This window comes from Python bivittatus, unplaced genomic scaffold (genome assembly GCF_059951505.1).
Source record: "Python bivittatus isolate LINGU-HERP-01145 unplaced genomic scaffold, Pbiv_v1 ctg000060_np1212, whole genome shotgun sequence".
Classification (NCBI taxonomy): Eukaryota; Metazoa; Chordata; class Lepidosauria; order Squamata; family Pythonidae; genus Python; species Python bivittatus.
Window position 1 is genome coordinate 8458329 of NW_028277044.1, and position 60948 is coordinate 8519276.

A 60948-nucleotide genomic window follows, 5' to 3' on the forward strand; every position below is an offset into this window, starting at 1 on the left:
TTGCACTGCACTACTTTGGAAGGGCACCAACTTGGTGGTTGTCCCTGGTTTTCAATTTGCCTAGTGCTATATCTACATGTACCAGTATATCCAAGTCTAATTTTCCCAGTTGGCACCATCCATTGTGGCCTGCACTGCTTATCAGATTGATGAAGGGCCTTGTCATCCATTTCAGTCAAACTGCAGTCAGAAAGTACCTTTGGTAATAATTTATTTCCAGAGAAAGAGAAAGAGAGAGAGAGAGAGAGAGAGAGAGAGAGAGAATGAGGATAGCAAGGGAATGCTCCCAGAAACCTCAGAGTTAGAAAACTGGGTAAAGGGTAACATTTTGCTCCTGCACATTGTGCTCCTGCACAACTGCTCCTGTCTGTGCTCCTGCTCTCTGAAGACGCCGGTCACAGATGCTGGCAAAACGTTAGGAAACAAAACTTCCAGAACACGGCCACACAGCCCGGAAGACCCGCACCAGCCATTGTATTCCGGCCGCGAAAGCCTTCGACAATATATTGGTAACATTTTTTCCTGCACATCTTACTTGAATATGGGGATGGGGGCAGAATTGAAGTCCAAGGAAGTCTGGCAAGAAGCTAGATGGAACTTGTGGGTAACATTCTGTTTCTTAAAGTGCAAAAGGATAAATACATTTTTCTAGGAAAATTTAATAACAGACAAGCCACCTACTTGATTTTATATCGGTAGAAGAAAAGGAGATAATGTGGCAGTTAGTGATGCAGTAGTTAAGGTGCTGAACTAGGACCTGTGAAACCCAGGTTCAAGTTTGCCCTCAGCCGCAGAAGCTCACTGGGTGAGTTTGGGCCAGTTTCTCTTTCTCAGCCCCACTTCCCTCAGAGCATTGCTGCCATGGAGGAAAAAAAGAAAGAGAAGGGTGGGCTATGCATGGTGCCCCTTACTGTATAGGGAAGATAATAGGTAATAGATAAATGTAGATTAATCTGCCTGACTACTTCACAGGGTTAAACAGTTGGAGTGTGTGTGTGGGGGGGGTGCTACATAGACCACCTTTTGCTCTAGAACTAAGACAAGGTATAAATATAACAAATGATTAATTTTTTAAGGCTATATAAATGCAGCCCTCAAGAAGGAGCCTTCAATAACATGAAGCAGTTAGTAAAACACTCTGTGGAGGAGTAACCCTCAAGGTGAAAAGAAGACTACTCTTGTTTTCATCTGTGAAGTCTTGTTGGCTTGTGAATAATAGAATAAATATTCCTTGGTTAACGTATTTATTTAAAGCATAAAGTACTGCTCTTTAATTAAAAAAGAACATTATGAGGGAGAGTCAGTGATCTAGAGAGCCAGCGTGGGGTAGACCATAACCCAGGTTCAAATCCACCGTCATTCATGGAAGCTCATGGAGTGACTTTGGGCCAATCACCCTTTCTCAGCCCCCTTTCCCTCAGAACATTGTTGCTATAGAGGGCGGGGGGGGGGGAAGAGGAGCAAGTGCTATCTCTGCTGCCTTGAGTTCTTACTGCATAGGGAAGATAATAGGTAATAATTAAATATGGATGAATCCATGTTATTTATGAGATGACTATCAGGTTCTTGTGAACAGGGTTATTAATAGAGATATGGCCTATGGTAGTTGTTTCCACCTTTGTGCCTCTAGAGGTTGTGAATTTTAATTGCCAGAATTGCAATCCCAAAAACCCCTTAGGCACCACCTTGTCAGAGGCCCTTTCCTCATTGTACTTAACCCCAGCGCAGACATGTCCTGGCACTGTCTGTTTTATGCCATATCTCCATAATGGTGACTTCATCTCATCACCTACCTGTGAGACAGATGTAAGCAATCCTTAGCAATACTGTACCAGTTGCTAAGGGCTGTTCTTAATATGGGAAATTGATTGGAAAATGAGATATTGGTAAAGTTACATGTGTCCCAATTTTTTAAAAAGGGCCATGAAGAGAGACACAGAAAGAATCAGTTTAGCTTCAGAGTCTCAGAACAGTGCCTAGTAGAGAGCAGATGTGCAACAGAAATTAGACTGTCCAGAATGTTTTTGATGCTGAAATTCCAGTTGTGCGCAATCTGTATTCTTGTAAACTATTATAAACCATCATAAGCAAGCAAAAAAAGGGTGCTGCCACCCAGACATTTCCCTCTATTCACAGAAGTTGGGAAAATACAAAAGAGACAGGACAATTTCAGCATTCTGTCCTGGGGATGAAACTTTCTTTGAAGCATTCCAAATCATTTCTTATTTATGAACAGTGCAAATGAAGATTTTTGAGTTGGGCAATTTACAGCCTTGGACTGAACAGAGTAATTATACCCTGTTAGCAGCCAGGCCCTGGGGAGATGGGGGAAGCATTCAGTGGTTTCTTTCTGCAGGACTGGGCAGGCGAAGTCAATGAAAAGTTTGCCCACTGCCCATATTTTCCTTCAAATGTACTTAGCCAGCAGACATGCTACTCTTCCACCTAACTTTTGTCTAGGAATTAGACATTATTACCAGACGCTGGTAGGAGGGGCACCTCCTTGTTACACCTCCATTTTATCTTGAAAGAGGCCTTTCAAGCATCTGGTTTTATAAACCTTGACTGAGTCTGTCAGATTCTCCCCATCCCATTTCTTTCAGGATATATAACTTACAGAATGCCTGGAAGTTGATACAATAAACCAGTGTTTCTCAACCTTGGCAGCTTTAAGATGTGTGGATTTCAACTCCCAGAATTCCCCAGCCAGCCATGTTGAAATCCACACATCTTAAAGCTGCCAAGGTTGAGAAACACTGCAGTAAACAGCATATTGTTGTTGTTATCGTCATATACAAAAACCCAGGCCACCACAAGATGACATCAAAGAGATTAAATAGAAACTTCTAACTTTGTGCTACCATCTAATATTGGTTTATAATTTTGCAGCCCAGATCTGGTAGCCCTAATTATATATTTTGTTTTTATTATTGATTACTAGCCCACTAATTGAAGATACTCAGTAAACTATACTTCAACTACATGATAAATTTATATTTACTGGGCTTTTACTGCCAGCTACTTCCTCTTACTGACTTACTTTGAACCTTCAAAATGTAAACAATTGGTAAAAAATAATTTGGAGAGTAATGGCTCTAGCAGAAATCCCTTCTAACTCACTGAGAAATATTATTAGCTTTATTTAAGTCATTCAGTTTCCCTCAAAATTCCTCAGATATTTCACCTGGAATAGGAGGAAAATCCAATATGTTAAAGGGCTGTGATAAGAACAATTGGAGATAATGTCTTGACTCTGAATTATAAAGTTGGTCTAGTTGAGCTTGACTCCTGGAACATGCTTCCATTCGGTTTTCTTGGCAAAGTCGTTGAAGTGGTTTGCAACTGTCTTGTTCTGTGTGTGTGTGTGTGTCTGTGTCTGTGTGTGTGTTTTACTTCCCATACAACTTTAATTTAATAAGGTTAAGAGAAGGAAAGTTTGTTGTTCACCTTTAGGTTTACATCTTTCCCTACTTCAGAATTGCTCATACATGCCTATGCACTTCTGCAGTAAAATGTATTTCAGAAAAGTTGATGGCTTGCAAACAACTGACAGAGTTCTGTTTTATAAATGCTATTAGAATGTTAATATTAATTTAGTATTAGCACTAGCACTACCATCTCTAGTATTATGTCTAGGGTTACATAAATATTTTTACATTAAAATGGCAGTCTTTATATCACAGAGTCCTATACAGCTTTTTTTGCCTTTTATTGACACAATTTCACCCTAAAGGTAATAAAACATTGTTCCTAATGCATGTGAAAGAATTTGTTCTGGCAGGTAAAGGTTTCCATTCTGCCAGCTTAGAACTGCAGGTTCAAGAGAAGCTTCTGTTGTTGAAATCAGACTGTCAGAGAACTTGATAACACCAATAATTCACTTTTGGCTCTGGCACTTTGCTGGTTGTGAACCCAGAGATTTAGCCCCCCAAAAGTGACAGGGAATGTTCAAAACAAAAAGGAACATCTAATATATCAGTGGAGTTCAAAATAAATTTCTTTGTTTCTATTTTAGAAAGGATGGCAGCTTCACTTAGATCTCAAGCTATCCTTAGATCTCAGTGAAAGGTAATGTTAACAGAAAACCAGGAAGGCCTATGAATTGTAGACAGTACAGTTTTTCACAGCTGCAGGATAACCTAGTGCATTTCAACTTTTGGAAAATCCCCTGTGTGCTTGTGTTGCAATTCATATGTGCTTAAAGTAAGTTTCTATGTGTTATGCACATAAACATGAATTAGAAAAATGCAGGTAATAAATATAAACTACCAGTTGATAGAAAGATGACTTCCTTCCAGGAATGTATGTAAGACTGGGTTGCAAATCCTGATTGATTTTAGTGAGTCTTAGTCCTTATTATTGTTGCACCCCAGTGCACGCTTGCTATGGAATAAGCTACGCTGGACTTATCAGAAGTTATTTCTGAAAAATTACATATAAAACTGCACTTAATTCTACATGCCACTGCTGCCTTGAAAGACTTCCAGAGACAGGATGAGGATCCATGTTGCTCCTTTTTCTTCTTCAGCCTTGCAGAAACAGAGCAAAAAGTGTGTGTGTGTGTGTTGTGCATCGTCTATATCAGTGTTTCTCAACCTTGACCACTTTAAGCCATGTGGACTTCGACTCCCAGAACGCCCCAGCCAGCACAGCTGGCTGGGGAATTCTGGGAGTCGAAGTCCACACGGCTTAAAGTGGCCAAGGTTGAGAAACACTGGTCTATATGGATTGTAGAATTCAACTTTTTTGACAAATATTTATTAAGCGAGGTCAGAATCTATAAAATTCTATTTGTCATACATAAGGAAATTTAGAAATACAGAATGCTTAAAGTCAAGTTACATTGGATGGAATTTCCCCTGCTTGCATTAATGGATAATTTATTCCCAGTGCAAATAGCAGCATGAAAGGAATGAGTTTCTCCAGGACTCTAGTGAAGGACATAAGATTAAACTTTAGTTCCTTCCATGCGGCAGCAGTCCTCATAATGATTAACCCATGGCCGAGCTTTTATTTATATTGTTGAAAGACAGTTGATTGGGCTGTCAGTGCCACAAAGGTAAGAGATTGAACATCAGAAGTACTCCAACCAGAAATGTTGTGAGCTTCCTTCTAAATTTTGCCAATTAACCTCATTCTTGACCTGTAACACTGTTGCCATTTGTATCTGTGGCCAGATTATGTGGTGGTTTTGAGATGCACACAAATAAATGATGACAGACTTCAGGACATTTGCCCTGATTAGGTTGAAGTTAATGCATCAGACGATGCATCAGGGAAGAAAGTTTTCATTAAAAAGAGGGGGGGGGGAAGCACAATTGTGCTGCCCAAATTTCCTTGTAATGTATGAATCGGACAAAGAAGGCAGAAGTATGGTTGATAAAATATTATTTTCTTAAATTTGCAAACTCGAAGTCAAGTGGTTTGTCTTCTGTAGCTACATTTGCTGTTCTTTGTTTAGAACTAACTAGCATCTATATTACACTTTTCTTAAGAACTCAAGGAATATCACAGAAATCCTTACAACAATATGCAATACTGCTGCTGCTTTACTGCAGATGGGAGGCAGAAGTAGAGGCAAACTAGTTTCCCTAAACATGGTTAGATTTTTCAGAAAAGCCCCCACATGTGGATGCATGTACTGAATTTTGGGCATTTGCTGTCACAGACCTTCTGTTTGAGTGTTCACTCAACATACAAAACAGACGTGAAAAGCATTTCAGGTGGCATGAAAATATATCATTCAAGCCCCATCTCTAAGCCCAGAGCTACTGTCACAGTGAGATTGCTAATAACATTGTACGACTCGTGGCCCCTAAGTCGTCCCCAGTAATTACCATTCAAGGATTGTTCCTTCGCAAGGCCATTGATAGCCCTTTCCTGCATGAATTTGCCCAGTTCCATTTTAAATGCGTTTAAATTGAAGGAAAGATGGGATATAAAACTATGAAATAATAAGAGCATTTCCTTGTACGGATCCCAATTTTCCTGCATTTAATTTCAGTTTATGACTCTGGTTTATATTGTGAAAGAGGAAATCTCTCTCCCATTGTCCACACCATGCATGACTTTATTACCTATCGTATTCCCCAGCTATTTCCTTTCTAAGCTAAAGAGTTCTGCATTCCCTGGTTTTCCTTACAGGTTGTCCTTTTCTGTCACATGAGAATATAAGTTAAAATTCTTTGTTTAGAAACAGACAGCATTTATATTAAAATGTGCATGTTGCACTTTTTTAAGTTAATCTCTTCTAGAAGGACTGGATTACAACTCCCATCATCCTATATGTTGACTGGAGGTCATGGGAATTATAGTCCAACATACACTTCCAGAGACCAAAATAGATAGATAGATAGATAGATAGATAGATAGATAGATAGATAGATAGATAGATAATCTTTTATTATTTCTATTGGGGCTTTTTTTTTCTTTCCATACTGCAATTGGTAGAGACTCCTTGCTTCTCCACTGTTCTTATCTTCACAGAGCCATTAACTTCATCGTTGTATCAGTCTGATTTTTCTTCAAGGCTTCCCTTCATTTTATCATCTCCAGATAACAAAAATAGGGACCAATTTCTATGGAGCTTTGCCAAATCACCTCTTTGCTAGCAACTGAGGAAACTGCAACATTTCACCGCTGAAAATGAGGACCCTCAATCTATAAAATAATAAAATGGGGGGAAAGAAATAATGAAATTGCATGGCATTTTGAACAAAAATGGGGCTGCATATCGGGGTTTCTGTATTGCCCCTTCCTTAATTGGCTACACAGGCATTTCTCCAGTTCAGTGTTATAGCAGGGCAGTGCCACAATCATTTCAAACTTTAAACCTTCAGGAAACAGTAGGTTTCCTGGCAGTTGCACAACTATGTGCCATGAAATTGTGTATTATTATTATGGTTGGTCGCACAGTCAGCCAGATGTTTAGATTGGATTTGGCATTTTAATCCACCTGTTGAGTCCTTCCCAAGGACCAGGGATAGGCAGATGTTGCTGTTTGATGGTGTTAAAGGTATTGTCGCAGGATATAAGCTGTTCCAAATAAAGATGCCTTTTACAATTGACTGATGGTGATTTTATTATGATTATTATTTATTATTTGAAATGATTATTTGAAATGATTATTATCATTATTATTATTTGTAGCATTATCGTTCCCTCTAAGTCCATTGGATATTTTAACCATTTATGTCAATATTGATTTGAGATAAACATTTCAAAATATGTTTATCTACCAACAAATACATTTTCCTGGGAAAATTATTCCAAGATATTTTTAAAAATCCAAGCTTCAAATCAAACCCCAATTTTCATGGATTGTCATACATTACAGCATCCAGGAAGTACACAAGGCTTACTTCGATCAGTGGAGTAACCTGATAATTAACCAATTATTATTGGTTATTTACAATAGCAATGTATTTTTATGTGTATCATTCATAATTATGATAATTGGGCTTTAGGGAGGGGAGATCAACTATACACACACACACACACACACACACACACATGCATATGTCAACTCAACAATCACTGCTTTAGCTCAAGTGGAATTCCATCCCCCTCCCACACACACACACTTAACAACAGACAGTTGGCCCTGCTCCTGCATGCTGATGACAGGTGATGAGGCAACTGTTCAGTTTCTCTCTCAGGTCAGTCTTAGAAAAAGACTACAGGCCCTAGCTGATTATAGAGAAGAATTGCTTGCAATTAACTACCCCGAAACTAAAAATGATGGTCTTTTAAATGGGACTAAAACAACGTAAACATCGAAGGCAGATGGATAATAATACTCTAGACCAAGTTACATATTTCAAATATCTCAGCATAGTATAACATTAGGTAATCTGGCAGGAACAAATTAAATCCATCTCCATAATAGTGCTAAGGCTATACTCAGCTTCTCTCATACCAGAGGAGTTAAGAACATACCCTCTGCCATAAGACTTTTTAAAGCTAAATCCAAATATTATAAGGCTCCTGTGTATGTACGTACAATAATCTAAAGACCCTAGAGGCAATGCAATCCAAATTCTTAAGAGCACTATTTGGAGTACCCCGCTGTGTTCCAAACTTCACTCAGAAAATGGGCTGATTCCCTTGGATTTTAGGGCCCATGTATGCTGGCTCTATTTTTGACTTAAGCTTCACTTTTCCAGTAATTCCCTGGCTGCCATGCTTCTTTCTGATCATTGCCCTTCTTCCTGGAAAGCTAGGATCCAGAGCAACTTATGTCAGTGGGGTTTCTCAGGTAACAGCATCCCCAGGGCTCCCAAAAGCAAGAGTTGTAATAAAAAGTTGTGCCTGCAAACTATTCATTCAACTCCCCCTGCCCATTATACCTCAGAGCTTCCTCTTTAGCCTGCATTAATGCCTTGCCCTCTGCATTATTGGAGGGAAAATTGAAAAATATACATTTTGCAGAAGAAATTTTTGGACTAAATTGCACTTTTGGAGAAACCTGATACCTAGACCATTGCTCCTTCAACACCTTTTTATAGTAACTTACGTCCTCTCTAACACTTTCATCTGCCAGCAGAAGTCCCTCCTGCCTTGAGGACAATCTTATTTATTCCTTGCTGTCAGACCAGAAGCTTAACACCCCAGGAGAGTCACAAAAATTCTCTCAGCTGCCATTGCCCTGCACAGGAAATTATTTCCCCAATTTTCTGATTGTATTAATGTACAATTTTACTTTGTTCTTTTAGGCTTCTTACATTACAGCTAGGTTTTATCTCCTGTCATATCTCATTTGTCACTGACCAATATAGAATTTTATTCATACACACAACTCATGCTTGTATGTATTCACTTAAGAATATAATACTCAATAGGTAGAATTCTAGTATTTTACTCTTAAAGTAAATTGTGTTAATTTAGTCACTTTGTTTTTATCACTACTTTTAATATCCTACTATCCAAACTTTCTATACTGTACTGATGTCATGTGCACTCCTGTTGATATCTTAGAAATGTTTTAGACTTTAAAGCATTTTTATTGCTTTCTAGATAATGTCTAGTAGCTTCCCACACTTTGTTCTTTTATTCTTTTTATGTCAACTGTTGAATTCGCTGGTCAGTGACTATAGTAAAGATAATCCATCTAATCATCAAATAACAGCATTTTTGTTCATCTCCAATCACTTTTATGCCCAGAATGTCCTTTTATTATCTGATAAGCCAGACCAATGATTCCTGTATTGAATTAAATGTAAAAGGAGATAAAAGATATCCTTCACAAGTGCCCCAACACTTCTTGATAAGATGATAAGAAAGTTGTAGCAAAGCTGGCCAAAGGATTAGAATAGCAATTTTAATATAATTGGTTAATAAAAGAAGGAAACCCAATATTTGGCCAGAATTTACTTCAAAAATTTGAAACTCACTTATAGTGAGGTGCTAATTCTTTATTTTGGTTCTCTGCCAATTCATTGGACTGTCTCCTCATCTTTTCATTGATTTTGCTTAATTGGTAAACAGAACATTCCTTCTGCCTTTTTCATTTAATGTATTGCACTGTGGTGATAAATTATGGGTCCTAAATCAAGAAGAGAGATTGAAAGCAGGATTCACCCTCCTCTGAAGGAGAAATGTTTCTCAGAGGTCAAGCTGAAGAACAGCCAAAAGCTGAATTTCTTCCTGACCCAAAAGAAAAGATAGCAGAGGATATAAGACAAAATAACATTATGAAGAGTGATGAAATTAAAAGGCTTATTCAGTCATATGAAGAAAGAATAATCCAGCTTGAACATTCTGCTAAAAATGTGCCACTGAGGTTGAAATGATGCTAAGAGTAAACAGAGATGTTCAAAATGAAGTTACTCATTTGTAGGATGTGCTTTATAGAATTTTTAAACGTTCCTTACACAATTGAACACTATCAGTGTATAATAACCTTTACTGAGAAATGTGGAGTATTTTTTTATGCAGCCACAATACCAGCTAGAAATTGAATGTGCTTAATGTGTGGGTTTTCATTTCCATTCAGTTTTGCTTCCATTCCACTCAGTCCTAGTGTGGTGAGATTTTAAGGTATATAATGCAGGATCATATCCTGCTTATTCTTAGCAAACAGGCTCTTTGGAACAGAATGCAAAGAAAATAATGCTTTTTGTTTGTTTCCAGATTTGCCCCTACAAAGGTTCAGAAATGCAAGCTGCTCAGTAAAGTGTCAAGCACACTTTTGTCTGTGACGGCATGTGACAAAACATATATGTGAGCATATGTATGGGTGATGAGATCTGGATTGTAATACATGGGAAATGAAAGATCATACTTTTGGTGGTAAAAGTATTGTTTCCTGTTTGGATTCAGAGGAAAATTTTCCTACTTTCCAATACCAGATTTTTTGGGGGGGAGGGAAGATAGGGACAGCTGCAGTCAAGAGTTATTTCCATCAGAGTAGCATGCATGATAAAAACTAAAATCACCTTCGCCCTGTGTTACAGTTCTAATCAAACCCAGACAACTTTGAGACACAATAATATAGTTAATATAACTGTGTGGTTTCTCCCAGAATGTAGTTAAATTAAATGCACATATGGAACTGGTATGAGCAGGAGAGAAAAATGTTGTTATTTTTACCATTTAATGGTTGCAAATGACACCCACTCAACCACATGCCACATTACACTAATTAATATAACTGAAGCAATAGTTGACATATTGGAATAGAAATGTGGATTTTTGAGGCATCTGTTTTTACATTCATACACTTTTTGAGGGCTGAGAACACATTATTTACACATACAGTAACAATTCCTTGAGGAAATATATCTAGCTCCCCTCCTGCATCAAATTAAAAATGACTGCAGAAAATTAATGTTGGCATCAATGAGAAGCAAATAATTAATTATAGTTGGTTTTTTGTTGGAGGTAGGGGACAAAATATAGCTTATTCAAAGTTCAAAATTGGGAGAGATCAAGTTGTTAAACTTAGATATTCTTCTAGCTCACAGTCTATAAGTCCAATAAGTACCAAAGTGGTTACTTGGGCACAGCTTGATGAGATAGTGGCAGTACCTTAAACAGTTATTATTAAGCACAAATATATAATGATATTGAAATCAGTAGTTTTGTCTAAAACTAAATCCAATCCAATCCAATCCAATCCCTTCCCTTCCCTTCCCTTCCCTTCCCTTCCCTTCCCTTCCCTTCCCTTCCCTTCCCTTCCCTTCCCTTCCCTTCCCTTCCCTTCCTTCCTTCCTTCCTTCCATCCTTCCATCCTTCCTTCCTTCCTTCCTTCCTTCCTTCCTTCCTTCCTTCCTCCCTCCCTCCCTCCCTCCCTCTCTCCCTCCCTTCTTTCTTTTCCCTTTTCCCTTTTCCCTCTCCTTTTTCTTTCCTTTCCTTTCCTTTTTCTCCCCTGCTGCCTTTCTTTTTTCTCTGCCTTTCTGATACAGCTTGGTAAGAAAAACTGTGACTGCCTGATGCTTGCAATATTAACCAGTATATTACTATGAACTTTATGCCGTTTCTGCCTTAGTCACGTTCCTTCTATCCAGAAGGGAAACAAAAGACGACAGATTATAAAAGGGAAATAAAAGCTCCTATTTACAGCTACAAGTTAGGAAAACTGTTTCGCCAATAAGTCATTCATTAAATGCTTATATAGCTGATTCCATGAAGGCTTCTTCTCTACAGAACAGATGACTAAAGCTTAATAAACTCATTATCATTAGGTTGTCATCTGGATCCTCAGTAAGCAACTGGTTATTGTTGATCCTGTGTAAATATGTGGCAACTGTGCCCCCCCCAAAAGTCCTTCTGTTTGCAGCCAAAAGACAAAACGCAGAGACACACACATACACACTAGTTCATTCAGCACCATTTCTAATAACTGTATTCTAATAAAATACAGACCAGCAGGTGCAAGAATAATTCCAGTAAAATTTTCCATACTGCCAACGGGTTATAGACATTAAAATACCAAATATATTAACTTTAAGAGGCAGAAAGGGAATGGCTTACCTGGTTGTAAGTTCTAAGCCACATTACATTTGGCAAATGTAAGGCATAAAATCAATAATCAAGAGTTGAAGTACACATTGTTCTAAGATTGCGGTGCCTGCCTAAGATTCCTTCAGCAGTTTAGGCCTGGAGCATCTTTGCATATTCAGTAGGCAGTGCATAGGTGGAAGCTACAAAACCATATTGCTTCTTTTTTGACCCCCTCCCAGCCCCCTTTCTTTTAGTTATTACCAAAGAAATTAAGGGAAGAAAATCGTATATCTAAATTGGCATCCTCTTGTTCTTTATTGGCTAGTGCCAAGCTCAGTTTTGTTTTAAAAGGCAGGGTTCTTGTGGCTGTATAAGCTGTATTGCAGTAGGACCCATTAATGAACCATCATAATTAGGTGTGCAAGTTTAGATTTGATATTAAACAGAACCAGCATATTTGGAATAAATGTACATAGGTGGCTGAAAAGGTACAACCAGAGTTTTCATGGGCTTATTTAACTCAGAACAGAAGAAAGCAGTTACAATTCTGCCAGTAATTTTTAAAAGGCTCAGGAGGGCTGCCAAAAGATAACCTTAGGCCTCTATGAAATGTAACTCTGCATCCTTGTTGCTCCTTCTTTCATGCATGCCACTGCATTGTTTCGCAGCCCAGATTCCCTAATCTTGTGCCCCACTTCCATCAGGCCCTCAACTCACACCTTCTCTTGCTCAGTATTTCTTTCTCACCCTTTTCTCCATCTAACAATATTCTGCTTCTCCTCCTACAGGGTTTTTAATAGGAAAGTAAATATTCTGAGCCAATGTTATGGTTCTTATCAGTAGAGGAAACTGGGGAAGAGATGGGTTGATGTAATTTGGTGTGAAATTCAGATTTATTTATGAAACCCTTTTTCGTGAGATGATTAGGACCTCATGTTGTGAACCCATATGGTGGGTGCCAGCCAATAATGCCACACCAGGGAACACAGCCAAATTTCTTTGGAAGCCTATTTTATATTTTAAAAATCAAAAGGACACTGCCTGCACATTGAATATAGGGAAATGTTTTGTTTATATATCTGACTTGTCTAAAAACATCTTTACCTCTTGAAAATCCCACCTTCAATATTTTTGTTTCATTTTCAGCCCATTCCAAAGGTATGGGTTCTAGTAATCTGAGGGCAGAGCCACGTTGGAGTCTCCATGCTATTGTCAGATTTGGGGAAGACTTCTGCAGCTGAGTTACCTTACAGCCTAGCTGCTGCTCCTGAAGGAACAAGGATAGTCTGCAAACGTAACTATAGCAGCATGTCCTTTGGAATGGCAAGAGGGGGCATTTCTTGTTGATAGGAACTTTAGCCTTGTCCTTCTGGCTTTTCAGAGCTCCTTCCCCACTCCTGGAACCATTTACTCATGATAATAGATTGATTAAATAAATAAATAAATAAATAAATAATAAAAATAAATCTGTGGAATTCAAGGACAACTGTCTCAGTTATACACACTCCTAGGTTCACTCATGCACCCACAGCCTGTTGAGGCATTTGGATCTTGTAAACCCTCCTTGCTTTCTACCTGGTTTTTCAGATAGATGCAGCTAGAACAGACAAGACAGACAGCCCTGGTAAACAGCCAGGGAAAAATTAGGAACACACACAAATCACTTTCAACCAAACACTGAGGCATATCAGGTTCTTTTGGAATACATGGGGACCCAATTGATTTAAAGTAGCAGCTTTACTGGTTATAATGTACATTTGCTCTTTCTCATACGCAAACACACACTTATCCCCATTTACCCATGTCCTTCTCAACTAAGCTGCCAGGCACTAGCTAGATGGACAGGAGCTGTTAAACCTGGATTCAGGATGACTCGAAGAGTGGGTAGGCTTCAGGATCCCTTTTATCCCCAAAAGTTGATGCTTTGTTGATTTACAAGTCTGGTAGCTGTCCACGGGATGTGTGCGCGCGCATGGGGTTCTGTGCACTCAGGCCCAATCTCCTTTGTCTGCTTCAGGTGACATTTCTCCTTTGATCCCTAATGTCTTTCTTCCTTTTTACCTACCTCCCCAAAGGGAACTTTTTGACAAGATTCCTGGGTATTGTCCTCTCTGCTTACATACCTGCCTCATCTTTAGATTATGGCAGCTTCAGTCTAGTCTCACAACTGCCCCCACCTTCTTCACTGTTTGAAATATAAGTGGGCCTGGAAACTGAAGGTACATGCTAGAGTGTGCACTCTATTACAGTGATCCTCTGGATAAATTCTGAAGTCACTTTTATCATCATCATCATCATCATCCACTGTTAGCACTTCTACCAAGAAGCATGAATGAATTATTGTGTGAACTGATGGAAGAACACAAAACACGGAAGTCTCCAAAGTGACTTCCTAGGAACTCTACCGATGGCCTCTGTGTAACGACAATCAGATTACAAAACAATAATGTTATTGGACTCAAAGGTCATTATGATATCTGGTTTATTGCTTTCGACTTATCCTGCTTATGTGGTGTTTAAATTATGGTTTTGGCTTATCTTTGTGTAGTTTAGTTAGTATTAAACCAATTGTGATTTATTTAAAACTGCAGTGAAACTATTTTAACAGTCTCAGAACCTAAATGACTTTTTTCCTCTTTGTTTTGCTAGTATTTGCTTGACTATTCTTGTGAACCAGCACCACCAGCAGATAATGATTTTCAAAATTATCACAACCTACATTTTGCCAGAACACTTGGTCCAGGTTTGAGGACTGAAATTTTACAGCCACAGTTTAGTGGTGGTAAGCAAAGTATAGAGGAGCATGCAGGAGGATTTCAATGATTCTTAAGCAAACATTGGCTTAGCCTGGTTAGCGTAAGGGGGAAAAAAACAACAACTCAAGATTGTGCTGCCTTGATTCTCTCTGCCAGGCTTCCAAGACTGCCATTATACCATAGCGATAGAGCTCCAATAGTTCAAGCAGTGTCTTTTTCCTAACCTGGTCAACTTTGAAGGTTTGATGTAAAGATGATACAAACCAAGTTCTAAAAATACTTTTTACAGGTTAACTAACCTAATCCCAAATGGACGAGATACTGTTGGTGGGAATGGGGGTGAGAGCACCAGAATATGCTGTTGCCTACACACAAAACATCAAGATTTGGCTCTCTATCTTCTCCACAAGGAGACAAGGGACCAATGCTACTTCTTACATGGAAAACTGAACCCATATTTGCAAATGTATAAAAGGACAACACAAACATGTTCACATTGATAGTGTCCCTCCCATTCTGTTTTCTTGGTGGAAAAAAAATGATAAATTACAGCTTGTTTCACATCACAGCAAGACACTGGGAGTAGAAAACCTACTTATTTCTTCTCCTTTCCGGTTTTACTTCTGTTGGCAATAAGAGAAGACCTCAGCTCCTCAGAAAAAGCTTGCTCTGAAGCCAAGATATATACGTAGGTCCAGTTGCTGAACATGCTTTTATTAGTGTGAGGGTACCAAAAGTCACTCAGTCCAGGTTTTCCTTAGTTGTTTATTTCCACTTATTTTTCAAGCTTGTTATAGTCTAAACCTTTCTTACAAAGCTGTACCTCCTAATATGTCATTCATATTAGGAGCTATGTATTTTGTAGCTGTACATTTTATACCTGAAAATAATCAAAGTCCCTTGATTCTACTTATTCTATCAACATTCCGACACATAAACCACTTTTAAATGTTCTCCTTTAGTAGTACTTATTACATTTCAACCACTGCATGTTCCAGGCCCAGAGAGAAAATGAGAAGAGAAACAAATGAAGCAGCCTGAAGACAGAAAACCATGCACTTCAAAAATCAAGGAACTGATGATTCCATGTAATTCCTGGGAAATTGTGACATTATTTTTTAGAGTTCTCAATTACATACCAAAAAAAAAAAAAAAAAGTACATTTATATCTAGTTACACATGTCCACAAACTCCATTTATGTAAGATCAATACAAATGTGAAGACAGAATTAAACGTTTATTAGCATAATCTCTAAGTAAAAAGATAACTTTTTGCATCATGGCTAGAACAATTTAATACACCCAGAAGTCATCAAAAGATTGTAGTGTATTATCTTGACCTTGTTAATTCCCCCCCCCCAACTGTTTAAATTATCTAATTTGGTTTTCACATTTGTCTGAATTGAGCTGAAACTGAACTTTAATTTGCAAAGCAAAATTTTATGAATGGGCTGTTTAAAACGTGTGCTATTTTAATCTCCAATACAGATGAGAATTTTGGATGAAGAACTCAAGGTTAGGCATTAAGGCCCTGCCTATAGCTATGATAAAGCATCTAAAGGCATTTTGGTCCATCCACTTCTACAAATGGATGAAAGTCATGAAAACTAGAGAAAGATCAGGTTTACATATTTGTGTAATGTTGCTGTTCTATTAAATGCCTGTTTTAAATTTAATCCATTTTTAAAATAAACTTGTTAAAATCTATTCTTAAAATATCCTAAAACCAAATCCATTGTCTTTTATTAGCCTTCATAAGAGAAATAATTGTTGGAAAGAATATCCAATCATCATAAATTTGACATAAATCACACAATCTTGTGGCAAATTATTATTTATAGTACTACCAAACAGCATGGACATTTATGTTGCTTCTTGCAAAGACAACATACTGCCTTAGTAGTACAGTATTGTTTTTTGTTTTGTTTTTCTGAGAAATTAAATATATTTGCTTTAAAATAAATTCACTCTCAGATTGAAGATTCAAAACTCCAACAACACTACTGCATGACTCATAGGCTTTAAAAAGTGGCTGGAGCTATTCTTTTACAGAAAAATGTGATTTCAGTTTCAGGGATGCAAAGTAGATATGAACATAATTTTGCATTCTTAACTGCCTATCGGAAGACGTAACTGTAGTGATAGAAAATTGCTTCACTGTTCACATTCCCGCCATGTTTACTGTTCCCGTTCTACTACTGTACTGTACATATAAACCTAAAGGTTTATCACAAAATGATTTATCTCCATATATACAGGCAATGACTAAATTCTCCTTTTATATAAGACCTGTATCTTTTGCTAGCTAGGGTGTATGTGTAATTTAATATGAAAACATGGTATGTAAGAGAACATTAAATCTTTTTTACCAATGCATTACTCCAGTAACTGCTTCGAACTGAAACAAAATTGTCACATGAAATTGCCAAGAAGGACTGAAGGAGAAAGTGTTCAGCTTTTGTTTACATAAAAAGGTGTAGAAAAGTTTTTTTTAATGTAAAAACTGGAAGCCTTTATTCCAAAACCCCAATAAAATAAAAATTAAAAAAAAATTATGCAGAGGAGGGAATGGGAAGGAAGGAAGAATACTGAAGAATTCAGAAAAAAAATACATAGGAACTTTTAACAGAATTTTGTTTTCATTCAAAGCAGGAATGGGCATTGCTCTCCAATCCTAGCATTTTTAAAATAATGCTAAAATATTAAAGAATATAAATTGTCAACCTTATGCATACAATGGGTACAAAAGTTAATACAGAACTAAAGGAGGCAACACATACTTCCCCTATATGTTATATGAAAATGTAAGAGTGCAAGATTTCAAATTAAGAAATAAAGGTGCATTTCCCACTCCAAAAACACAGAGTGATTAGTGTTTGGCAGGAAACAGAGATGAGTCTTGTTACAACCATGAGAGTTCATCTCTCTCCATACCAGAGTGCTAGTCCCAGAGATGCTTAAGGAAGGTATAAATACATTTATTCCCACTGCCTTCCCATGAAGCCCTAGATATATGTTAATTCAAAAGAAACATTATTGTATGTGAATATCATAAGCACTAAATTGCTTACATTTCTGCAATCAGAAAAAAAGGAAGGAAGGAAGGAAGGAAGGAAGGAAGGAAGGAAGGAAGGAAGGAAGGAAGGAAGGAAGGAAGGAAGAAAGAAAGAAAGAAAGAAAGAAAGAAAGAAAGAAAGAAAGAAAGAAAGAAAGAAAGAAAGAAAGAAAGAAAGAAAGAAAGAAAGAGCACCTTTTGAGAATTAACCTAAGCTGAACTTCATTGGCATGAAAAACAGAACAACTTTTTAAAGCTGCTTGGGCTATTCTTTAAATAATTATGTAAATGTCTTCACACAGCCTAACTACAATGCAAAATGATATTCCATGTTGAAAAACTACATTGTCCTTTCAACTGGGAATGGTGCAGATCTCCCTTATATCTTTCCTTTGCCAAAAGAAGACTGGCTGGAATGCTTAAAGAACATACATTCCTATTCTTCAGTTGTACATTATGACACTAGGAGGATGGGAAACAGTAAGGCAGAGATATATTTAGCAAGAAAAATGCAGAATCAGGCTAGCAACTCTTTATGCTAAACCTAATGAGATGATAAACATGAGAATGAATTTAGATTTTTCCTCAGAAATGGGATCCAAATTCATCCTTCAGTCATGCACTTAGAATATATACTTGTTCAGACCCACATATTAATTCTTATAGCATTATAGATGTATGTTTAAAGCTTTCTTGTGGGGGCTTATATTAATCAAATTATCTGGCTGAATTACCCATATGCAGCTCAATTTATGAGAAGAGCTGTAATCTGCATACCTCTTTCCCCCAAATATCTGTAACCTGAACAGCTAGTATTCCAATGGGGCTTAAGCCCATGTTTCTCTGTCAAGGCAAAAATGCATAAATAGTGTGGGAAGAACTAAAGAATAGAACTTTTCTCAAACTGAATGAGACTGAATCAGATGCAGTCACTCCCTTGTGATTTCACTTCTATTTGTTCTCTGGTTTCCTGCATTATGTAAGATGGTCGCAGGACAGCAGCAACCACTGTGTTCTCATAACACAAGAACCAAACCAGTATTTATTAAACTGTACAATATCTGTAGCTTAACGCTTTCTTCAAGAATCAGCTCCTACCGGATTTCAAAATGGCAGTGATTTAAAAGTCCAATATACCTTACGCCATCCTATTGCCAACATCTATGAAGAGGCTAGTTTATACAATTGAACCACTACAAAAAAGGTGTACTGGGACAACCTTGTTCAACCCTCAGTAGAAAGCTTTTCAACATGGATTTATAGAGCTACAAATTGTATGATAAAAATGTTCCATGTGCATAAATGGATTTATGTAATGTACATCCCAGAAGAGTCCCGAACAGTTTACCATTTCGTACAAGTTGTCTGCATCCAACAAACCATTAGACCAACAAATGGATAGTACATAATACTGTGAAAAACGGTTACCCCTTAAAAATATTCCAGATTCAAACACGATTTAGTTAAGTCTAACTGTATTCAGCTGCTTAGCAGACTATATGCATGGACTTTATTCTTTTTAAAGTTCTTGCTGATTAGCACATATATTTATGTATATATGTGCAAGACAAAAGGCAATGCTTAATATAAATATTTACTAGAATGAACAGAACTGGCACTTAAGCATAAACCACTCTGTCATTCACTAAGCGGCAAAAAGGATCCTGCTTCAGATATAGTAGTCATCTTTCCCTATTCACTTGGAAGGTAACAGATTGGCTGGAAGTTCACATTGGTAAGAGAAAGGAATGTCTGGTTGGTGCAGTCTGCGAATGAAAAAGGAAGAGTTATATTTCAGTATACATAAACTGGACTGAGTGGATACACAAGAAGTTCTTAATATGCAGCTCAATTAATATGGACAACATCCATACATGTTGTCATACATTGTAGTAATTAAAGATGCTACTTTATTATGCAAATTGTCAAATATACACAAAGAAGCTGGAAGCTATTTCAGGAAATTAGAGACTACTTCACCAGGTCTACAAATCAAAGAGCTGTATGTTTTTCATGCTCTACTTGTACTTCTGTGAGTGTTAAAATACATGAATTAAAAAAAAAAATCTCTTTTGGAAATACCAACACCATCAGAAGCTTGATCAGTTAGTACCATAGTAAGAGTTTTCAGCAGCAGCTCAACTGGAACATCCATCTATCAGGCATGAGGAATTTTGCAGACTTTTCCAAAGTTCCACAAATCCCTCTGTTTAAACAAGCCTCTAGCATTAAAATGCTAAGTGTTCCTTAAAATGCTAAGTGCTCTTTGGCATCTAGAAGTATATGCATGCTTTTAATTTTTTTGTAATGCATTTATATTGCAATGTTCATTTTTATCTACACCATGAAGTACTTTGAAGGCTGGTGTCACAATATTGGCTATTACAATAACTTTAAAAAGTTCACTGTAATTAATGAATGTAAAACCATGATAAATTGGTGGACTACAATTTTTATCATCAATATCCTCTTAGCTAATAATTGATAGGAAAATAAATTAATTTTAAACACTGATAACTGTTACGTTTGGTAAGTTTATCCATGGTTTTTCTCTGTTCCTTCAACTGATCTCCAGTTTTACAACTGTAGCCAACTGAAGGTCTTCTGTGACCTTAACTAACTGCCCTTTTTATCTTGATACAACTTCCAGTTGAACTATAACCTTGAGTATGTACGTGGTATGCTAACCTCAGCCTTTTCTTCATTTCCTCTTATAACCAAAGTTTTCCATACAATCTTTGGTTTATCTTCTCAATCTCCAATTATAACCAAGCCTTAAGGATATGTAACAGCATTTGTCCCTTTCTTATCTCTCCTCTTTGCTTTTCTCTCCCCCATTATAGGATTTAAGCTCCTTGGGAGAATCATCTAAGTTGATTATTTAATTTGTTAAGACACCATACATTTAAATGTCACTAAAGTTATGATCATGTTTGGGCAGAAATAAAAGAGAAAGAGTTTAGAATAACCACTATTTTGATATGAAATAAAAACCAATGAGCCATGGCCATTGTGAGAACTAGTAATAAGCTGAGAATAATGTGCTTCAAATCTCACTCTGGCCACACAATTTCTAGTTTACATTTATTAAAGCTGTTTTCAGCCTATAATACATGCATCACAGGTTTGAAATAAGTGAATAATAATAATAATAATAATAATAATAATAATAATAATAATAATAATAATGGATTAATTTGTATTACTGTGTATCAGGACCTTAAATGTCAAATGCTCTGAAATCTGTAAGAATATGTAAACACTTTTATAATGAATAAATTAAACTCTTAGAACTATCCATCAATTAAAACTCATTACCTTCTTTGTGATATGATTATAAGATACATACTTTAAACTTTTCAGATATTAAAAGGATATTTTAAGAGTCTGATTTACTCTCACTATGAAAATATGAAAGAGATTGTATGCAGGATGCTACAATCCCTTGTAACAACTAGGGGAAAAAATCAAGTCCTATTTCTGTGTGTGAACCCAACAGAAAAACCACAAATTGCACATGCTACCAACTTTCTTTTCCACAACAGCCTTTACTGTAATAAAAACATTAAAATGTAAAATAGTCATATAGGCATTCATCTCTGCATCCACTTGAACAGAGCATGCCTAGACTATAGGCAGATATGATAAATTAAAATGAAGGACTATAACATAAAAATGAATGAGAACCTACTACTATGGAAAACCTAACTCCTACTGATGAATATATTTAGGAGAATTTTTGGGGGTGGTGGTGGTGGGGGTATTGCCAAAGTACGCTTGAAAAATCAAGGATGAGAATTTTTAAGCAAATAAGGACAATGTTCATTTATCAGTACCTTTTTTTTTTCCTGATGTTCAGCATGAAAACATCCCTTTCAATTCAGTGTTAATGTTTTCCTTCAGATGCATTTTAAGTATTTACTTATAAAGGGAACAACAGTGCTTACCTCTAATACAAGAAGAAAAATCTTGTTCTATGAGCAGCTGCCATAGTCTCAGACATATTTCTGACTTTCAGATAATTAACAAAACCTCGGAAAAATAGAAGGAGGCCTAAAACCAGAAACGGGGTATGGATTATTTAAAAACATGAATTTGTAACAGGACACTATAAATATCAAATAAAGACGATAGACATATAGCCTGCCATTTTACACTTAGGTACTAATACACTTAGAGTTCCATCAAAGAATCGTGGAAAATGAAATGAAAGGATGTTCTCCAAGTGGGAAGGACAAGAGGAGTTAAAGACGATAACAATTCAGATGAAAGGTGAAAGGTCCTGTTCAGTAAAGTTTAGTCATTCTTAAAAATCTCTAAAAATGAAGTAATTTTCTGAAAAGTTTGAAACAAATACTTTAGTAATTAGACCAGTGATGAAATAAAGTGATCTGATTTGCATTTAATTAACTACTTGTGGTATGTTATTTTATAATTAAAGATTTAATTCCAGGAACCAGAATTTTTCATCCAAACAGCGGTGCTCTTAGAAAACAAATGAGAGGAGAAAAACCTAATTTTCATTGTGAAATTAAAATCAATCAATATCCTTTCCCATAATGGAAGAGGTTGTACCTGCTATCTTTAAGGAGGCAATGGTTCAGCTCCTTCAGAAAAAAAACTCCCCAGACTTTAGACAACTATCGCCATCTTCCCAGCCCTCTTTTTTATAGGGATGGTTGTTTAGAAAGTAGTGGGGGAAGGAGGTTATCTGGACCCCTTTCAGTCAAGGTTCAGGTCTGGCCATGATATGGAAATAGCATTGGTGACTCTGGTGGTTGACCCTTGTTGGAACCTGGATGAGTGGCGTGTGCCCCTCTTGGCCCTAATGCCCTCTCAGTGGCATCCAATTTCATCAAAATGGTATATTTCTGGACTGTGCGCAAGAGTTTTTCATGCAGTCCTTACATAAAGATATTAAGACTGAACAACCCATATACAACAGTACACATTTAATTTCAGAGTTTAAGCACTGGGAAGTAACCAAGATAAAATTAATTAATTTGAATTAATTAATTTCAAAGTTTAATATCTGAAATTGTTTAACTGTTGGTCATCATATATTTTAGATACAATGAATTCAATTAAAAAGATGTCAGGACAATAAAAAAGCATCAAGCCATTCAGAAAAAAAAAATCTAACCTCAACACAGTTTCTAACTAAGATCATAATCAAAGGAAGATAGTCAAACATATAATAACAATGAAAGCCATAAATATTAATTAAAATTCAAATAAGAGTTTTGATGATACACATGGAATAAAAATTTTAGCATAAACATGTTAATTTTTTAAAAAGAATTAAATATTTCATGGTTCACATTTTGTATTAAAGGATTATTTTGCACATGCTGATAGCTCATACCTGAATATGTGAAAAATCACTTTTGATAACTGTATAAAAATAAGTAATATTTATTTAAAGATTTATACATCCACTCCTTGTTTAGCAGCTACCTTGGTTAGAAACCATTCACAAATATGATTGCAATAAAAAATTCATTTTCCGACCAATGTATGCATTCACAACCAAATTTTGTGTGCCTGACAACAATGCACACCAGAGTGAGAGTAACACTGGCATAGCTGTATGAGAGAACTTCATCTGAACAACAGCAACCAGTAACCTTCACAGGTCTCTCTCTCTCTCTCTCTCTCTCTCTCCCCCCCCCCCATTATATGTTCGCTCAGCAACCACTTCATCATTGAAACAGAACCTGGTCACTAAATGAGGAGTGGGTGTATATTGCTTTTCATAAAGTAGCTCTAAATGGATTACAATCCAACTGTTAAAACATATATATTAGAAACAGATGGGAAAGAAAAAAAATAAAAACAAAACCTGTCCCTAGCAAGTTACAAGATGGATTTCAGAAGAAACTTAATATAATAGGAGGTGTTCTTGAGATAATATGGAAGACAGCAAAGGAAAGGTCCCACCACTAAGAAAGCTCACCTCAAGTAGCCCAAAGATGACAATCTACAATTCTTGGCATCTACAGTAGAACTTTCCTTCTGTTCTTAATAATCAAAGAAGTATGTCATCAGGAGGGTATTCTACAAGGCAACCTGGTTCCAAATTGTTTACGACTTTACACCCCAATTATAAAACCTTGAGCTGGGCCAGTAGCTTATTAGCAGCCAGTGTAGTTCCTTCACCACAGGTATATTGCATGGCTGGTGACTCTCTAAGGAATTTGGCCACTGTGTTTTACCAATTGCAGCTGCTAAATCAAATCAAATATAAGGATAGCCATGCATACTGTGCATTGCAGTAATCCAATATGAGGTTACTAGTACATGAACAATGTTAGCTAGAGCATCCTTATCTAGGTAAGGATGTAGCTGGTAAACCATACTAAACTACTAACAGCCTTTTCTAGCCAAAGAGATTACTTGATGCTCTAATAAAATGACGACTTTAGGAGTACCTCCAAACTAAATAATGTTTCTTCTGAGGAAATGTAATCCCATTCAGAACAGTCAAATTCCCCAAGTTCTATACCTGGGGAGCATGCACCCATAAGATCTCCATCTTTTGGGGATTCAGCATCAATCTATTGGTGCTCAATCCATTATTACATCCAGGCACTCACCTTAGACATGAAAAGACGTTTTCCTGATTCCAGTGTTATGGTACAGCTGAGTATCATAAACATACTCATGACAGCTAATCTCAAACTCCTAATGATTGCACATGGTTTCTTCATATAAATGTTAAAAGGTATCTGCTATAAGACATTGCTGCACAGCATCCACAGGATGCCAAGGTAGTTACTACTCTCTGAAATTATACTTGTAAGAAGCAATGAAACCATTACAGAATGGTGCCTCCAATCAACATCTCATGGAGATGATTCAGAAGAATGCTGTGAGAACAAGCACCGAAACAAGATCTTCCAGGCTTGAATCTGGATTAGAATAGATCAAAATAATGTTTCTGCTAAGAACAGCTGCAGTACTGCAGTACTGCATTGACACTACTTCTCCAACACCTTGCCCACAAAAGTTGGTAATCATAGGTGTGTGATAGTTATCATAAGCTTCTGGATCCAGAGAAAGTGTTTTAAGGAGTAGTCACACCTCTGCTTTTGAACTCCCATTTCCAGGCATACAAAAATTAAGTCAAGAATGTATTCCACACAGCCTAAAGACAGCTTCAGATCATTCTATAACTACCACGGAGACTACAAAACCTTGAGTCACCCAGAGTATTGCACTTTCAGCATGGAAAGCAAGTCCTCCAAAGTGGAATTCTCAGACATTTTACCACACTATAAAAATTCTACTTATAGTATTGGTTTGCAGCAGACCTTTCGGCCAGTTACGTAGATCCACTCTTGATACAGATAAATATATACACACACACCCATTCATAATACAGACACTCTTTTGAAAAAAAATGGCTTTGGATTTTATATGGAATTAAAATTTAAAGCTTTTGATCAGCACTTACCAAGTACAAGAAATATCCACCAAAGCCAGTACTGTCCATTGAAATAGCCAGTAAAGTAATCTGAGAACTGATAAGGGGGAGAAAAAAAAGAAGGCAAGATGCAAGTTAAAGCAATGATTGAAAGATTACTGACATTACAAAGATACATTTTGGATATACAGAAATGCTAAAAGGAAGTACAGTTAATGAATTTAGGAAAGCAAAAAAAAAATTGTTCAAATTTAGAATAGTTAGAGAAAACTTAAGGCACGTTGTTACATGTACTTGCAAAGACATCTAAGGAATCTGTGCAGAAAGTGATAAACAGTACTCTCTTTAGTGTTAAGACGTCCACCACCGTAACAGTTTTACTGGTATATAAAATCCCTCCCAGTATCTGCCATCCGAAACACAATATAACAGTCTGCTGTTTTCATATCAATGCCAAGTCACCAATGTCATTTATGCACAATATAAGGAGCATATTACACACCTGTTGAAAAACCTGTAATGATTTCTCACTATTCTCCAGACATACTTTGAAGTGTTGGTTTTAACTTTTAAAGCTTGGAATCTGGCTATCTAAAGGACTATCTATTTGAATATGATTCTATTTAGAAATTAAGGACAACAGACGACGGCTTCATAAAGATACCCTCATTCTCTGTGGTTTGTTTGATGGAGGGTATTCTCCTATATTGTGCACAATGTAAGGAATGTGCTTTCTCAGAAGCTGCATTCGGTTCTTCTCCTTTTTGTGCATAAGCAAAGAGTAATGATATTCTTCAGTCAAGCCTTTTTCAAGTTGAATTAGTTAAAAGCTGTTTTTTGCAAAAGGAATTTCAAATCAGGTAAAAACGGTTAATTGTATTTCTGTAAGGCATCAAGAACGGAAGCGGAAAATTCTATAGGCGGCACCGTATACCACTAAAAGTACATTGTAATTTCCATACTTTTGAGATGGTATTGGTGAGTTGCAAACAAAGGTGGTACAGAATGCTGTTTTTTGTGGCAATGCCCAGTTAGTGTGTCACTTTGGTCAAAGATTTTAGAAGAAATAAGGAAAATCACAGAACAATCTTTGACAATGAAATCTGTGGTTGATTTACTGTCCATATTCCTAAGGCCTATAAATCAATTCAATGTAAGGAACTGATTAATTTCCGGTTATTAGCCAGTAGCTTTGTTATTCCAAAATACTGGAAAACTGAAGCATTCCTTTCTTTGAATCAACTGTATTTCAGTGTATGGAAAACACTTTTCAATGAGTATTAATACAATAAAGAGCTTTGAAATTCATTCAAATATGGCCACCATGCCTTAGTTAAATGAACAACATTTGTAATGTATCATTCTGAATAGGAAGCTTAAAATATTTGCATTTTTCCTTAAAATGTATGCAAGTACTAATATGTACACACATTTTCAAATTTCTTTTCCTTTTTATTTGCTTAAAAGTTATGTGTTTATCTTTTGTTAAACCCTCTATTTTTGTTGTTTGTTTAGTAAAGAACCACAACAATTATTTTTAACTTTTTTTTTTTTTTTAACTTTTAGCTAAGGAGAAGAAAAATGCCTCTTTGAAACACTATACTCTCAAATTTTAGGAAGATATCTTATGGCCAAATACTCATTTTTAAAGGATTAGCCAGATGACTAACTAATATAAAATATTTCATGTGGAATTGTCATTATGTAAACCCTAGTTTTAAGTTGTGCGTATTGACTTATGGTATATACAGACCCAACCCAAAACACGCTCTAATAAAAACAAACAACTCAGTTTGCTTATTTTAATAAACAAAAAGACCACGTGCTATTCCCAGATTTTTATAAAAAGTTCTCAACCTGAGCTAACATTTATCCTAAAATGGATAATTTTTACTTTGGTTTATGTTTTGTTTTAGTGTTGTCTAGGACATACCTTCTTGTCTAGTATCACCACGCAGATTAAGTAATTCTAGATTATTGTACGGAGAAGAAATTACAGCCATATTTTCTAGCAGCAGAGATTCTCCCCCCCTTCCACACATACATCTATAAAATAAGAACTTAAAACCATCATTCTCTCTCCTACCAATGTATATGAACTGGTGAATGGGGGGGGGGAGGGACAATGAACAGGGAAAATGATTGTAAGAGATCCATAGGACAACACTTTGATATAAGCCCCTTTTGATACTAGAGCAAGCCCCAATCTTTCACAAAACATACAGCTCCAAGCCACCAAAGATACAGTGGTACCTCGGGTCACGAACGCTTCTGTTCACGACCAATTCGGGTCATGAACAGCTCCATTTGCAAAATTTTGTCTCTGTTCGCGAACGCCGGATCGGGTGACGAACAGGATCTGCGGCTATTTTCCCTCCCGTGACACGTGGTCGTGGCTTCCTGTAGGGAGGGGGACTCTCCCTCCAAGCAATAACCGCCTCCCCACCCGCCTTCCTGTCCTCCACGCCAGAAGTCGCATCGAGCAAGGTTAGCATTCTCTCTCTTCGTACTGTACTTTGTGTCATATTTTTGTGGTTTTAAAAAAAAAAATACATATGGTTCAGAACGGATTAACTGTAATTACATTGAACCTTATGGGGAAATTTGATTTGGGACGTGACCAAAATCGGTTGGCGACCAAATTCGGAGGGGTCAGAATGGATTAACCATATTTACATTGAACCTTATGGGGAAATTTGATTCGGGTCGCAACCAATTCGGGTCGCGACCAGAGTCACGGAACAAATTAAGTTCGTGAACCGAGGTACCACTGTATTCTGTTCTTCTCCCATTAAAATCTGTTTACTCAACACATGCATGGGGTCATTTTATAATGATTTATTTAATGACTGCAAGGATGCGAATGAGAACATTTTCAATATTTTTCACAATAATATACATTGATTGTAATACTGTACTATTTGATCAATGGAAATAAAGCCACAACATAGAACTCAAGTTAAGTAATTCATAACAAGTATCAAATCATATTTCAGTAAGGAAAAAAAAGGTATTCAATGCTAATTAAGGACAAAAACAGGAAGTGTGAAGCTAGTAGTGCTAATAACTCCAAATAAAACAGCCATTTAAATTTTGTTCAATTTACAATAGAATTTGTACTCCCATAAGTTGATTTTTTACTAGAATGGAACTAATAATCAGCCATAATACACTGAAGAATATACAATTAAAGACATTATGCTTGCACATTAAAACCAAAAAGCAAAATACAAAAATACAAAAACTCACCCGAACAATAAGAATCCATTTGATCAAAGACAATCCAAACCCACAGATAGCACCGTACCTTCCTGCTATGGTGTTAGTTATACAGAATGATAAGCAAAATCCAATCCAGTTGAAAATGAATGCCACTAAAACAAAACACACATTTTTGTTAAAACTTGAATTAAGTGGAAAAGCAGTAACCCTTTTGTTAAATTTGGGTGTTTAAATGTTTTTCAAACTTAAGGCAGTTATTAACAATAAAACTACTTAGGATAGAGAACGGATATCAGGTGATGGCAAGGCAGATTCTTAACATCTCTAGATCTTGCCCATAGAAACCCAAAGTGAAATAAAAATTTAATTTAAAAAAAAAGGTCTTTATCTTACAAGATTTTGGCATTCTTGCATAAAATCAGATAAGAAATCTTCATGAAATTTTAGATGAGAATTGTAAGATTTGAAGCTTTTTATTGAGATGGCTATATATATAATGTATGTATGTATGTATATGATTTTTGCCATTGTTAACGTTAATGCTTAAAAGTGTTTCTGGCTCCTAATCTGACATACAGTTGAACTGAGGTGAATGAGTTGGACATTTAAATGCATATAGAGAAAAATCTATACTATAAGCAAAAAAATGTGTATCTTAATAATATACAAAAAAGAAAAAAGCAGGAATTACAACTATGTTGTAAGTATGGCTACTTTATACCTCTAATATAAAGAAAATACAAACAAGGATCTCCTTATCATTTCTAAATCCAACATTCTCACATGGTTCTATGAACCAATTCCAACAAGAATGCAACATTCTATCCACAAAGATGCATTTATCAAAACATTTGAAGTATATTCTAAATTTAGTTGTAAAAGCTACTGTTTTAACAGAGATGTTTTTTCCTCCTCCTTCTCTATCTACCATAGAGAAAGTGAGATTATATCTTGTATCAGACCTGCCTGTGATATGGCTGGGCTCCAGAAACTAGTGGAAATGGCAGAGGTTGAATGGTTTGGGTACCCATATGCCAAAAAAATGCTGCTGTGGTGGGTTTGGCAGGAGTTGTGAATTTAAGTGCAATGAGCTTGTCCAAGGTTGGTAGCTCAGAGTTTGTGGGTAGCAAAAGAGAAGACTAGGCTAAGAGAATCAATCTCTTGGAACGGGAAGAGGCTGGCCTTGGTGTGTTGGCCTTTGGAAGGGACTGGAAGGCTGGGAGGCCTGAAGTAGAGACCAGAACATCCAGCCAGATGTATCCTGGTGAGATAGTGGCATCAGTGGATTAGGACATGGAAACCTGTCCAGAAAGTCCCTGCTTGATTGCAATAAGACTTGTGGCTTGAATGCCTGGTAAAAGACTGTTAGAGAATGAGTTCTGTTTGGATCCTGCTGGGTGTCAGAGTGTCACAGAAATAAACTGTGAAAATAATTGGAAAATACTGGTTTCTATCAACTTTACCCCATGTGAAAGATGGAAGGTTAAAAATGGACATCTTTCCTGTAATGATGAGATCAGGTAGGGGGATTCTTTTCCTTCAACTGGGATCGTGGTTTGTAATGTTCTTGAGAAGGAGACTGGGTTGCTTTTGTGAATTTGGGTAAGAGATGGGATTGTTTTGATGACACACTGGCCTGGCTAGACAACTTCACTGGGAGTAGGGCTGGAGGTTGTGAGAGTGTGGGCGAGCAATAATTTGGGAGGAGATAGATGCTTAAGTAAGGGATGTTAGCGAGTGCTGGGCAGGGAATTGGAGTGTTAGTATTAATTGCAGACTCACAGCAAGACACCCCTTTGGTTAGCTTGTCCTTTTATCTTAATCCAGATGCTTTCAACACTTGTGTTACCATAAGCCCAGTGGACCTATATATAAGTTCATTCCTGATATACAATGCTACACTACTTTGTCTCTCGTGTTGCTTATTCCTCTGAAATATGTACCCATCAAGAAATATGGCGCATTCCACCATATTTCTGGAATTCTTCATATATTATATGTCCCATTGTACTTTACCTAATGCATCTTGCTTGTTACCTATACTTTATGCATTAGCGTAGAGGCATCTCAAGCGGTGAATCAGATGCCCTGGGTTAACTCTCCCTTTTTCGTGCCTGTATTTCCCTTATTTCTTCATTAAACTAGTAATTTTTGACACACTTTGCTTTGCAGCTGTATCCAATCCATTATTCACAAACTCCCTCCCCCTTGTATTCTTATTTAAAGGCCTCCTGAAATATGTACTTTCCCTCCTTACTGAGGTGAATTCCATCTCTGCAAAGCTGTTCATCCTTCCTGAGTTTGTAACACTGCTTAAAAAACCAAATCTCTGTTGCTTGCACCAACATTGGAACATCTGTTACTGTGCCTTAACAGCCACATTCACTTCCAATATACTAATATTTATCAAACTCTACAGCCTTAAAAAATTTAGGAAATAGGTATCTCAAGGACTGTCTAGCCCACTCTTGTTTACCTTTGTATTAAGAAGAGAGCCAGTTTGGTGTAGTGGTTAAGGTGCTGGCCTAGAAAGCAGGAGACTGCGAGTTCTAGTCCTGCCTTAGGCATGAAAGCCGGCTGGGTGACTTTGGGCCAGTCACTCCCTCTCAGCCCAACCCACCTCACAGGGTTGTTGTTCTGGGGAAAATAGGAGGAGGGAGTATTATGTACATTTACCACCTTGAGTTATTTATAAAAAATAATAAAGGTGGGATAAAAATCTAAAAAAAAAAAAAGAACAATATTTGATATCTTCCTTTCGGGGTTAGGCAGGTAATGACTGGAGAGTCTATGGTGTTGGCAGTTCTCTTTGTTCAGAGGACTTTCTAGCGCTGAGCTTATTACCTTAATATCGGCCTTTCAATCTGTAATTTTAGGCCTCCCTCTAGGTGGCTTTGTAGCTGCCATGTTTTACATTTTGTGTTAATTTTTAAAATATGCTTTTAGCATGCCACTATGGGAATCTGAATTAAAATAAGGGCATCTGGTCTTTTTTTTTTTTTTAAATAAAAAACATGTTCTTTATAGTTTTTGTATGTATAAATTATGGGGAACAGGTAAATCGCTGTATCCTCACTCGCAGTACAACATTGCTCAAAAAAGGTCTTTAAAAAAAAATACTCAAAAAGCTACCTCAAATATTTAAGAGAGCATGTTTTATGCATTGCATAAACCAGGCTTTCTTTTAAAAGTCCATTTTTATCTTGTTAAGCTATTTTCATGATTTACTGTTTTTCCAGAATACGTACTATTCAACTGGCATTTACAGAAATATTAACCAGTAATGTTAATATAAATTTATTCATCTACTACTTTATTTGACCTATGGTAAAATAACACTACAAGCCTCTTAGAACTTTAAAGTTGTATTGAACAAATTTGTCACAAGGTGGCAGTCACATACCACAAAATGGATTACAACCTTTCACTACAAGCTACACTTCAAAATCAGAAAGCCATACACAGAGAAATACATATAGAAATAAAAGTTCTCTGTCAATCAGTAAGACGTATCAGTAAGATAAATCTATTTCCTTAAAAGTTGTAAAATTTTGCTACATAATGTGTAAGCTTCACCCGCAAATGGTTGCTAATAGTTATTGATGAAAGGGGTAATACTGTTGTCTGTTTTATTGTATGTATTTTTATTGATCAATGACTGAAATAAATATGATGATGATGATGATATAGAAATAAAAGTTTTCTGTCAATCAGTAAGACACCATGTAAAGAACTTCAGTGACCAAAAGCAGCTTAGCCTGGGAATTTATGTAAATAAGAACTAAACTTATCTGAAAATATAAGCAACATAAGTACCCAACTATTCTGCAGTAATGAAAAAAAAAAAAACTTAACCGAAATTATTAAACTTAACTGAAAGCATACATTTGCAGCATTTACAGTGCAGACAACCGCATTTTCTCAAACCCACTGCCAATCCCGTATCCTACCAGGAGTACTTCTGCCTTCTATCAGCAGTGCGTGTACATGTACCTCCAACAGAGAAGTATCCTGCCTGAAATGAAAATAGCTTAAAGAGGTAATAAATAGAAAAATTACTGACTGAAAAAAGCCAACATAAAAATGCCATCGTTCCCCACACGGAGCTGGTCTGCGTCACTGAAGTCATCTCTTGGGGGGTACTCTTCTTCCTTTAAGGGGACAAGAAACACATTTTAACAGAACCAAAATAACTAAGATTTTGTAAATCACAGCTTTTTGCAGCAGCAAGAATCCATATATGAAATCAAGATTACTGAAGGGATGTATTTCAGTTGTCTATATTGTTGGACATAAATTATCATAAAACTTTATTAAAATCAATCAACAACACATCTTCAAAATGCAATTACATCGCATTTATCAGCAGTTGTACAGCCCAGCTTTAAAGTTACATTCTGGAATAAAAATGGTAGATGGCCTTTCTCTCAAGTCTACTTGACTAACCTAAAATTTGCTAGCAAATGGAATTCACATGCTTCCTGTTAGAGCATTTTAGCCTACTTTGCAAGGTTACATGAAGCAGATAGCAGCACCTGGATACTAATAAGCAGGATCAGGTCTGTTCAGTCATGGAATTGGAGACCAGTACAAAAGACCGGGATTGAAGATTAATTTTTTAAAAACCCTGGAAAGGCAATTGGAAGCTACTTTTGTATTGCTGCCATGACCATGAAGTCTCCAGGAGTAGAACGTGACTCAAAGGAGACTTTATCATATGAAATAAAGAGAGAGTGAGTGAGTGAGAGAGATGGGGGGAGAGAGAGAGATTGATTGATTGATTGATTGAGGGGATTCCTTAATCAGTCCTTGCCTACAGATCATTTCTATGGCACGCAGCACTATTTACCAGTTATGTGTAAACCACAGTAATAATCGACAGCAGCCCTTGAGCCATTACCAAATGAGAAACATGACGAGAAAATACATTTTATTATTAGGTTTTTATCCCACCTTTGTTTTTGGTCAACTCAAGGCTCTCAACTCTTAATTTTCCCACAAACTGCTGATTTATATTTAGTTTGTGATCAACTACAATCTGGGGATCTTTTTCACACATATTATAACTAAGCCACATAACCCTCATCTAATGCTGATGGATTTGTTTTATGATTCCTATGTTTATTATTTTGAATTTGTCTTTATTAAATTTATTTGGTATGTTCGTGCCATTTCTTTATCCCATCATTTTGAATGTCGTTTTGAATCCTAGAATATTTGTTAACCCACAAAATTTTATGCCAGCATAAAACTTGATATGCAATATAAATGTAATAAATGAGGCGGCTCAGAATTGTTAATGAAAGATTCTCAAGTGGTCTCCATGCAACTTATTTTAAAAAGGTGTTTTGAGCAGATACTTCTATATTTTAATTAAATAGATATCAGGCTACTTTGAAGATTTATAATTAGTTTTTTAGAGACTGAAAGTATTTCCTGGGCCAGTTCTATTCCAGCTTGTCTGTGTGTTTGATAGTGTCTCTTAGTAGCTAAGAAAGTAATTCTATTTCCAGAATTTTGTGAGATTCTCTGCAGCAATTATCTTTCATTTTCTATTACGTTTGCTTTCTTGGGACAGTTTCCTCAGGAATATTACGTTGTAGGGAAAAAGAAAATATTCTGTTGATTTCCTCTTCCAATGGTAAGGCAGACACTGGACCTTTAAAAACAACACACCTTAACTGTTCTCATTTTGTGACATCGAACCTTTTCTTCTTTACATGTGAAAGCAAAAAGGAATGTCTAATTCCTAGCATAAATATATCATGAGTTTCATATATTCCATTCAAAAAGGCACACAGACTTATAGGTGCAGTGATTAGCTGCCATTTATAGCACATTGCTTTTTTTTTTTTGTCCTACTGTATGTCCATTGGCAGAGTATTTTGCTAGACATGTTGAACAGAAAGAATATTTCTCTATGTATATTTAATAGAAAGCACATAAGAATATAAGAATATTCTTATTTGCTCTCTATTCAGATTGAAAGTTTAGTTGTGTTTCTTAATACTTGTTATTTATATTTTCTGATATTGTCCAATCAATGTATCCAAAGGGAGGCTTAGATCAGTCTTAACATTGCAAAGAAAAAGATACTAGGATGACAAGATTATTGATCACTGAAGATACATTCATAATGCAAACCAGTTAGGAACTCATCATGAAAGCCAAATGTTTTAACTACCCTATACAGGTAGTCCTCAACTTACAACCACAATTGGGACCAGAACTTCTGTTGCTAAGTGATGCGGTCGTTAAGTGAGTTGTGCCTGATTTTACAACCTTTTTTGCTGCAGTCATTAAGCAAATCACCATGGTCATTAAGCGAATCCAGCTTCCCCCATTGACTTTGCTTGTCGGAAGCCCCCAGGAAGGTCACAAATAATGATCATGTGACGCCAGGATGCTACAATTGTTGTAAACACATGCCATTTGCCAAGTGCCCAAATTTTGATCATGTGACCACAGGACTCTGTAATGGTCGTAAGCACGAGGACCAGTCATAAGTCATTTTTTCAGTGCCATTGTAACTTTGAATGGACGTTAAACGAATGGTCATAAGTTGAGGACTACCTGTATGTTTGTATGGTGGGGGCTATGCAAATGATGCATGTGGGAAGGATGTGATTTTATACTCATTACTTCAGAATCTCATAATGTTGATAAATTATAGAATATAGTAAGTATACAACTGATATTTCACTAACAGTTACCAGCTCCAAATTTTGAAACTATTGAGACATGCAGCATATGGCCATGCAAACATGCAACAATATAGTAATCTACATCAACATTCAATCCACAAGGTACTGAGAGCATTCCAGAATTAATGCTTTGCTGATATGCAAACGCCAGAGGGTGCTAACATTCTAAAAATTGTTACATGAAGTGGTCCAAGCGGAGTCCCCATAATTTTGTTTGCTTACAGCATTATAAGTTGTATAAAGCAGTTATCTGGATGCAATTTCAAAGAGCTAAAAGTTACAGCATAGCACAGAAGTTGTCACTCTTCCCAAATAATCTCTCTCAGGCCTGTTTTTCATTTTGAAATACAAATATGCACATGAACACTTACCAGAATTATGCAAGCTAATTTAGAAAGCATGTGCTTATCCTTGGAAACAGGGTCAGTTGTTACATTATTTTAACTGTTACTTTTTAAAAATCCACTCAGTGTATGTCTATTTTTTTAAGTGGGAATTATTCTTAAACATTAAGTTTATTTCTTAAAAATACTTTCAATAAACTGAAGGATTATACTTTAAAGTATATTAAATTCATGCATCACTTTCGACACTCCCAAAATATTAAAACAAACAAAATTTACAGCTTTCAACTTGCTACTGAAAGCCTCATAATTAAAAGCTACTTGCCAAAATAAGCAATTAAACAGGCTATTTCCCGTTAAATAATTATAACCCTAGAACCCCTGAAGGTTCATTTGAAGGGTGTAATTGTACAAGAGGTCACAAAAGCTGGGCTAAAGATACTATAACTCTAAGTCCAGGCAGTCAAAATTGCATGCCAATAAATGTTAATTCTGTTATAGAAAGAAACAAAGTGATTTGGCTAGGTTTTTAAAAAATTATTAATTATTTTTAATAGTCACAGAATGGGTTAAAGCACTGAAAATCATATCAAGTCCCATCTTGATATGTGACCCTTTAAATTTGCTGATTGTAATCCTGTGAGAAATGTATGGATAGTACAGAGATACTATTACAAAAACATGAAAGAATGAGAAACACATATGTGAACTTTACATTCAAATATCCTAGGATACACTCATTTATCATTGAGATTATTAAGTAACCAGTTGGATATATATCATCATGAAAGCTAATCATACTCTGACTATTTTTATATATAATTTAATTATATTACACTATTTTTCCTTGAATATTCCAGTGAGCAGACTCCAAGACAAACAAATATTTGATACATTAGCCTGAAGCATTTCAGAATGGTAGAAAACCATCACTGTTTATAAAAAGTATTGCACTAACTACTACCATCTCATGAATAAATACTACTATCAGCAGCATTACCAGAGCATCTTATCCCTTGTTCTGGTAAATAACTGATAAGTTATTCACACAAACACAAAAAAGCTTTATTATAAAATAAAACAAAACAAAACAGAAGAATGTAATTCATTCTTCATATCATCTCCAACAAGAAAATTAATGTATTGGAAACCTTATTTGCTTTCACAAACAATTTCTTTCCACAATTTCATCCAGAGTTCAGTTGCCCCCTGTACTGGAAACAGCATCTAAACCCTAAAACTGAAATCTCTCCAGTCAGCATGGGTGCCACACAAGTGAATACTAGGGCTGTTCAGTACTTTAGATTAGATCTCCAAAGGGTATCTCAGGCATCATGTAACATCTGTCTGAAACTTCTTAAAGCACCTGTGTGTTTTCCAAGAGTCACACAGTAGTTGCTGAAGGCAACCCTGTGATCTGAAAGAAGGTGTGGCTGCTTTATGGTGTTGCCACATGAACGCTCCAAAGTAATTCTGGGAGATCAAATCCAAAGCAATGCATATATAATAAATGAGTGCCTTGGCAGGGACTCCAGACTGCGGATGACCTATTCAATCTGATTCATGCTATCTGGTCTTTTAAGCAAAATGCCTTTGTAATTAATCTCCATAATTATAAGTGCTGAACAAATTTCTTATTAACAAAATTTAATACATGCGTAACTTGCTAAAAGTATACCCTGCTGTGCTCCATGAAGCTTATTTCTACATAAATCTATGTAGGACTGCCATTTCATTTTATTGGGACCATGCAATAGGACACTTCCAAACAGAAATGAATAAAACTGCAAGGTAAATCACTTTCTTTTATGAAAATATTATAATTATTATAATTCATTTTGAGAGGGTAAGTTCATTTAGAGAAGAGGAAATATAAAATATATGTCTGCTTGCCATTAATAAACTTCACTGCAAAATCTAAACTTCACAGAATGGAACCATACCTCTGGTGGACTCAGGAATATTTCATCAAATAGACTCCTAGACTCCCTAAATTGGCCGTGCTAAGCATGTAAAGAAAATAAGACAGAAGAACTAAACGTGTGTTAAATCATTCTGAACAAGTCAAACATTGAAATTCTATTTCTGTAAATTAATTTTTAGATAAAATTTAAGATACATTGAAATTAAATCAAGGACACAGAAATCCAGTAATTCAAATACTGAAAAAAAAAATCAACAGGTAGTTATTTCTATTAAACACATACAAAATGAATTTTGCTCAAGCATTTGTAGCTGACACATTTCATTTTTTGTACCATAAAATTATCTTCTAATAACATTATATGAAATGCTTAACTGCTTACTGGTCTCCATACAAGATTATATCATTAAACATTTTCTTGGATTGCCTAGACAGTGCACAATATACAAGAGTATCATCAAAATGATACTATTGGAACACAATATGCACTGTATTTACAGATTAGAACCTGGAAGTGTCATCAGAGCTGAAATAAAAGGGGTAATCCATGCAAATTCTACTACCAGCATAAGTTAAGCGTGCCTGGGAAGCTGGGCACCTGATGTGGTACACTCTGCGGCACTGTAACTTGTGACACTACCATATTAAACATGACCCACCGATATCTATAGAAATCTATCAGGAGTCAAGAAAAAAAAAAGCCGCTACTTGTCAAAGTCTGAAAAAGCCATTATACTTACTGAGTTTCTAAATATATTGCACTTGCTTGGATAGTCATAGTCATGCAAGACTAGGCAAGTGATTATGCACCATCTAAGATCCACCTTGCAGTAGTCAAGTGGACAAGTCATTAAAAGACACCCACACTTAAATAAGAAATATGCACTTTTAAAAAATACGCAAACGTTAAGACAGCCTGGGAAATGATTTTATACAATAAACATAAAACACAGTCTTAACTACTGTAGTTTCCAAAGTGTGCTTTTACATAGCACAAACTGCTTACTCACTCTGTGGGCTGCTGCTTCTGCGGCAACGGCTGCCATTGCTGCAGCTTTAGCTTTCTCTGCCTCATCGTAAGTGGGAAGAGAGGTAGCTACGCTGTACGGAGGTGGCACTGGGTAAAATTCATTAGGCGATTCCATTTCTGTAAAAGAACAGAGACCCTTCTGGATGGAAATCAACAAGCTGAGGCTGAATCCAAATAAGACAAAGCTGCTGTTAGTTCAACATGGTTCTCTACCCGCTCCAGTGTTGCCTCTAGAGGGGTGGTGCTGTCCTTGAGGAAGCAGGTCAGCGACCTGGGGCTGTCCTGGATTAACAGCTGCTCCTGGATGGATGACTGGAGGCCACGCCTGAAGGAAACTTTGCCTAGCTGCAGCTGGTGCACCAGTTGTGGCCCTACCTGGCAGGGCAGGGCAGGGCAGGACCTTGCGACAATAACTCACGCTCTCATCTTAACCAATTAGAGTACTGTAATGGGCGTTACATGAAGCTGTTTTGAAACTGTTGTTGATTCAGAATACAGTAGTCCACATGCTACCTGGCGCTAAATGCTATAAGCACAACACATCTGTGCTGTATGCCTTGCACTGGGTACCAATAGGTTTCTATGTACAATTTAATGTGCTAGATTTAACCTATAAAGTCCTGTATGGCAGGGTGCTGTGATACCTTCAGAACTATCTCTTTCAGCTAGAATCAACCATCTGGGAAAAACTGCTTGTAATTCTCCAGTACTATAAAATTGGGGGGCAGGGCCAAGATGAGGCACTATGATGTCCCCCATATTATGGAACAGTCTTCCCTTGAAAGCTAAGCTTGCTCCAGTGCTATTGGCCTTCCGAATGCAGGTCAAAATGGATCTTGCCTGGCGGGTTTTACTTCAAATGAGAAGACCATAGGAATGTTTCATATTGCTCCGATTAGGTTTTTGGCTGTTATTTCAATTTACGCAGTATATTTTTATTATTATTACAAGATTGGTTTTTTTTGTTTATATTTATATCCTTGTTTTTAAACACTGGTGAGACTAATGACCGCAGCAATTAAAAATGCTAAAAAATAAATTAATTCATAATTTGAAGAGTAAATATTACCCAGAATCAGAGTATGTAATACTTAAAAGCACTATGCCTAAATGAAGAACTATACTGACAAAATATATAAATATCCACCAAACATTCCATAAGGGAGCTTATATGCAATTCACTGCTTCTTTACAATTTTATATACCATATAATCACCTTAATTTTGTGTTGATCACTAGGACAAGGGCTCCTCATTTAAGTAACAGAACACCTTTCTAAAATAAATGTTCCTAGTAATTGCAACACATAAAATATAGTAATTTTTAATGTCAATATTATGGGTAGAATTGAATGTGCACTTCTCTCAGAATAAACATTTTTCATTGGTAGAACGTGAGGAACAACCACCTCTTCTTAAAATGCCTTTTCCCCTGTCCAAGTCTGTACTGAAGCAGCATTTATTCTTCTGAACCAGATTTTGGGGGCATGTAAGAGCTACAGATGGAAAGAAAGGAGTACGTCTGCTAGAACGATACTAATTTCACTTTACTAGTCCAAGTATTATTTTGTGGCAGTTGTGTGGTATATTTCCCAAGGGGGGGGGGAATGTTCAAAACACATAGAAAGATTTGATAGCTGATTTGTTGATATCTTTTTTTTTTTAAAGAATTGTTAAATAATGGTGCAACGCAGTTCTGTAAAACTGTTTTAAAACAACTATTAACAGGCTATGCAGTGTTTAAAATTGATCTAGTATATGAGGTTTTTTTTTTTTTTTTTTTAAGTATTACTATTTTTGTTCAGTCAGGTCAGAAGCTGGGCGCTAGCTCGGCAGCCAAATAAAATACATTCAGCACAATCTGTTCAGGTAAATGCTCCTCTGCACTTGAGACTAAAGGAAAACTGTATTGCTATAAACTGACCTTGATTACTTGACAAATTATATTTAATTTATTGTGCTAACCTTGGATAGCGTGCTACGTGTTTTCAACTGTTTAATCTCAGAAGTTGCAATTTTCATTTTCTACCATACAAGAAACCCATGTCTTTTTAAAATGGTATGTACATATATGGATCACCTAAAACCAAGAAAACATACTTCCTTTCTATGTAATTATTCTTATATAAAATTAAATCAATTAAATCAATTTTTTTAATCAGATGATTATCCTATTGGATTATAATCCGAGTTTAATCAACATCAATCAAATAAAACATGCTAATCTCATCATGCATGGAGAGGTAGGCATGATCAGACAAATTAATTACATGAAAATCCAATTTAACTTGTTTGTATTTATATGTGAAACAAAATCATTTGACTTCTGAATGAGAGAACTGAACAAAGCCTCTTTAAACAGGTCAGCAAAACAAGGCATAGAAGATGGTGGCACTGTTTCAGCACTGCTAAAAATACTTGGGTTGGTTATATAATCATGAGAAAGACAATACCTGTTGGTGCGGCTGCTTCTGCGGCAATGCTACAATAAGGTGGAGGGGAAGTATCCACTTCAGGTAAAGATGCCTCTGTTTGAATAGCTGGTGCAGTTTCCACAGAGGTGGATGGTTGTTCAGCTGATGATTCTGGAGGATCATCTTCATTATGAAGCTTTTAAGAAAAATAAATGGAACTGCTTACTCTAATGTAATCTATTAGAGCACTATGATGGAAGGCAAATAGTAAAACTATTAAAATTCAGTGACATATTATGCATTCCAATATGACATTGTGCCTGGTTAATCTCTACTAAAGTGTTTATAATACAGGTAAACAGGAGAGTAATACTTTATCTTTCAAGTACTCAAACATGTGTGTTTCTTCCTCTTGAGTTCTGTGTTGCTTTCATCTTGACTATGATGGAGATCAGAAGTGTTAAGAGTGACAGTTTTTCTCCCAGCCCTTCTCCATTCATTATGTTGGATGTTTTTCCTGACACTAATAAAGGTTTCAGCAATTGTACACTGGGTTGTTCCACAATTAAATAAAGAAAATATTTCAAAATGATTTCTCCAGTCAGAATCTGCCATTCTTCTTGCAACTGATTCCTGAATCTGATTACAGGTCACTAGAAGATGATTCCCTCTGAAAATACTATTGCTCAAATACTATTTGCCTTCCAGTAATTATGGTAGCAGTGGTATGAAAAAGAACAGTAGGCTGAAACTGTCTGAAAAACAGGTAACTTCTGTAGCTACCAAAGCAATGCAAAAAATAAGCCACACTAACTTGATTATTTTAACCTTTTTTTTTTTACTTCAGAGTTTCTTAAGTGTATCGGTGTCAGAAAGACTCCAAGTAAAGAGACAATAAAATTTTTAAAAAACCAACTATTTCATTATCTGTACCCTAACAACTCATCTGTACCCTAACCAGCATAGGTAACCAAGAACAGGCAAAAGTGTAAGCTGCTGCAGAAATTTTTTTAAAAAACACTTCATAGTCTAGCCTAGAGCCCCGAGATAAGAACATTAAGATACAACTCAAAATGGGCAATACAGAATTTCAGAATGTAAACAAGGAATTCATATGTTTGAGTGCTCCCTCATCTTTAGTGCACTTGATTACAAAGACAGAGAGAAGGATGCTCATGCAGTCAACACTATGATTATACCTATAATATTGAGAAACTCAGTATTTTTTATAAATGGCAATTTATCTTGCCATTTGGAAGACTCTGCAGTTGCAGTCTTGTAGCTTAAATGTATTATCCTTTAACCCTGGAATGATAAAAGAGAATTTGGCCTTTTTCTGTGTTACTCCCTTCAGCTATTTGCAAAGTTCAACCATATTTCCATTTGGTTTTCTCTTCTCAAGGCTAAGTGTGACTGGTTACCTTAATCCCTCCTCATGGGATATAATTTCTAGCCTCATCACACTGGTCAACAATAATTTTGTATCATGGATTATAACAGGTGTTCTAAGCAAGCTGCTTTATGCTGAATTCAAACATGAAATCAGATTTCTTTTTTCTACCAGACTGTTTTCTTGTGACTCCATCTTTGTTATTCTGTTCAATTAGTGACATCAGACTAGTATATTTTAACTATAGTAGCATAATTGTAACAATCACTGAGCAAAATCTAGTTATTTTGGTTCTCCAGCATAGATAACCTCAAGACAAAGGTAAAAGGCATGACAGCTAGAACAGAACTGCACACTCTGCAGGTCGAGTCATGTTTGGACATGTTTACACATGAGCCCAGCGCTGCCTGGAGAGCAGTTCTTTGTCAGTCTGGTGTCAGCCCTCACAGCATAAACAATTTAAATGTATATTCTCTGTATTCAAGTTAAATATTACATTGATTGTAATAGTATTGTGCATACCCACATACTATTAGTATGGCCACAAAATTCTGGAAATCATCCTGATACTTTGTGCTATTCGTGTGGTGAGTTAACATTTAAATCTCAGAAACAAAACTTCACTCACTTGTCAAAAAAATGCTATGAACTTTATTTTGGTTGTGAAGTAGATGACCAAGGTAAGAAATGGGGCCCATCACATCCCCATTAGACTTCCAACAGGATGCTTAAAGGGTTCACGCCATTTGGCGCTTGCCATTCCTATGGTTCGGAGAGAGCCAAAAGACTATTCATCAGATTGTTATTGTTATTTCTGCCTAACTAGCACAATGGTAATGAACTTAATGAACTCTTCATCTAAGAAGATGAACTAGTGTTTTGTAAACATGTTAGTTTGATGAAGCATTAAGTGAAGCTGAAATGGCTGCATGGCAATCATTCAAAAGCGTCTGCAAAAACATTTTTGAGAAATCATAAAAAAATGAAACTATAGCAAAATAGTGAGTGATCTCCTGAAGTTGTACCAAGCTATGGGATATAACATGTTACTCTTAGACTCTCACTTGGATTTTTTTCCATGACAGCCTTGGTGATGGGCACAGGGAGCAATTTCACCAGCACATTTGAAAAACATGGAAAAGTGGTATCAAGGCAGGTGGAGTCCCAGTATATTGGCTAACTACTGCTGGACCCTTAAGAAAGATATTCCTGAAATGAAATTCAGTAGAAAATCAAACAATGCTTCCATTTAAGTAACACCTTTGTGCTTTAATTAACTTGTAAATATAGGCTACTATCAAAGTAAAGCTGTATGTCACTCAGTCTAGCCTGATAGACAAATTCTGAAAACATATTCAAATTCAGCATAAAAATTATAAACCATTTTATGTGACACTTTTTTGGGTGGGTGGGGTAGAATCCCCAGTGTTACCATTCTCACTAATTTTTACAGAATCTGTTCAAAGCATCATGCTTCTCCCTAGCCCAATGAGTTGATACTATAGAGGCAAGAATCCAGGAACTTCTGATAAGCAATTTATTGCAGAAAAGAGACCACTATTAAAAACAAAAAAACTGCAATTGCTGAGAACCAATTTTAAGTTTTATTTATAATACCCAATGTTTGCATTTTTTGCATAACGCTTCCCCTGTCTGCACTATGCTAGGAGTTATTTTTCTTTGGACAGAGATATAATTTCCCTCTGTTCCTGGTTTTGGTAATAGCCTCAAAATTTAACCCAATATTCCTGCTATTTCCACTTCATCAAGTAAGACTTTCCTAATGGTTAATATTAAATTAAGAATAGACAATACTCTTGTTCCTGCTTTCATTCTGTGAAGAAAAGCTGTCAGCCAGACCAGAATTTATTGAAGGGATCATGTTTGGCAGATGTTGGATAATTAAAATATCACAACACTACTATTTAATATCTTCTTGAAAGATCTGCAAGCTGTTTTCAGAAAGCTTAATTCTTATCTTCTCCTAGGTTGGGTGACTGATGGCAGGATTATGGAAAGCATTCAGAAGAGATGCTGTTAGCTGCATTGCTTAGAAGGTTCAGCTGTTCCCACATGTGTCTATGTGCATAATAATTCTGCTTTGTGCTTTACATTTTTATGTACAATTTTCAACCCCACATCACTGATTATGCACATTTCCCTATATAAATTATGGTAATTTGCAGAATGCTATTTCTACAGCCACATCCAGGCATCCTGGAACTCAGATTGAAAGCGAGTGAGGGTGAAGATCCTAGAGAAGGTTCTAGTAGATTAGTGTACGTGTTTGCGATGAACATCCTATGAGCATGAATTTTAAGCCAATTTTCTTTGGCATAAAAATGCTTTAATAGGTGTAGCTACATCTATCCCCTTATTTCTTCCTTCATTCTACAAGTCTGAAGTCCTTACTACTGAATTTTCAACAAAGGATTGAATTTAAAACTCTTATGTACTATAAAATAAATACCGAACAAAGAGAATTCTTCACTATCCTAGACATACTGACATTCACAGAGAATTCTAAATAATGACGGACACATCCAGATGTGTTGTGACAGTGCTACATGTACTCTCTACTTTGTTCCTTTGTTCCATTCATCTCTGTTCCTCTTACTAGCATAACCAGGTAAACAACTGCTTAGTATAACGTGCAAACTGGGGGAGTAATGGAGGATTGAAGAGGGCTCTATTTTTGCAGAGCCAACAACCGTGGCAGTTAAGAGGACCAGAGAAAAGTCCAGCTCTTCAAAACCATCTCTGGACAAAGGAGATGACCGGATCACCCATAAGTATTCCTTACAGAGGCTCCCTGTGAAGAGATCACAATTTAGAGATCTCCAGCAGGTTGAGTGCTCTGGGAGTCATGGGAAACATTAAGCTGTAGTTTGGAGCCTCCAAAGAGCACTAGATTTCCTTTCACTTCTTCTTTTAATTATCATCGGAAATTACTTATTAGCAATTTACTTGGAAATTAAAAACTTCTGAAAGGCAAGTGCTGTACACTGGAAGAATTTCCTTCTATCCTGGGAGAAAGAAGACTTAAATAAGTTTAAAGATTAAAAAGAAAAAAGTTAACTTTTAGAAAACAGCGAAAGTGAGTTAAGAATACTGGCTGTGGACAGTTAAGGGGCAGATGGATTTAAAATAAGAGTTTTCTATGGACTGTTTTAAATTTTATAAAAGTACAGCAGATGGTTTTGGAATTAACTGTAAGAAAACTTATTGTAGGAAAGTTCTGGCTCTGAAAACAAACAAAACACAAGACTGGGATTTGAAGGTTAACTAGAGGGAACCAGAGAGCAATTAAAGGAAAAGATACTTCCTAACATAATGGAGGAACATTTTTTACTATGGAAGAATTTAAATCTATTTGGGAACAATGTGTTCAGGGTTTATTTTTAAAACTGGATCTAACAGAGGTTATAGAAGAAAAGATTCTACTGGATAAAACTGAAGCTGAGGATGATTTGAATATGGATTTTAAAAATGGACTGTAAAGAATTGCCAGACTATAAAAGAGATATGGAATATATGGAAAAAGATGTTGTGGATTTGAAAATGGACTTTAAAATATTTGACTACAAGAGTGACATGGAAAAAAAAATTGTAATGGATATACAAACTATGCTGGCTGATGTTTTAACAATTAAAAGGGATATCCTGATTATAAATCAGAAGAGTGACTTGGAGAGTTATCTTATTTTGGATCCACAGAAGGGAAGTACTAAATCTCTAAACTTGCTACTGAAAACAGGGAGAAAATGATACGAAATCACTATGTGGGACTTTATTTGAAGAAGCAACTGAAGACTAAGCCTCTTAAAAAGAAGAAAAAGAAGTTCAAAGTAGAGTTATTTGACCAGGGTTAAATTGTATAAATTTTGATTTTGGGTAATTATTGGATTTTTTTTTAAAAAAAATTAACCAGGACTGCAAGAAGATATAAATATTTTTTCATATGGGGATAAATCTTTTACCTCCTACTCGTTAGAGAAAGTTATGGGTTAGAATGTAAAAGGAACCTATTGGATCTAGTTTAAAATATGTTACTATTATTGATATTCTTTATACATATGGAGATAAATCTTTTATATCTTACTTATTAGAGAAAGTATTGTTAATGATGAGAAATGGGAAGAAGAGGATCTTTTTTTTAATTTCTGTAATATTAGAGAAGGTGTTAAGTTACTGTAAATGCTTATACTTGTTTGAAGGGAGAGGGAGTCATTTTTTATGTCTTTTTTTTTCTTTTTCTTTCTCTTGTTCTTTCTTTTTTTGTTTGTATATCTTTTCTAATTCTGTATTAGCTTTTAACTATGTAAAAGTATAATAAAAATATTATTTTAAAAAAGTATAATAAACCAAGGCTTTCATTTTAATGCTCCCAGGTAAACTAAGCTATAAGCCAGTAAAAAATCAGGGTTTTTTTCTTGGTTTACTCCTAAGCTTGGATTGCTTGGTTGTTTCAAATTATGATCACAGATTTAGCCTCAGATCATTACCAACTTTACTCACTTGTATACATAGGAAGAATAGGTAGATTGTATGCAGTCCATTTACAATGAACCAGAATTTGCCATTAATACAGGTTTATCATTATGTGCAAATGTAGCCATTACATCAAAACAAACAAACTCCTGAGTAGCAAATTATCTAAACAGTGCAAGGTAAAACACAATTTTGTACTAAAAATATTTAAACTGAAAACTTTTGCAGATAATTCATAATATGTACATAAGGTGGAAGAACAGCTGAAAAATGTTTTAAAAATGGAATATTTGAATGCATTCTAAGGATGAATATATTCCTCTGCTCATTATGCTTTAATTGATACTGCTTCCTAATAAAGAAAATACTGAAATATTGGCAAAATATTCCACATGTGCAATAAAAGGGTTATGCTTCTTCAGAGGAGAAAATTATTTCTCTGTTGTACTCTGTAGAAGCTCTATACAGTACTTTTAGATTTGTACTGGTGCTACAAATTAAAATGTATTATGTAGCTTTTCTACCCTTTCATTGATGTTGAGATAATAATTTATAAAATTTATATGTTGTCTGACTAAAAACAAGCAACAGTACAAAAAACACACAAAACAAAGGAACAGAGATGGCAGAGAAAACAAAACTGAATGGGAACAAGAAAAGGAAGAAAAGGGGTATCAATCACCCTCAACAAAGTCCTGGGCAAAGAGCCATGTCTTCGGGGCTCTCTGAAATACCAGTAAGGTGGGGGCTGTTCAAATCTTGGGGGGCTCATTCCAGAGGGCAGTGTGTTCCTGGGGTACTGATAGATGGGATTGTTTAATCAATGGAACCAGGAGGGTGACAACCCCGCCAGATCAAACTGGCCAGGCAAATACTATGGAAGACAGTTGGTCCCTCAAGTGAACAGGCCCTATGCCATGTAGGGCTATAGGTAGCAACCAGCACTCAGAACTTGGCAATCAGTAAAGCTCATGAAGCAGAGGTTTTACATGGGCATACTAAAGCATGCCCGTTACCTCCTGCGCTGCTGCATCCTGGTCCAGCTGAAGCTTCCAGGTGGTCTTCAGGGGCAGCCCCTTTAGAGTGCATTGCAGTAGTCAAGCCATGAGGTACCCAGCGCATGAGTGACTATCTGAAGGGCTTCCCAATCTAGGAAGGTAACAGATAATTCTAGTGAAGCCTTTACTAGCAGCTTACCATATTATTGTTAAATGATGTTAGACTGAAACTGGCACATAAATGTACAAAATCCGTAACCCCTGCCAATAATTAGACAGTTACCAATTCTCTCCACTCACAAAATTAGGTTATTGCTCACAGTTGCAATATTAAATAAAAACACATGATATTTTAACACTTTCCTAATAAAAGTCTTATGACAGGCAAGCAGAAGTCTACAAGGGTTTCTGCTATGATTAAGAGTGAAAAGAAACTTGACTCTAAAGCTTGCTATGGTATGTTTGCTTAAAAAAGATCTTAATTAGATATAAAACAAATTTAATGAAGTACAAAATAGATTTCACTTGACAGCAAGAGCTGATAGGGCAAATATTAAGCAGCTATACTACAGGGTGGGCAAGCTTTTTTGGCAGCTGGGGACCATATTAAATATATTTTGGAAGGGAAAGGGGGAAAATGGGCAGGGCCAGGTAACACACATAATGGGAGACTATTAATTTTTACCATTTGAAATGATCATTTTACATAACTAAGGAGCTGTTTCTAATCTCACATATTTTCCTTCTCTTTTCCTATGAAGTCCTCACAACATATGAGCTCAGATTTTGGTAATGGATCTGGGGAACTTCAAAACACATAGAATGAAAACAAACAAGATATAAATATCATGCAAAGTTTGCATTCTGGAATTCTTACCACGCGCTTTACCAGCAGTAGCCATAATACACATATCTGTGCAACAAATAACGTGTGTGTGTGTGCATGCATATGCATACCAGGGTAGCATAGGTTCGGCTGCATACATTCTACTCTGGGTAATTTGACTAGGAGAGAGAAAGGAGGGGAACTTAGAAAAGAGCAGTCAGCAACATGCTGAACTGCAGACCAACTGCCTCTCCTATAGGGATATACAGGGGCATTTTTCTTTCCTGGAACTGTTTCCCCTATAGCTCTCAGCCTGATCCAGGCTACTTTTAAACTCCATTTTCTTTTGCCAAATTGTCTGTCTACACAAAATTGTGTCCATTCTGTTATTTTCAGAGACTTATCCTGGTAAGGGGCAGACAGACAGATGGATTCTTGAACCCCTTTAAAACAGGTTCTTTCCAACATTCTATTGGGTTAGAAGAAAGAACCAGGGATGCTTAACCCATTCTACTTAGTTAACCAGTAACAAGCAAATGCAAAGTACCTCAAATTATGATCTTCTATTAAGATTACAGGTATCAATTATAGCAAACTGTAATGAAATGCAATACACATTTTTAAGAAGAATAAACACAGCAAATGAAACAATAATCTTTAAATAAGAGTTCCTTGCAATTAAATATATTGAATAAGACTAACTTACAGTAAAGTTGATTAGTAAGAGACAGGCAGAGAATAAAATAAAATTCAAAATAATGATTTTTTGTAACTTGGAATGGTCAGCATCCTTGCTAACAGCTTGCAATTAAAAATATTTAAGAAACAAAGAATTATTTTAAGTTCCTAAGTCAGAGGTTCTCAAATGGTAATTTGTGATCTGTGAAAACTTCTTCTAATGATCCTCAGGAAATATTGCAGAGCAGAAGAGTAAGAGTTACTGTATCAGTCCTGTACTTGATTTAGTTTTTCCTAATATGAGAAATCAAAGCTGCTTTGACCAGAATAATTTTGTCAAGCTTGTTAATAAGGCCTAAGATCTGTGATTTTCATGACATATTATTCTGCAATAACTAAGAGACAGGAATACTAAGAGCAGGACTTGCAACCCTAGCCAGAATAACCCAAACCTGTTGTATTTAAGTTCATCTTCAGGAGTACCACACCTCTCACCCCTGCTGTATAAAACAAAAACTGCTTGTAGTGGAATGGCTAAGCCCATAGATTGGATGGGTGGAGGTCTCAAACCTCCCCTCCCAAAAGCCGTCCGGATTTTCATAACCTTTGGAAGTTCCTTCTCCACCACCTATCTTCCAGGGCATGCCTTACTCTGTAACTTCCCCCAAACTCCAGAGTGTTTGAGAGGGATAGAATCCTGAGATGCCTTTCTGAAAATTAAAAGATGGGGAGGGAAGGGAAGAAAATTTCTATAACACAGCTTCCTAGCTGGGTAGGATGTGCATAGAGGATTCACCTCTTTCTTGGGAGATAGACGCTATTTCATGAGTGAAAAAAATCAGATCTTTTTTAATTAAAAAAAAAAGTAAAATATGAACTTCTCTTTAACTTTATAGAGTAAAATGCAAGTTGTCAACATTAGTAAAGGTAAATGAACACTCTTCCAATCAGGCAGCAACTTAAAAGAGAAGCCTTTGCTTTAAAAGGACCCAATTTTTTTCTTTATCTGGGAGAAGTAAGGACTGCAGTACCAAACTCTCTGAGTGCATGCCAAAGTGCATTTTTTTCTGAAGCTGTGAATTGTAGTTGAAATGAGGACATGTGTATTCTATGTCTCAGCTAGAATAGTCTTCTATAAACTCAAGTATTTAATGATTGATACTTTACAATGAAACATCTACTAGGTAACATTTAATTTTTTTAAAAAAGAAGTATTCTTCCATGAATGAAAAAAAAATCCTGCAAAGAACTTCAGCTAGTGTTTTAATATCATCCTCTTCCGTTACATTAGCATTAGTTTTTAAATGCAAGACCTACAGTAGAAAGCCGCTTGGATTATTCTAAACTTGAAGAAGCCTGTTAATTCAAACAGCACTATTTAGATTATACAGTTGACAAATTTTAGCATGTCTATTTTCAAATTTAGATTACTTTAGCAAGCTTTACATGGGATATCTTTGAATACTGTTTGGAAACTGAAGTTCATGGTGGTGGGAAAATGGACTGTCCTGATTGCTTTTTGGTGTGTGTGTGTGTGTGTGTGTGTGTATATATATTTATATTGGTGTTACACCAAGCTTGTCTCAGATGTAATTGCTCACTATGTTACACCAAGCTTGTCTCAGATGTAATTGCTAATTTATTTCCATATACATTTCAAGGTGCTGGTTCTACCCTGTATAGCAAAGATGAATCACTACAATTTCTCTAGAGTAATTTACATCTCCCAGCATCCTCACCAAACATGACCAATGGACAGAGATGCTGGAGGTATAATTTTGTAATTTTTTATGTCCCATATGGTTTTTACGTTATTTTTATTTAATTATTTCTACTCTTTTTCAAAAAAATGGTTTCTCTTCCATTGCTGATTTTGTTGAATGTTTTCTGCTTTTTAAAGTGCTTTGGTTTTATATTTAATGTCATTTGGCAATTCGATTCTGAACAAAATCTGACTCAGAAGTACTGTAAAAAGTAAATAAAAACAACACATTGCTTGAATAACTAACCAGCTGTCTCAAACCCTCCTTACTTTGTGTACCGATATTCTACAAAGTATCTAGAACGTTATAATAAAAGGAAAAGGCAACACAGATTACCGTCTGCACCATTTGACAATTATTGCTGTAGCCATAGAAACCAATCAAAGCTTCAAAAATATAGCTGATAGGAAGGAACTTAGCCTTCTGGGAAGCCTGGCAAAACAAGGCCTTTGCTTCTTTCTCATAGCAACTTAATCCACTATTTAAGATTAAAATGTTTGCTTATAAACCTAAGGAAAATTTAATGGAAGTCTGGTCGATGATGGTACATTTAAAGAACTCACTGGGTTACAAGAACATATACAATTAGAACATAGAATAAGCATGAACCAAATAAAACTTTAAATAAAGAAAATGGATATAAAGTGTACCAAACTGGATATTTTAGGAACAAGTGAATTTAGGTGGGCTAGAATAAATCACATAATCTCAAATGATAAGATGAACTATCCAAGGTATGAGTATGAAGGAACAGAGTTACAATGACACTTAAAAAAACTGTTAAATATGTACTTGATTAAAATTCAATAAACAGGATATCTACTGGAAATAAAGGATGTCCATTAAATGTCAAATTAGGCAACTATAATTGCCAGTCATGGATCCAAGAGAAGACAATATTGACAATTTCTGTGGAAAATTACAATAGGTGATACATACAACAACAGGAGACTGGAATGCAAGAGTTGGAGAAATGGAAGATCTTAGAATGGCAGGACTATTTGGATTAGTAGTGCCAAGGATACATTAGTACAGTCATGTGTAGAAAGTTCTTGTGTCTTACCAACACCTAATTCAACCTACAAAAAATGCAGACTGTATCAAAATAATCAATGAGATAGTACTAAGTGTACTATCAGCACACTTCCAGGCACACACTCTGAAAGTTAGTGAAGTATTCCTATCAAAAAGGCAGGTTACATTTAGAAAATTAAGGAAAGCAGGAGAGCCAGCATGATATCAAAATGTCAAAGATGAAAAGATTCAAGTGACTTTCAGAATAAGTTATTATCACAGGAAGAGAAAGAGCAAGGATGAAAGCCTTAAGCTACATTGACATGAGACAAGCAAACATACACCTCCAATATCAAGCAAGAAAGGGCAAGAAAAGATTTCTATCACAGGTATCTTCAAATGGAGGAATATAACCAGATGAAGAAAATGAAAACTATTTTAAATAAGGTCAGAGTAATCTCAGGATTCACAGCTAGGTAGAATCTGAACGGTTATCACAGATGACATCCATGCCCACATCAGAAGATTGGTTGGTGAAGATGACAGAACTACCAGAGATGGCAAAATTTATTTTTTCATTAAAGATCAATAACTACATTTATTAGTGCCTGGAAACTCCTTATGGACTTTTTGCAGAAAAAGAGAGAAAAATGAACTTGTGATTTATGGGTTTGAAGACTGGAAAGGGTTGTTTATGGAAAGAAGGAAATTATGATGTAACCTTAGAGAGGGTAAAATATAAATGTATCTATAACCACTGTCAAGAAGATTGGAAGTCAGTTCTTTAGAATATTTCTTTTCTATTTCTTGTTCTATATTTCTTTTTTACATTACTTTTCTTTATTCTTCTTTAATTCAAAATTTGTACTGTTTTTAATTCTGTTGAAAAACCTCTTCAATAAAAATTATTTAAAAACACAAAAAACAGATGACATCTAATGGAGGCAAATTAGATTCTAAGAAGATAGAAAGATTATTTGTTTATTAAAGATTATTATTTACAAACAGGATTACAGAAGGACTAAAATATCTGTACAAAGGTAATATATTCAGGAAGTTAACTCTAATAAAAAGGGAGGTACTACCAAACCACCGCACTAATTGCTCATACAGACAAAGTTTTGCTTAAGATATTACAAAAAGTAGTGCCATACATGTAGACAGAAATGCCAAAATGAAAGGGCAACTTTCTGTGTTAGTTGTAAGTGAAGAAGATTTAAAAGAGCTGGTAAAAAGTGAAATGGAAAGAAAAAAGCCAGGGTAATGGTAAATACAAAGATAGTGTCAACCTGCATGCTTTACTGAACCTGGAGTGGACAATGAAGTGAAAGAGATCAGTAGTGATATGATGCAAGAAGATGCCGGACTGGAAAAAATAACATTTTGCAAGACTGAGAGAAGTTGAAATCATTAAGTCAATCAGATGGATGGGATCAAATAAATTACTGGAAGACCCTGGATAAATTACAAGTTATTACTGTACTAAGGGCAAGTCAAGACGGTGAGCATTTGTGCACACAGTCACCAGGAGTCAACTGAATTAGATACATAACCTACCTCAAACAGATGCATCAAAATAACTTCCAAGGAAAAAAAGGATCAGAGGAATATATTAATCCTTTTGAAGACCTCCTTAGTGTATACCCCATAAACACAATCTCCCAATTAGCCTGCATAATCTTAAAAAAGAATTACTGATTACTGTTATCCATATACGTCCAATATCTAAACATTAATATAATTATAAAACCAATTCCAATACTTCTTAAATGGATATAAGCAAGTAATTAAAATTTGTGAAGAGGTTTGTGGAGTATTTATATTAATAAATCCTAATCCCTTACAATCTTCAATTGTCCTCATTCTTCCTGTCTGTGCCAGACCTGAACAATAGAATACCACAATCTTTGGCTTTGATAAACTTTTTCAAATTTATCTGAATCTGTTTATAGTATATTTGTTAGACATCTGTAAGTTTTACCACGTAAACACTAGTTTTATCATAGATGTAAAAAAAAAATTCAAATTGTTTTCTCTAAAATATTTAAACATGCAACCACCTTATGAATTAAATATTGTTCTTTGTGTTATATAACATATTCATCTATTTTATTTATATCTATAGTATTTATTTATATCCCTAAATAAAAGCCTAGAATCATGAACCAGTCCTGCAGGAATCAGAGTGTCCCAGTATGGAAAAGCAGTAGATACAGGTGGGGGAACAATACACAATACACAATCAGCCAGAGGTTAGTGTAACTGAATATATACCCTTCAATTTTTACTGTTTTTGTATTAAAGGTGTGAGGCAAGCAAACCATTAGGCCACAATCTCAAATTTAGGTAGCTACTCATTTTTAAATATGAAAATATTCAACTCATGTTTGACTTTTGCCTTATTTTGTTTGCATGTCTCATCATTTTTATTTTTTATCACAACTAATGGCGTCAAACGTTGCACGGACCTTGGATCTCTGTGGATCTCTGAGGATCTCCGAGTACAGAAATATACAAAATGCATGTACAGCATCAAATGTTTAGAAATACATAATTTCCTTACAGGGGGACAGAAGTATTTTCAGTTTTCATATCTTTGGTTTGTAGGGGAGTATTTTGCCCATGTAAAGGTGTTTTGTGAAACACCTCTTCCGAATGCTTTGCATAGCTATAGTAATTCGTAACCATTCATATCCACTGCATAGAATGATATGTAGTAACGTAAGACAGTTTAAATATACTGATTATGTTAAACCAGAGTTTTTTAAATAAACTCAGAAATCTGATTTTGTATGCAGGCCTGGACATCTCTTCCTCATGATAACTGCTGAAATCTCGTAAGATTTTTAATGTTATACCATAATATCATGAGACCTTATACAAGAACACAAATATTTTTAGATTCTAACCATTTTAATGTTTATGTAAATGGAGCTATAATCATTGATCACAATAAAGACTGTCTTGTAAACACTACAATAATATGATATGGACATCCTGGTCCCAGTTGGTATGGTGTTGTTAACTGATACCATAAACTATAAGTTACAAACGTAATCTGCCTGGTACAATACTCTAATTTGCTTAGTTTGGGCTTCAGAGTCTTATATGAACCGAGTTGGTAATCACTTTGCTTTCTTATCATGACAGCGCTCAGCCAAAGAGAAATAGAAATTTGGGGTAAAGCTTATACAAATTCTTAATATAGCAGTAAGAATAAATTTGTTGGTAGCACAATATCGACCAATCATTCACAAATACCTTTTATCCAGTACAAGATGGAAGCAGTGGAAGTCTTATTTACATTCACTCAAAGCCCTGTGTGCAGTATGTCCTCAATTTGAAATTTGTGAGAGAGAAGTTAAGTGAGTCAAAGCGTTTTCCTCTTATAATAGACTGAACATTCCAGATATATGACATTCTTAATGGAAGACTTTAGAAGATGTGATTATGTTGGGTTGTGAAAGCCAACATGAGATTCAAAGTCAGGTATATGCACCATGAGAGGAACAGTCTTCCAACATGTACTGGGTAAAAAGTATTTGTGAATGCTTAGGACAGATCTTGGGAACAGAACTCGTTCTTAAACTGGGGCTACTTTAAATGCTCCTTCCTGTTTTTAAGGTAACCAGCTGAACATTCCATATATATATGACTTTTAACGGTAGACTTCAGAAGATTTCATTATGTTGTGTGGTGAAAGTTAATATGGGATTCAAAATCATGTATAATACTGTATAAGTAATATTGTGTAATTAATTCGAACCACTGCGTATTTAACTTGAATCTTGCTACAATAGGCTCCATTCTTAACTATGGTAGTCCGTAAACCAGGCGTTCTTAACCTGGGGACTACCTGTAAGTGTTAATCTGTTTGGAGTTCTTTTAACTTAAAATAAAGCTGCAGACTGAACAGGACTTAAAATGGCTTGACAATTTTATTAAGGGTCAGTCCAATCAGTACTGTGCATAAGCTGATCCTACAGGAAAGATTTAGATGATCTTACTGTAGATTTTGTTAAATGAAATATTAACAAATGCACTTTTATCTTCCAAGCTATGTAGAGCCATGTCCCATTTGAATAAAACATTTTTCTTTACAATTAACCTTTTCTGTGTACTGTGCATGAGCCATAGGATTTTAAACCATGTCAGCATATCATCAACATATCTAGTTTATTTTCAGTGAACTATAACCCAAGATAAGCAAATGAAATGGAAATATGACATATAAAATGAGACATGGAGAAATTTTCAAACTTCCTTTCCCTACTTCCTATTGAAATTAGGAATTATAAACCATTATTTAGGGGAGTTGATTTTAGGCCCCTACGGAAGCATTACAAGGTCAGTTTGGGGAAAAAATGAGTACTGAACTCCTTTTCTTTCTACCCAAAAAGCAAAAAGGACTAAGGTGTTCACTTTCAGGTTTCCTCAATAATTAAAAACTAGTCATCTGATAAAGCAAATTAAAAAATACTATATATTTCTTAGCATGTTCTATCAGTATCCCATCCCCCTTTCCTTTTCCTTTTCTTTTTCTTTTTTTCTTTTTGGGGGGAAGCACCTGTGATGTAACTATAATTGTCCCAGATGAATCAGGAAATTACCACCTACATATTCCCAGCAAAAACAAATATTATCTGTTCACAGCAGCAGTTCATTGGGGATGAAAAAATGTATTTAAACAAGCACTGAAATGTATTCTTTCTATTTATAAAATAGAAATATGATGTTCAGGTTCCAAATCTATATAAACAGAGGACCTACTTTAAGCATGTTAAATTACACACATGTACTGTTCAATATGTGTAAACAGTAAATGTATTACATTTCACACATACTGATATATATATATCATGTACTCTCATTGTCCCAGACCTTGTATATATATACATATATACACACATAAGTGAAAGTTTAAAAGAATGAAACTTATAAAGAAAGTGTCAGCAAGCACTTATATGGTACCAGTTCTATGCATTAAAGAACTTACATTTTATTACTAAGCATGATAGACTATCGTTGGATTCAAACACTGTCCTAAAAATAATTTGGTTTGATTCTGGCTTAGCACAATATGTGAATTATAGTTTAGCATAATCAAACTCCTATGGCTTGTTCAGCAAACCATACCTAATATATGAACATTGCCACAAAGTGAACCAGCAAATACACATTGCTAAGAATTAAATGGACCTCATGGCTTGTAGTTTCAAGAGTAAGACTAATAAAACATAGTAATTTACTTTGTTCAGGAAAGGGGGGGGGGATCCAACCCAAACCCATACTTCTTTGCAGTCCAGGATACAACTTTTGTGGTAAGCATTTATGCTACTTTACAGATTTTTCTCAAGAAAAAAAAAAGTAAAGAAAAAAAATACTTCTGTTCCTTAAGGAGTTTAGCTGGAATCTTATACAATATAAATTATTTATGGACATTCTTCTCCACTATAGAATGCTCCTTCAAATACTGAAATGCCAAAATCCTAACTAGCACTGGGCTACCTGGACCTTTTTAAGAGGACAGAAAAATACTATACATCTGTGGACTTGTTTTGAGTTACCAAATAATGTAGGCCAGGGGATGTTCCTTGAAACAGAGAACATTCACAAGGCTCAAGTTGCAGTTGATGGTCAATATATCAGCCACATATTGTTGAAATACATTGTATTCATCAAACTTTCAAATTAAAATAAACCACCTCATACTTTTCTCATAAAGCTATTTAGCTGTGATTCTACAACAAGAAATAGAAGTATTGATGCTGGTCATCTCAGAGAGTCACCACTTGCTGGATTCTCTCATTTTTCCTTCAACTCAGAACAGGCTTCCACACTAAGGATTTATGAAAACCAGATACTGCCAGCAAAACAACTGCACAAATACTCCATAAAACTCACGAAATTAATCAACTGATTATTATCCAAACCTAACTCCGCAGGAGCTGATAATAGGTGTGCCTGCGTGGCACTTTTTTTTTTTTTTTAAGATTGTATGTCACTGACCCATCAATTAGCAACACAAGTAGGTTTGCACAACATCCCAGGCTAGATCACGGGTAGTTAATAGACGGTTCACCGGGTTCAGCGACAATGCGAACGTATCGGGCAGTCCTACGCAAATTCACCCCGTTCAGCGGCAATTGCTCGGAAGCAAGCGGACGGGAGCTGTAATTAACTACCGTCCCGTGTAATTGAAAGGGAAGGGCCGAAAGCAAAGCAGAGCACAGGCGTAAGAAGCCTAAGGCGGGGCGGGGGGATCCTAGAGCCCGCGCCGCAGTTTTTGACGCTCGCGGGGGGCTGGGAAGGAAGGAAGGAAGGAGACCCACCCCGCGCTGAGTCCTCTCCCTCGACCGACGAACAAAGCAGGGCCTTTGCGCCCGGCGCTGCTCGCGCTCCGGGGGCGAGCGGCGCTTCGCCAGCAGGCCTCGGCCGCGCAGAGCCCGCGCCCCGGCCAACCGCCCGCCCTCGGCCCACCTCTACCCCGGGGAGAGTCGCTCACCACTTGGTACCGACTAACAGGCTGCTGCTGATGGTCCATCTCGGCAGCAGTGGCCGAGTCCGGCCTGGCAGCCTCGGCGCTCCCCTTCAGCTCCGGGCCTGCTGCGCTCCTCCCGTCCGGGTCTGTCTCTTTCTCCTGCTTCCTCGCTCCTGCTGTCCGGCTAGCTCCTCCCCTCGGCGGCCGCCTCCTCCGAGTCCTGGGCGCTCGCTTCCAGCGGCCGGGCGGGAGAGCGGCGGCGCGACTCGGCCGGCGAGCTGCGGGGCGCGGCGGGGGTGGGGTGCGCGGCGGGCTGGCCGGCCGCACATCAGCGGCGAGGGCGCAGGTGAAAGTTCAGAACGGTCGGCGGTGGGTTGAGGCGCCTCCCGCTCAGCAGCTGAGGGGGGGGGGCTTCTTTTCTTTCTCCTCCTCTTCCTTTACAGCCCTGGCCTCGTCTCCAAGCTGAGCAGAAGGCCGCGTACAATCCTGGAAAAGAGGAGGTGCAGGGGACGATCCCACTCCAGACTCTGGAGCAGGGAAAGAGTTTTAATGCTGCCCTAAGTAGGTCTCCGTACGTAGCATTAGCTACAGTAGGCGGCCTTGGCTGGGCAGTTAGTTCTGGTTAGGCGGTTGGAAGGGATTCCTCCAATACTAGGGCTAAGGAAGAGGTTGGGAAATTGAAAAACCATCCAAGAAGTAAACCACTTCTGTATTGCTGTGAAGTAAACTGCTTGGATATGTCTCTCTAGTCACCAAAAGTTGAGCTGATTTGTAGGATATTTTAATTATAAGTGAAATACACAAACTCAACTCATTGCTAGCTATTGAAGTAAACAAAACCAAGATTATGTATTGTCGAAGGCTTTCACAGCCGGCATACGATGGCTGGTGTGGGTCTTCCGGACTGTGTGGCCTTGTTCTGGAAGTTTTGTTTCCTAACATTTTGCCAGCATCTGTGACCGGCATCTTCAGAGTGCAGGAGCATAGACAGGAGCAGTTCTCTCTGTGCCCAGGATGATGTGACCCTTTTGTGGGTATTTATAGAGATCTGAAGGGAACCCTGCCTAACCCCCAGGAAGATACATACATATTCTTACACCAAAACAAGCAGCCACTCATTAACCCAACCCCCCCCCGCCCCTCCAACCCCTCCAATCGCCCCTCCCCCCTTCAGATCTCTATAAATACCCACAAAAGGGTCACATCATCCTGGGCACAGAGAGAACTGCTCCTACACTCTGAAGATGCCAGTCACAGATGCTGGCAAAACGTTAGGAAACAAAACTTCCAGAACATGGCCACATAGCCCGGAAGACCCACACCAGCCAAAACCAAGATTAAATGGCCCAATCCCCTTTTTAAAAAGTCTTGAAATCCAAATAATTGAATCCTACAAGTTGTTGGACTTCGGAACAAATTAAAAACAGCAACACCTGATTCAAATCAGACTGGGTGTTAGGGCATAAGGTGTGGTTTGCTAACCATGATTCATGGAGTAAAGCACAACTGGGTAGGTTTGCTCAACTTGCTAAACCAAAACAAGGGAAGCTGCATGCATTTATGTGAGATGTTGACACTACAGGTTAACTTAATCAGCTTCCCCAAACCAATTTTCCATATGGTTCAAGTGAACCATTGGCTAACTGTAAGGGTTAGGGGTCATGAACACAAGAAACTAAAATGTGGTTGGATAGTATGTGGCTCAGTGTGGCTGCAAATATAGTCACTAGCCCTGCACAACCTATTTAACTGGACATGTGATCTGGCAGGCAGGGAAAGTTAGTTTTCTTGGAAGGCATTCCAACTACCTTTGTGATTGTCATTGGGGGGAGGCAGTTGATAATTTGAAGGGGGGGAAATTACTTCTGGCCCTTTTTTGTCACCCATCCACAGATAGGTGAAGGATGAACAAGAAGAATATTCTACAAATAGCATGGTTATGGTTTGGGTTCAGAAAGAGCATTCATCTTATTTCAACCATCATTTCTGGGTTTGGATGACACTACAAGATACCCACAAGGTAAATTACTCAACGCTTAACCTTGAAAACCCAGTCCTAGATCAAGGATAATTTTTGTTTCTGAATTTGCATGACATGCTGGCTCTTTAAATGACATTTGTTTTAGAATGTACAGGTTGCCTGAGTCCCAATGACTCCGGATAGTTTACAATTAAAAAGTAAGAAAAATACTAACTCCCCCTCCCAAAAGAAAGAATAAGCAGCCCAAAGACAAATGTACAAACAGAAACACCCCATCCAATAGGGGCTCAACCATCACTCTGAACCAAATCTTAGGAGGGTTTGTGTGTGCGTTTGTGTGTGTACCTTTGAGTCAGTATTGATTCTTGGCGACTGCCTGAATAAGTCCCTGCAGTTTTCTTGGCAAGGTTTCAGAAGTGGTTTGCCACTGCCTCCTTCCTAGGGCTGAGAGGTACCGGCCCAAGGTCACCCAACTGGCTTTGTGCCTAAAGTGGAACTAGAACTCAGTT

At 36.6% G+C, this 60948-nt stretch overlaps 1 protein-coding gene across 2 annotated transcripts; it reads right to left on the minus strand.

The window, feature by feature from the left end:
- Positions 1-15392: 15392 nt before the first annotated feature.
- Positions 15393-58838, minus strand: NDFIP2 (Nedd4 family interacting protein 2). Of its 2 annotated transcripts, XM_088136466.1 has the most exons (9): positions 58483-58838; positions 40857-41013; positions 38385-38521; positions 37394-37453; positions 32466-32553; positions 28430-28554; positions 25211-25277; positions 21702-21807; positions 15393-19520 (listed from the first exon to the last, which is right to left on the minus strand). In XM_088136466.1, exons 1-8 carry the CDS (start codon positions 58519-58521, stop codon positions 21704-21706), a joined length of 777 nt encoding a protein of 258 aa, XP_087992592.1. In that variant the 5' UTR covers positions 58522-58838; the 3' UTR covers positions 15393-19520; positions 21702-21703. The 2 variants fall into 2 exon arrangements, with proteins under 2 accessions (XP_087992592.1, XP_087992593.1); XM_088136467.1 differs by lacking the exon at positions 37394-37453 and having other exon boundaries at positions 58483-58833.
- Between the last annotated feature and the right edge of the window lie 2110 nt (positions 58839-60948).

Excerpts from the sequence above, each read along its gene's own strand:
- NDFIP2 (XM_088136466.1), bottom strand. The coding sequence starts at position 58,521 with ATGGACCATCAGCAGCAGCCTGTTAGTCGGTACCAAGTG. Across the intron at positions 41,014-58,482 it reads CTGTTAGTCGGTACCAAGTG|CTTCATAATGAAGATGATCC; the intron begins GTGAGCGACTCT and ends TTTTCTTAAAAG. Across the intron at positions 25,278-28,429 it reads AATGGATTCTTATTGTTCGG|TTCTCAGATTACTTTACTGG; the intron begins GTGAGTTTTTGT and ends CCCCCTTATCAG.